General features: G+C 42.7%; 1 long non-coding RNA gene across 1 annotated transcript; it reads left to right on the forward strand.

Annotated features, from left to right (window-relative positions):
• Positions 1-455: 455 nt before the first annotated feature.
• Positions 456-30,372, forward strand: LOC309978785. The gene is made up of 3 exons (XR_014327145.1): positions 456-568; positions 21,245-21,298; positions 29,952-30,372. It is a non-coding gene; the product is annotated as an uncharacterized lncRNA (long non-coding RNA).
• Positions 30,373-72,089: the final 41,717 nt, after the last annotated feature.

Genomic DNA, 72,089 nt, shown 5'->3' on the forward strand with positions numbered 1-72,089 from the left:
GTTGGATCTTAATTTGAACAGACTAGCTTTATAGGACATTTTGGGGAAAAGTAAGCGGATATGAATATGGATGGGTCTTAGATGAGATGAAAACTTCTTAACGTGGAGTGGTGGAGGTCGTTAGTTGAGAAGAAGCATCATGCACACGCATTACCTCATTTTGGTAGGAAGTACATATACATATTATATATACTTAGAAAAAGATCTGGAAGGATATATACTAAGCTGTTAACAGTGGTAATTTCTGGGTGGTAGAAATGTAATGTTTCTATTAATTTTTGTTTTCTAATTTTCCACAATGAACAAACATACACTGCTTTTGTAAAAATAAGAGATTCTTTCTAATTTAAAAAGTAATCTCTCTCTTCATGGAGCTTACACGCTAGTGCCTCTTATAAGTATTAATATTGCCAAATCTGTCACTTTTTTTCCAGGGGAACACAAGTAAGAATGGAGGGTGCTCTTCCCCCCGCCCCACCCCGAAGATAACAAAGAATCAAGGTTTTCTCCGTGAAATAGCCGCAGAATGTAAACTGAGGCTGCTGGCATTTCCCTGAGAGTTTTACTGGTAAGTAGAGCTTTCTTATACTCAAGGCTTTAGGATGGGGTGGGATTTTTGAAGGGTGGCTGGCATTTAAAAAGGAGGACTAGAGAGGCAAACGTTGGCAGTGTCCAGCTAAGCAGCGTGTCTAATCTGATAGTGGAGACAGGTTTATCTCCTCCATTGATGGACACATCAGGCTACAAAAGCCTGATGTGATCAAGCATTTGAATCATGTAACTACTACTCCTCTTATTCTTATTTTAGGCCAGGGCTCTAGAAACCCTGACGTCTATTGTTGTAAATAAAGTCTTATTGGAACACAGCCACACTTCTTTGTTTACTTATTGTCTATCATTGCTTTTGCCCCGCAGTGGCAGAGTTGAGTAATTGTGACAGATGTGAGTATATGACCCACAAGATCAAAAAAATTTACTATCTGGCCCTTTAAAAGGAAAAGTTTGTGGATCCCTGTTCTAGGCTCACCAGAAAACTGTCTTAGTAGGCAAGCCTGTGGGGAAAGAATGCCCACTTTACCGTTAAATTAATAAATTGATGTTGTAATCTATAAACTTCATTCTCTTCTGAGATTTATTAGCATGTGTCAGTATTCCCAATTTCAGATGACTCTAAGTTACTCACAAGATTGGAATTCTTTTTTTAAATTGAAATATAGTTGACATGGAATATTATGTTAGTTTCAGTTGTAACGTAGAGTGACTTGACATTTGCATACATTATGAAATGATCACCATGATAAGTCTAGTAACTATCTGTCCCCTTACAAAGTTATTACATATTATGGGCCATATTCCTTATGCTGTATATTACATCCCTGTGACTTATTTATTTTATAACCGGAGGCTTGTTCCTCTTTATTCCCGTCTCCTGTTTTGCTCCCACCACCCTCCTCCCCTTTGGTAACTACCTGTTTGTTTTCTGTATCTGTGAGTCTGTTTTCATTTTGTTTGTTAGATTCTACATGTAAGTGAGATCATACAGTATTTGTCTTTCTCTGTCAGATTTATTTCACTTAGCATAATATTCTCTAGGTCCATCCACGTTGCTGCAAATGGCAGAACTTCATTCTTTTTTATGGCTGAGTAACACTCCAGTGTGTGTGTGTGTGTGTGTGTGTGTGTGTGTGTGTCTGTTTTTGTATACACCACATCTTCTTTATCCATTCATCTGTCGATGGACACTTAGATTGCTTCCATATCTTTTTTTTTTTTTTTTTTTTTTTTTGTGGTATGCAGGCCTCTCACTGTTGTGGCCTCTCCCATTGCGGAGCACAGGCTCCGGACGCACAGGCTCAGAGGCCATGGCTCACGGGCCTAGCCGCTCCGCGGCATGTGGGATCTTCCTGGACCGGGGCACGAACGCATGTCCCCTGCATCGGCAGGTGGACTCTCAACCACTGCGCCACCAGGGAAGCCCTGCTTCCATATCTTGGCTATTGTAAATGCTGCAATGAACATGGGCGTGCATATATCTTTTCAAATTAGAGTTTTTGTTTTCTTCACATAAACACCCAGAAGTGAAATTGCTGGATCATATGGCAGTACTATTTTTAATTTTTTAGGCACCTCCATACTGTTTCCACAGTGGCTGCACCAGTTTACAATCCCACTCAACAGCACAAGAGTGTTCCCTTTTCTCCACAAAATGGACAAAAGTATGATGAAAAGCAGTATACATGTTTATAGTCTCAAAGTATCTCCCCACAAAATGCTTATTTGTTACAAAGGGCAAAATAGTAACTTCACTGGGGAGAAACCTGGCAGACACCACATTAACCAAATGATCAGAGTTAAGATCAATAGTTGTGGAACAAACTGATACCATGTGCCTCTTGGTAGGATGCACTGAGAAGGACACAACATCACATCTGTAGTATTCTTGCCAAAACAAATAATCTAAATTGAGTCATGAGGAACCATCAGACAAACCCAAAATTGAAACCAGTCGTATTTTTCAAAAGTGTCATGGTAATGAAAGACCAAATCAAATAGTCTGTTGATTAGGTTATAGTGTTGTATGAATGTTCATTTCCTGATTTATAATATTGTACTGTGGTTATGGAAGATGTTAACATTTGGAGAATCCGAGTGAAAGGTATATGAGAATTCTTTGTGCTATTGTGCCCCTTTTTTCATTGTCTGTACTTCCAAAATGAAAAGTTGAAAATGAAGCATGAGGGACTTCCCTGGTGGTCCAGTGGCTAAGACTCTGTGCTTCCAATGCAGGGGGCCCGGGTTTGATCCCTGGTCAGGGAACTAGATCCCCCAGGCCACAACTAAGAGTTCGCTTGCCTCAACTACAGATCCCACACGCAGCAATGAAGATGCCACGTGCCACAACTAAGACCTGGCACAGCAAAATAAATAAATAATAAATAAAAATAAATTTTAAAAAAAGAAAATGAAACATGAGTTATTTACCTCACCCCCAAATATCCCTAGGTTGATCTGACTGCCGTGTGCAGCGTGGCTTACAGAGGGGCCAGACTATAAGTGGGGGGACCAGTCGGGAGACTGTGGCACTAGACCAGGGGAGAGATGATGGTGGCTCAGACTAGGGGGATGGCAGTGGAAATTGAGAGGGGTGGATGGATTCAGCATGCATTTTGGCATCTCCACGGGAAGGACATTGCACAGGAGGGAATAGAAGGGAGACCAGCCTCATTTGAAAAGGATGTTCTCTGCACATTACCTTCAGATAAAATATAGAACAGAATAGACCCTGCATGTCTATATGGGCTTTTTCATTAGTTTTGTGGATTCTAAATCCTCTAGTATGGAAGCTGGACCATTTATCATGGAGATTGTATTTTATCTTCTTTTTCCTCTATAGTTGTTTTTTTTTGTTTGTTTGTTTGTTTTGTGCGGTACACGGGCCTCTCACTGCTGTGGCCTCTCCCGTTGCGGAGCACAGGCTCCGGACGCGCAGGCTCAGCGGCCATGGCTCACGGGCCCAGCCGCTCCGCGGCATGTGGGATCTTCCCGGACTGGGGCACGAACCCGTGTCCCCTGCATCGGCAGGCGGACTCTCAACCACTGCGCCACCAGGGAAGCCCCTCCTCTGTAGTTTTTAATAGTGTTCCTCTCACGCAAGGGAAAACAAGGAAAGGAGCTTTCTTTGGTTCCCTCCTGTGTCTACCTCCGCCAAGGAGTTTTCTCTTGAGAATCCCTCTCTGCTCTTTTTACGAAAGAGTTTGAATTCTGTGTTGTCACTCAAATTGTGACCTTTACAGAGTCCCGTTGGTCAACTTGGGTTTCCACATGATGTGCCCTTCCCTACATTTACGCTCAATAAAAATTTGTCTGTTTTTCAAGGCTCAGCTCAAGAACCACCTCCTCCAAGTTGTCTTCCTGGATTTACTCAGCCTAAAGTAATCCTTCTTTTTCCTAGGTAAGTCATAGCTCTTAGTTTATTCCTTTTATTTAGCCCCCATTCACTCTTTCACAGTTATACTCATTGCTTTGTACTTATTTGTTTATTTTGTTTGTTTGTTTGCTTTGGCTGAGTGGCATGTGGGATCTTAGTTCCCTGACCAGGGATTGAACCTGTGCCTCCTGTAGTGGAATCGTGGAGTCTTAACCACTGGACCACCAGGGAAGCCCCTGTACTTATTTGTATTCATGACTTACCTCCTCTACCAGATTTTAAATTCCTTGAGGGAAGGTACTTAGGTTGTTCAACTTTAAATGAATTCTTTTCTTTCTCATCATCAGATGCAAAAGATGTTCAGCAGTAAAATAAGTTGATAAGTTCCCCCATGTACCTTGAATCTAAGCTTTAGTTTCTCTTGTTTCTAGTAAGGACTTTTCCTGTGAAATGCTGGAGTCACTCCTTTGTCTCCAGCGATCTCCTTTGTAACTTAAAGCCTGTTTTCTATGATTTTCTTTGCCATTCCTTTGATGGGGCTGCTCCCACCAGGGGGAGCTCCTTACTATAGCTAGGTCAATTTTTTTTTCTTTAGAGGCAAAAGAAAGGAGACTTCATCAGGCAAAATATCAAAGCAATGGGAAAACAAATAATAGGAAGTAAGAACTGCACATACGTCTCTTGGGACTTGACTTGGTCTCAGCACCAGTTGACCCAAATGCCATTTCACTTGTTATATTGGGTTCTGGTATGATTCTGGCCCGTGTGTGAAGATTTCCCTCTTCCCAACCTTTTATTTCTTCTACAGATATATACTGAGCATATGCTTTGTGTCAGGTATTGTTATAGATGCTGAGGCTTCATCTGTGAACAAGACCGACCAAGTCTCTGACCTCATGGAGCTTATTTCATATGTGGGCAACAGATAATAAGTAAGTTAGATAGATAATAATGTGTAGTATATTAGATAGGGATAAGTGCTAAAAAGAACAAATAATGCAAGGTCTTGAAGGCCATTGTAAGAACTTTGATTTTTACTATGAGTGAGATGGGAAGCAGTGGGGGATTTTGAGTAAGAATGGTGTGATCTGACATGTTTTAAAAGGATCACTCTTGTTTTTTGGATAATACGTTATGTTTAAGGGGATAAGCTTGGGCCAGGCTGGTAACAGTGGAATTTGGGAGAAGTTGTTGGATTTGGGGGTATATCTTGAAGGTAGAGCCAATTGGATTTGCTAACAGATCAGATGTGGGATGTGAATGAGGAATCAAGGAAAACAGGGTCACCATGTTACATAACACCAATAGCATTGCATAAAATGTGGCTCGTGCCCTCTGGAGTTGTATAACACAGTGTTTCTGTTCGAGACGATGCCAAGGTTTTCATCCTGAGCTGCTGGAACGATGGAGTTGCCACTAACTGCAGTGATAAAGACTGTGGGTAGACAAGGTTGGGAGTATATTGGAAGTTGACTTTGGGATATGTTGAATTTCAGATGCCAGTTAGACATCTAAGTCTAACTTAGATGAGGAGTGAGCTGTGGGATGTATGAGCCTGGCACTCACAGGCGTGGTTAGGGCTGGAGGTAAACATTCTTGAGTCATAGGCATCTAGATAGTATTTAAAGCTGTGAGATGGATGAAATCACTGGGAGTGAGGATAGTTAAGAGAAGGGGACCATGGACCCCGCCCTGGGGCACTCTCACAGCCAGAGGTTTGGAAGACAATGAGGAACCTGCAAAGGAGACTGACAAGGAGTGGCCAGGAAGATGGAAGGAAAACCAGAAGAGAATGGTGCCCCGGAAGCCACGTGAAGAAGGTGCTTCTGGGAAGGGGGGATGATCAGCTGTGAGAAGTGCTTCTGGTTGGCCAAGCAAGATGAGGACCAAGAATATTCAGTGGACTCTAGTAACATAGAGGCCAGTAGTGGCCCGGATAAAAGCCTTTTCAGTGGACAAAAGCTTGATTGGAGTGGGTTCAAGGGAGAAGGGGAAGAGAAAAATTGTACACAGGGAATATAGACAAATCTTTTGAAGAGTTTTGCTGTCAAGAAGAGGAGGGAGATGAGGCAGTAACTGGAATGGTGTGTGGGAGAGGGGGTCAAAAGAAGGTATCAGAATGGGAGAAATAGAGCCCAGAGGTAAACCCACGCACCTACGGTCAATTAATCTACGACAAAGGGGGGCAAGAATATACGATGGGGAAAAGACAGTCTCTTCAGCAAGTGGTGCTGGGAAAGCTGGACAGCCACATGTAAACCAATCAAGTTAGAACACTCCCTCACACCATCCACAAAAATAAACTCAGAATGGGAGAAATAATGGAACGTTTGCCCCAGGAGTACTCACTGGTCGTTGGAGTTCACTAGTCCGTAGTCACGTGCGTTTCTGGGCATAGTAGCCAGTAATCGTCAGAGAAGCTAGATGTTGAGGGAGGGGAAGTTGCCAGTAGGTTTGACTGGAACAAACTCTAAGGAAACCCGTGGGCAGCCTTTACTAAAACTGGACTCAGACCCTCTGCAGTTAGGGAAAGGGAGAGTATCTCCACGTGTGGAAATGGTTGGGGCCATGAGCTCTAGCCATCCCCCTTGTCCACTGGGTGATTCCAGCCTCCTTTGCCAACCTTGAAGGATCTGGCCTCAGTTACACTGAAGACAGCCTGTAGATCCGCTTCCGGAAACATTATTATCTCTTATTATCTAGAGAAGGGAGAGGAAAAGAAATTTCTGTAGATACTGTGAGCATGACAAAACCCTAGGTAGAGTTTGAACCAAGTGGGAAAAGTGACATAAAAATTCGGGTCACAGTTCCGCGAATGACATCCCTGTTCCTCGGCAGGAAGTGGCCTCAGAAGCCATTGTCGGGCCAGGCTTGCTTCCTAGCTCTGTGCGTTAGTGGTGATGGCTTTGAAAACACATACAAGTTTTACTGGTCTCCATGTCCTGTTTTTATTTGAACTTGTTTCCGATTCTCATGTCTTCAAGGCCCAGCTCAAGTGTCACTTGTTCTGCAGAGCCTTCTGTGAGCCCCGTCGCAGGCAAAATGAACCATTTCCTCCCCTGAGTTTCGATACCACTTTTTCTCTTTCTCTCTTCTCGCACATGTTACACTGAGTTGTGTGTGGCTGTAAACAGAAGAGGCGGCAGAGTGTAGTGGATAAGAGCACGGGCTCTGGAGCTAGGCTGCTTGGGTTTAAATAGTGCTTCTTGCAAATTGCTTAATCTCCTTGTGCCTCAGTTTCTCACCTGTCTTATCTCAATATAAAATAATAGTAGCAGCAGTGCCCTCATAGGGATTTTGTAAAGAGGAAAGAATACGTGTGAAGTACTTAGAACGGTGCCCAGCATGTAGTAAGTGCTCAATAAGCTTTCGTTATTTGTCTCTCTTCTCCTTGAGGAATTAGATGATGCCCTTATGTTAGCACTGGGCTTGGCACAGAGTGCTAGGTGCCTAACACATTTTTGTGTGACTAAACCAGGTTCATGTTTAACGGTTTCATATGTGTATAGCCCTTTCATCAGCTCACTTATTTATTGCTGTGTACTGCTCCATGTAGCGGTTAAGAATGAAGGTTCTAGGGCCTGATGGCCTAGTTTGTGTCATTGCTTAGCCACTTATTAGCTTCTTAACCCCTCATTGCCTCAGCTTCTTCATCTGGAAAATGAGAAAAAATATAGGAAGTTAAACGCGGTTACTGAACATTTGGATATTAACTATATTTATTGTTAATCTTATCATTAATTAAATGATTTAATAAACACGTACCATGTTCCGTGGACTGTGCTAGACAGTAGAGATGCAGAGGGGAGTACGGCTTGGTTCCTGCTCTAAGAAAACCTCTCAGCTAGTGAAGGCAACAAGTCAGTATGTATAGAGCCTGGCAGAGGAAGGGAGCGATGAGGGGAAATGGGAGGGCAGTAAGGTTTTCTAGAGCAGGTGCATCCTGAGCTTTGCATCTGTGGGTTGAGGATCCTGGAATAAGCATGCCAAATGGGTATCAAAACCCCTTTTGTGGTTCATCAGAAATGAGTTTTATAACAGATTTCTCCCATCAATTTCTTTAACAAGACCCCTTAACGAGAGGCTCCACCGTGTATTTGGAAACCTAGAGAAACCATTCTGGGCCAACAACAACGTATCATCAGGCCAACCTAAGTGTACCAAAAATGGTTTTGAACAGTTTTCCTCGAGCAAAACTCCTCTTTCCTTTTGTAGTTAAGCCAGAGAGCCCTCGCAGGCAGAAGACCGCATTCCAGGTGCCTCTGTCCTGCCCTCTCCCTCCCTCCCAGTGAATTTTCTGAAAAGGTTGGCATTTATCTTCCCTTCCGCACCCCAACAATCAGGTGAGAGGGAAAGCAGAGAGCGGCGTGTTTTCTAGGAAAAGATCAGGACCCCTTTCTAACTCACACTTGTAATAGGGACCTCTCTGAGATGGTGGGATGAGGCTGTATTTGCATTCTTGAGATCAAGGTCAGAGTATGGGTAGATGAAAACCTTTGTCTTTTGTCTCTTAGAAAACCAATAAAGCCAGTGAAGCTTGTCTATATTCCCCAAGTAGTTCATAAGAACAATAGAATTCAGAGTTCCTGGTGTTCCTCTGGAGCTGATTTTGGCAAGTGATAAGCAGCTTGTAAAAGGGCTTATTATTGAGTAGAGTTTTGGCTGCCTGACTTTTAAGGTTGGTTATTTATTTTGCATGTTGTATAACAGGAGCATTGGGCAATGCTCAGAAGAGGCCTTCTGGGTCAGAGAGTAAGTACTTCTCTGACCATCCCCTCCCGCCAGAAGATTCCGGGTGCGGAGCACAGGCCCAGGCCGTGGCTTTCGTGCAGCCCCTAACCACCAGACAGTCCTTCTCCTAGGTGTTGAATACATGAACATTTCCATCCAGTCCCAGCCCGAGAAAAATATATGTGTGTAATTTCTCAAACTTACACTGATAATGTGACTGCCTTTGAAAGACGTGTTTCTAAAGACACGTTTTGGTCACGTACGACAAGTAGTCATGTACGGGGTCCTTGTCATCTGAGTAGGTAGGTGCTCTGAAAGGTAGGGCTTTCAGCAGCTTGTGAATAGCGCCCAGCCAGAAGCATCCCCAGCCCTTTGAGTTCAAGCTCTAAAGCGATGTGCCTTCTGCCTCATGCTGGCCTTGCTGGCTCTCCAAGAGAGATCCAGACGTTTTAGAGACAATGAGTGAGGGAAGCTCCTCTTTTTTCCTGTTCCAAACTTGAAAAGTGAATTGAACCAGGGCCCTCACGAAACTGAGATGGTCTCGACAGAGAGAAACTTACTGGTGGCTCTTTTTTCACTTTTCTCTTGTTTGATTTTTATGGGAACCTGAATTTATGAGGAACTTCTGTTTATAGAGGCTATAAGCCAGCATTTGTGTCCAGTGGTGTTAGTCAAATGGGAAACAGCAGGAGGTTATAGGTGCCTGGGAAGAGATTTCATGAGCCATTGAATGAGTTTTGGATGCTTTATGATATTTTGAAGACACGTGTCTTGGGAAAGGTGGCCTTTACACTTGAAGTTACTGTTTTAGGCTGAACCGTCCTCCCTCAGAGACAATGTTTTGTTGAAGAAAGTCTTGGAAAACATGTGAGATCCAATCATCCTCTTAGAGTTTGTGAGTGAGTGTGACTAGGTTAAACTTAGAGCACTAAAGTCTCTGGCGTTGGGGATGGGCCGCTACTTTGGCTCCTGTATTAGTCAGGATAGGGTAGACTCTGATGCAGTAACAAATACACAACACAGGATTATTTGTTGCTCACGTAAATAAGGTTTGATGCAGACTGGTTGGCTCTCTTTAATCTTGTTGCAATGCCATCTGGCACACGTGACCTCCAGGGGCATCATGGCAGAGGAAGAGACAACTGGAAACCCGTATGCCTTAGTTGCCTCATCCCAGCCCTGACAAACATCACTTCACATATTTCAGTGGCAGGAACCAATCACTTCGCCCCAATCTAACTGCAAGGGGTACGTAGAAGCACACTTGGTGTATTTGGTGGCTGTTAACAGTCTCTGCTACATCCCCTGGGTACCAACTGACGCTTAACTTCCCACCCCACTCTCAGGGAATGTATGAGTGATGCTGATTTTCTAATTCTGTAACAGCCTGGACTGTGAAGACCAAACCAGCTCTCCAACCTGACAGACAGCGCTTGTTTTATCTAAGGAAAGGGGACAGGACGGGCAGCGCTCACCTGTCTGACAGGTACAGTCCTTTTCCTTGTCCTCCCTCGTCGCTCACCATGAAGCACACATTCTCACTTCTGCTCTGTCCTGAGAGTCACACTCATATGAACAGAAGAATTGCCCCCGGGTCAGACACCTTTGTCACTCTAGTCCCAGGTTCCAGGTCTGACTGGAGCTGTGGGAGTGTTTGATGAGAAAGTGCAAGAGTTGTGTTTATGAAGTTCTCACAAGGTTGGGGCAGGCTGTCCATGTCTCTAGTGGTCCTACTGCCCCAGGGTTGAGTCACCATAAATTAATTTACGGCAAACCCTCTGACAAGATTGAGGGAGCAGAATTCCCCCAGTGTCCAGGAGTATCACTGAGATAGGGAACTCACTCCCCTCCCAAAGCCAAGTTTTCCACAGTTAAGATGGTCCTTCTCCCAGGAAGAGGATGACCAGTGGAGCCATTTCCAGATTTCTCACTAGAAGTGAGCACCAAATTCCCAGAAGGGACCTGAGAGTAAAAAAGTGGTTGCCTTCTCCTGTCTTGACTTAGCGTGTTTAGCTGAACCATAACCACTAGAGTATACTAGAGTGTGTGTGTGTGTGTGTGTGTGTGTGTGTGTGTGTGTGTATAAAAATCGATCCTGTGGTACTTGGTGACTTCGGCTGCCCAGCCCTTGCAACAATTTTCTTCTGTTGTTGTTATTTTCCCTTGGAATCACAGGCGTGAGCAAACTAAGGAAATAATAATTTACTCTTACTGCCTTTAGTGTCTTCCAGAGGAAGGGGGTGGCTGGAATCAGTGTAGACCAATCCAAGGAGTGCACATCTGCCAGAATTGCAGCTCAGCTTCCTTGCCTCCGGCACGTGTATCTTTCTGCAGGGTGGGCCCTAGACCAGACGTAAGTAAGTAGCCGCAGGGTGACTGCTTGGCTGGTTAGCTGGCTGGCTTAGAAGGGTGTGAAGGGGCAGCAACATAAGGAGGTAGGGGTTAGGCAGGGCTGTATCTGAAAGAGGGGCAGGATGATTAGTTTTTCCTTTCTCTCCTTTGGCTTCGTTGCGATACTCTGTGTGGGTCTTGTTAGCTCGAATCTGGATGAGACTCACCCAAATAGACAGTTCTGAGATACAAATCACATCCCCTTACCTTCTAGAATCACTGCCAAACTCATTATGGTTAAAAGATTTCTAAGACTCAGGTACAGCATTCACTTTGGTTGGAGTTTTCCATTTAAATTTATTTCACACATATAAGCATTATGTCCTTTATGATGTGTTTTTAATTGTTTATCAGTTATTCCGGATTGAACCACTTTACAAAATTTCTTCGTGTTTTCTTTATGGGAGAACATCGTTCGATGGTTGCTGTTTATATTCCCCCCTTTCTTTCCCAGAAACAGAATTTTAATTCTTCACTTTGACTTTTTCATGTCCTCCTCTTCCTGTTCCATACTCCTGCTGTTGATTGACACTTTCCTCACTAAGTTTCCTCCTACTTCCCAATATCAAAACCTAAGCTTTTTTCTCTTTTCCGTATCTTTAGTTTGAGATGTTGTGTATGATTTCTAGTAAAACTGGTAAGTGATCGAAGATACTTAACTTTGAGCCAGTTAGACTCTCAGCCTTCTGTGATCTTTCCAAGGACTTCAAAGTAATTCACCTTGAAAACTAAAATATGTCATTGCAGTACTTCATTTATCATCTCCAAATATCTGGGAACCAGGTAGAGGCAAGTTTTATCCCTTCTACCTTAAGAATGGTCAAATCAAGTTTCAGAGATGAACCTTGTCATCCTCCTGCTGGTTGTTTGATGTCCAGGCCAAAGTAATCAAATGCTGACCTGTGGATTCTGCATTATTACCTCCATCCTGGGCTAAAAAGGACACTGGGACAGGCTGAAGGAGACTGCTCTGCATCGTGTGGGTGTTAATGGTCTGGCAGAGGCAGGACTCTGAGGTTATAGGTCCCCAGAAGGCAGGGACCCCAGCATCTAGGCAATCCTCCTTTTATATCTTATGCGTAGCTGGGCCTTTGGGGCCTGACCCAGCTCTCCCAGCAGGACCCTGTGGTAATCCTCGTCTACAGAGGATGTGGACACAGTGGGGATTTAGCTGTCAATAATATAGACAGTAGAAAATTTCAAATGTTGCTTCTTAAAGTAACAAGTGATGGCTGAGGATGTGAGAGAGAATGGCCTTCTCTGCAGTTTATCAAATGAAGTATTGACTATGAAAATGGTTTCTAAATTGTAAAAACGTGGAACACATGATGGCTATTGGTACTACATTATAAATTGCATGTGTTGTTTTTCTCCCAGGATTTTAAAGAAAGACCTCAATGGTCTCAAGTATTACCATAGTTAAGAAACTTCAAAATTCACTTTATTTACCTTACTTCTGATTAGTGCATTTTTGTTTTGCTGGAAGGTAGAGCCCATGGCTCAGTTATTTTTTCTCCAGCTTCACTGAGGTGTAATTGGTATGTAAAAAACTGCACATAATTAATATATATATAATTTGGTGAGTTTGGACATGTGAATGGATCTAGAAGACATTATGCTAAGTGAACTAAGTCAGTCACAGAAGGACAAGTACTGCATGATTCCTCTTATATGAGGCATCTAAAACAGTCAAAAGTAAGGATGGTGGTTGCCAGGGGATGGGGGGATGGGGATATGGGAAGGGGGTTGCTGTTCAGTAGGTATAAAGTTACAGATGTATAGTACGAGATGAGAAAGTTCCAGAGGTCTGCAGTACAATGTAGTGCCTATAGTTAACAATAAGGTATCATGTGCTTAAAAATCGATTAGTGCATTTTTTTTTATGTCATTGGGTTTCTCTCTAGATCTGCCTAAGCATGAGAATTCACCTTTTTATGTTTATTTATTTTTATTTTTATTTTTCTGGTAAAATCTGTGTATGCATATGTTTTATTTACTTATTTATGTATTGGAGTATAGTTGCTTTACGATGCTGTGTAAGTTTCTGCTGTACAGAGAAGTGAATCAGCTGTATGTACACATATATCCCTTCTTTTTTGGATTTCCTTTCCATTTAGGTCACCACAGAGCATTAAGTGGAGTTACCTGTGCTATACAGCAGGTTCTCATTAGTTAATCTGTTTTATACATAACAGTGTATATATGTCAGTCCCAATCTCCCAATTCATCCCACCCCACCCTCCCCACTTAGTGTCCGTACGTTTGTTCTTCACATCTGGGTCTCTATTTCTGCCTTGCAAACAGGTTCATCTGTACCATTTTTCTAGATTCCATGTATATACGATATTTATTTCACTCTCTCTGACTTCCTTCACTCTGTATGACAGGCTCTAGATCCATCCACGTCTCTACAAATGACCCAATTTTATTCCTTTTTATGGTTGAGTAATAGTCCATTGTATATATGTGCCATGTCTTCTTTATCCATTCATCTGTCGATGGACATTTAGGTTGCTTCTGTGACCTGGCTATGGTAAAGAGTGCTGCAATGAACATTGGGGTGCATGTGTCTTTTTGAATTATGGTTTTCTCAGGGTATATGCCCAGTAGTGGGATTGCTGGGTCATATGGTAGTTCTATTTTTAGTTTATTAAGGAGCCTCCATACTGCATACTGTTCTCCATAGTGGCTGTACCAATTTACATTCCCACCAACAGTGCAAGAGGGTTCCCTTTTCTCCACATGTTCTCCAGCATTGATTGTTTGTAGACTTTTTGATGATGGCCATTCTGACCGGTGTGAGGTGATACTTCATTGTGGTTTTGATATGCATTTCTCTAATGATTAGTGATGTTGAGCATTCTTTCATGTGTTTGTTGACAATCTATATATCTTCTTTGGAGAAATGTGTATTTAGGTCTTCTGCCCATTTTTGGATTGGGTTGTTTGTTTTTTTTGATATTGAGCTGCATGAGCTGTCTGTATATTTTGGAGATTAATCCCTTGTCCATTGCTTCATTTGCAAATAGTTTCTCCCATTCTGAGGGTTGTCTTTTGGTATTGTTTATGGTTTCCTTTGCTCTGCAAAAGCTTTTAAGTTTCATTAGGTCCCATTTGTTTATTTTTGTTTTTATTTTCGTTACTCTAGGAGGTGGGTCAAAAAAGATGTTGCTGTGATTTATGTCAAAGAGTGTTCTTCCTACATTTTCCTCTAAGAGTCTTACATTTAGGTCTTTAATCCATTTTGAGTTTATTTTTGTGTATAGTGTTAGGGAGTGTTCTAATTTCATTCTTTTACATGTAGCAGTCCAGTTTTCCCAGCACCACGTATTGAAGAGACTGTCTTTTCTCCATTGTATATCCTTGCTTCCTTTGTCATAGATTACTTGACCATAGGTGCGTGGGTTTACCTCTGGGCTTTCTGTCCTCTTCCATTGATCTATATTTCTGTTTTTGTGCCAGTACCATACTGTCTTGATTACTGTAGCTTTGTAGTATAGTCTGAAGTCAGGGAGCCTGATTCCTCCAGCTCCGTTTTTCTTTCTCAAGATTGCTTTGGCTATTCAGAGTCTTTTTTGTCTCCATACAAATTTTCAGATTTTTTTGTTCTAGTTCTGAGAATTCACCTTTTTAATTTCCTCAGTGCTTCACAGTTTTGGGGATAGTGCAGGGATGCTCCTCTGTTGGAGGTTAGAGCAGATTCCCCAAGCCCTTACTTTGTCAGCACTTCACTTTCTGAAAGAAGAATCTGGCACAGCCTCATGTTTATTCTTGGTTATTCTTCCCAATTTTCTGTCACTCAGAGTTGTCTGAGCCAGGGAGTTGGTGTGGGCACAGGGGATTTTGAGACCTGGCCTGATCCCAGGCAAATATTCAGTAGCACAGCACTTAACCCCAGGCCAGGTTCTGTTCTCTGGAAATTTTCCCCAAACCTGGAAAGAATAGCCACAAACTCCCTCAAACACACAGAGACAGCACTAAAGCCACAAACTTTATTCCCCAAGGCACTTTATTTTCCAGTGCCTTGCTTGTAACATAGCTATAAAGAGTTTTGTAATCTGGTTCCTAGCTGTACAGATTAGAAGCAACAGGAAGAGATGTTGGAGTGGGGGATGGGGGGGAAGAAGCTCAGAGATACTGACAGAGGAAGTGCTGGCTGAAGGCCTGATATCCTGAAAAGAGACGGAAAAACAAAATGGCATAACATAATAAAGCATGTTGATTCTGATTACTCTGAGTTAGCCCGAAGAACATCGAGTGAATTAAGAAATCTGGGAAGCGTGTAATATATACACGTATATTTCATGTCATCAAAGATACTGTTTAAATGTTTTGGTGTTTAAAGTATATGATTCCCTTATCTGTACAAATCCAGTTATTTCTAACTCTGCCATACCTCACCTAAGCTAGAATTATGGGGTATTTCCTGTGATGACAATATAATGCTTTTTTATAGTGAGGATTTGAAGCCCTGAGAGGAGCTGAATCTCAGTCTTGTTTTGTGAGAGTGATTCAGGCATTGAGTAAGAATGTGATTTGAATCCTGAATTCATTCGTTCTCGGATTTGGTACTCAGTAGAGGTGTCGCATTTCAGACTTTATCTAAGGTTCCCTTAACTACCTCTAGGCTTTTTCTGACATTTTTGCGATTGGCCTAGAAGCCACCTGTGGAGGTGGAGGCCCGAGCTGTGTGGGAGTGCAGCTCAGGGTTTGGGGTTCCCAAACAGGAAGTGATTTCGGTCCTCAAAGAAGTCACTGCCAGCCTGTCGTCTGGGTTCACTGTGCTGCTGGACCAGCCCAGCCTCTTCGTCACCACCTCTGAGTCAGAAGTCTGGGCAGGGCGCAGAGGCTGATGCGCATATTCCACTCTGGCAACCTATCCCGTTCTCATGGCCATGAGCTTTCTGACCGGCTGCTGTGAACTGGCAGGCCTTGGGTGGGAGGGATACTGGTCGGGCCAGGGCTTTCTGCTGCTGTCATGTGCATCTGCAATTACCTCCTTCCTTTCGCTGGTCGATTAATAGTCTGGCCACGCACCTCTGCCGGCAGGAAAGTCTGTTTTGTTCACTCCTCTCCCTGCCTGACCCCCCACCCCATGACACAGAGCGTGATTGACTTGGCTCAAAGCAAAGCAGCAGTGAGGCTGCAGAGCCTGTAAAGCAGTCAGGGACATGTCTCACTTAGCCCTTGCAATTGTGCTGCCGCGGCTGAGCCTCTTGCCTCCCTCCCCTGTGCTGGCCCTTAACGTGCTTCACCAAGGGATCGTTGCTAATTTGGAAATTTAACGCATCCCCCTTCTTTGGGGATGATTCTTATGGCAGCAGAACTACTGAATAGGGCTGAATACCACTAAAATGTGGTAAAGCACTGGACTGGAAATCAGGAAAACCGGGTTCTGGTCCTGGGTCAGTTGTGTGGTCCTAGACAAATCTCTCTCTCTCTCTCTCTTTTTTTTTTTTTTTAACATCTTTATTGCAGTATAATTGCTTTACAATGGTGTGTTAGTTTCTGCTTTATAACAAAGTGAATCAGCTATACATATACATATATCCCCATATCCCCTCCCTCTTGCATCTCCCTCCCTCCCACCCTCCCTATCCCACCCCTCTAGGTGGACACACAGCACGGAGCTGATCTCCCTGTGCGATGCGGCTGCTTCCCACTAGCTATCTATTTTACATTTGGTAGTGTATATATGTCAGTGCTACTCTCTCACTTTGTCCCAGCTTACCCTTCCCCCTCCCCGTGTCCTCAAGTCCATTCTCTATGTCTGTGTCTTTATTCCTGTCCTGCCCCTCGGTTCGTCAGAACCTTTTTTTTTTTTTAGATTCCATACATATGTGTTAGCATACGGTATTTGTTTTTCTCTTTCTGACTTACTTCACTCTGTATGACAGACTCTAGGTCCATCCACCTCACTACAAATAACTCAATGTTGTTCCTTTTTATGGCTGAGTAATATTCCATTGTATATATGTGCCACATCTTCTTTATCCATTCATCTGTCGGTGGACACTTAGGTTGCTTCCATGCTAGACAAATCTCTTCTTCATCTGTTGGAGGGGGAGGGGCAACGGTTGCATTCGATGATCTCTATAACGTCCAAGTGCTCGTCCTTCCATTCTCTTTCCTGTTCATGCAGACAGAAATGTTCTGGTCCGTTCTTGAGAGTGCCTTCTCTTTTCCTTGGTCTCCATATCTCCCTTCACCTGAGCCTCTCTTGTGGTGAAGAAGTCATGAATCTATTTCTTTTGAAAGCTGCCCAGGGAATTGGGCAAGATTGTATTAGAGATGCCTAAGTTCTGGGAGTTTTGATTTTGGAACTGACATGGAATTCAGGATTAATAGAGGTATTGTAGTCCCATCTGGAATTTTATCTCAGAATCACAGGGAGATCAGCCCAGCTAACTGTGCTGCAGTAAGATTTGGAACTAGACATCTCAGCCGCAGTTTACTCTCTTGCAGGTGACTTGAGCGGGTGCAGGAGGAATAAGCTGTGCCCTTAGCGCTGCCCAGAAAAGCAGGGGTGGAGGCTGGAGAGGGTGTGGCAGCAAACTTGGGCCCGGATACCTGACAAGTGGCCAACTTTATTAAATGCCCACTGTTTGGTGACTGAGCCAGGCATTGTGGAGCAGGGAGACTGAGAGGACAGCTTTCTACAAACAAACCCTGCCTGTTCTTGCTTTTGGGCCTCCATCAAGTTGTTTTCTCCAATTGGCAGGCCTTCCCTCTCTTCTTAGCTTATTGAAAATCCTCACCATCCAGGAAGTTCCACCTCTTGCGCGAAGTTCAGCAAACTTTTACCGAGGCCCTTGCAGTTCCCCAGCCCTCTTTGGGGGATATAAAGATGAATAAAGACTTACTCCCTGTCCTCGGGCAGACTATGCTATATAAATATATTGTCCTCTTGGGTCACTGTTGCTTCATGTTTCTTCCTTTCTCCTCTTCAGCCAAAGCTTAAGCCCCTTGAGGGCAAAGGCTATGTTTCGGGGGGCTCACAGCCACTTCAAGTTGGGTGATTCACTAGAAGGACTCATAAGACTCAACAGTGGGTTTTAGTCACAGCTAAGGTTTCTTATGGCAAAGGATACAGAGAAAGGCAGTGGGAAAAATATACGCATTGCTCAGGCACAGGCTTCCAAGTTCTTCCCTACCCAGGACCACACAGGAGCAGCTCACAGCAAACTACAGGGACACCTGTGACATGTCTGTGCCCAGGAAAGTCCACCAAGTCTCAAGGTCTGAGGTGTTTATGAAACAAAACTCAGGACTCCAGCGTCGAAAGCAGGTACATCATGGCTCTTCTCAAACACTCCTGAGAGGTCCTCCCTGAACTGGTACAAACATGCCCTATTTCTCTGGACAGATATGTAAAACAACAAGGTCAATCAGAGCCATAAAAAAGCCTTCTGAGGGCCATAGTCCCCGGGGTAGGTCAAGGGTCAATTATGATGCCAGGCTCCCCTGGAGACACACAAGGACTGATTGACAAGACCTTCTGTTTTAACTCCTTCTTCCAAGCTGTGTCTGGTACAGTTCATGTCCCCTCTCAGAGTGCTCAGTGTGGGGCAACACAAGACCTGGCGTCTCCTCCGAGCTCCACTCAGATACACGTCACTATTTACTCACCCCGTCCAGTCCCGTAGACACTGGCACGTGAACCTGTCAAAATGTGAACTCGAACCGCCCCGCCCCCAACCACTCTTTCCCATCTCAGTAACTGTCAGCATCAGTTGCTCTATTGCTCAAGCCCCCAGATCTGGGCATCATCCTTGATTCTCGTCTTCCTCTCACCTCCCACAGCCAATCTGTAATTCCTGTTGATTCGATCTCTGAGGCGTATCCCAAATGTGCCCACCTCCCATTCTTTCGACCACCCTGCTCCAATCCACCATCATCTTCCATCTGCGTTACTGACCTTCTTAATGTTTCTGTTTGTCTCCCTTATGGTGTGTTCTCCCCTCACCACCCAGAGTGATCCTTCAAAATGTGTACCAGATGTTGTCACTCCCTGCCATTCACAGCCTCCAGTGGCTTCTCAACGTGCTCAGATTAAAATGCAAACATTTCACTGCCCTGCTCCCTCATCATGCTCCAGCCCCAGAGCCGGTGGGTCAGTCTGTGTCCTCCTTGTGTGATATTCCTTCTTCTAGGACTGTTCTTCCCCTCACTCTTCAAATGCTTGGATCCTTCTCATCCTTAGCATTTTATTCCCACCGTCAGCCCCTCATAGAGACCTTCTCTGACCACCCTCTTGAAGGTAGCCTTGCCTCTTGCCTCACCTGAAATCATGATTGTTTATATATTTGCTGTCACTCAGCGCTGGCTGGAATGTAAGCCTGTGAGAGAAGACGCTTTTCTATCTAGTCCACAGTTTATATCCCCAGCACCCAGCACCATGGCAAATTCAGAGTAGGCATTCAGAAATATTTGTTGGTGCATGTAGCAGATAATTAATAAATAATCAGTATGTGACTACTTAAAAGTGACGAGCCGGTCTCTGCCCTTAAAAGTTTACATTCTACTGGAAAGTTGGGTGAGAACCAGCAAAACATGCAGAAAACTTCTCTGTGCTTTCCGGTATCCAACATAGGGCATGTCAGTCCTGCTGTCCTGGACAGCAGAAACCAGCAGACTGCCGAGGGGCCCCATCGAGCAGCTCGAATCTCTCCAGCCCATTGCTCTCTTTGATGGGCTTCTGGGGGCTGTTGGAAGGGAGTTACCAGCAGCCTGGAAATTCCAAATGGAAGGCAAGGATCATGGGGCACTGCTGTCTTCTGCAGGGGAGGGGCAGTGGTGTTTTTGCCAGAGCAGTGCTACCAGTGTACTTGCACCATGCTTCCGGCTTCTTCAGAGCCTGACTTTATGGGTCTCAAGAGATCCTGGAACTGTCTAATATTCTTCAATACATTTCCTTTCTACTTAAACTAGTCAGAGTGGATTCTGTAGTTTGCAACTAAGAACTCTGACCTATCTAACAGGTTGAGGGGGGAAAAAGATGGAAAATCAGAATCCTGACTTATAACTGACACTTAAGCTTGAATGGAAGATGTTAAAATTATACTGACGTTGGGGGCATGACTTTGAAATTGAACTAACACGTGTAACTATATCCAAGTGATATGCTAAGTTTGAGGCAGAGTAATTTATTTACTCACATGCCTGGGGAAAATTGTGTATGTGTTTTTTTTTTTAGATCTTGGGGGTAGGAGTTTATTAATTAATTTATTTATTTTTGTTGTGTTGGGTCTTCGTTTCTGTGCGAGGGCTTTCTCTAGTTGTGGCAAGCGGGGGCCACTGTTCATCGTGGTGCGCGGGCCTCTCACTGTCGCGGCCTCTCTTGGTGCGGAGCACAGGCTCCAGACGCGCGGGCTCAGTAGTTGTGGCTCACGGGCCTAGCTGCTCCGCGGCATGTGGGATCCTCCCAGACCAGGGCTCGAACCCGTGTCCCCTGCATTGGCAGGCGGACTCTCAACCACTGCGCCACCAGGGGAGCCCTGTGTATGTTTTTATGTGTATGTACAGGTCCATTAAAAAAAGACAAGCATTTTCTTCTTTCAGTTATATGCTATTATAAACCAGCATAGCTTTTATTACAAGTATGTCAGTTACTAAGGGAAAGAGACTTAAAATATTTTAAGAAAGCAAAACTAAAGTATAGGGGCTCCTCCCATACAGGAACTCACGTGTTCCCAGAGAGTTAGCTTAAAATGTGTATCCTCCCTTATGGTCAAAGTCCTACAAATGAAAACAAAATACCATTTCCCTTATCAAATTGGCAAAGACTTTTTTAAAATGTTATTACTCAGTGTTGGTGAAAGTATGAAGAGATAGGTACTTATATGCCCTGCTGGTAGACATGTAAGTGAGTACAGCCTTTCTAGAAAGCCATTTTACAGTCTGGAACAAGGGCCTAAAAAATGTTCATATTCTTTTTCCCAGTAAACTCAATTCTAGGAGATTCATGTTAAGGAAATGATCAGACATTATGTGCAAGAATGTTCCTTGCAGCAGTTTTATAATACCGAAATCTTGGAAGCAAGATAGATGTTTAACACTCAGGAAATAGTACCATCACAAGGTGAAATATTATGCAGCCGTCGTTATGGAGGGTTTTGAATACAGGCACGTAGAATGATGATGATGATGGTGGTGATGATGGCCAGCACTTATTGATCACTTACTATTTGCCAGGGACGACTACACCTCTTCACGGGAATTCTCGGATCCTTGAAACAACACTTTAAGGTGAGTGCTATGATTATTCTCATTTTGCAGATAAGAAAGCTGAGGTTCAGAGAGCTTATGTAACTTGCCCAAAGTCACACTGTAAGTAAGCAATAGAGCCAGGGCTTGAATCCAGGCCTGACTACTCCAAATTTACATAAAGGCTGTTAACGGTAGTAATCTTTAGGTGATGGGATTATAGTGATTTTTAAAATTTTCTAGTTTCTATTTTCCTTTATGCTCTCAATTTTATACAATAATCACTTATCAGTTTTATAATTGGAAAAAAAAAAGCAGCTCCTCCCAGGTATTCCTGCCACCCAGGGATATAGTGACTTCTGGCGGAAGTGTCCAGGAATGAGGGTAGGGCCGAGCGCCTTGGGGTGGGAAATACTGAAGAGTTTCCTTGGGCTCGGCCTCCCCTGCTCCATGGTTTTTCCTAAGAACACTGCCCCCTAACTGGACTGGACAAGCAGCCGCCTTGGTCTGGGTTCTTGCTTCTGTCCAAGTAGAGTCTTGCTGAGGAAAGGAATGGCATATGCGCAGTGGCAGAGGGCGGGAACTGCCTGGGTTTTGAACTTCCTCCTAAAACTGCCTACCTAAGTTCCTGGGTTTCACACTGCTTGCCTCGTAGCTGTGTGCTATGCAGCAAGAGTTCTGATTTGGCGCCTCTGGTATGCTTCTCTGCCACCTCTGCCTTTAGACCAGGGGTCAGTCAGCCTCCTTCTGGCTCTGACTGGGCAGCAACCTTGTTGAGGGGGCCTCGTGTGGCCGCCAGCGGGTCATCACAGCCTGTCCTGTTTCCATACGTGAATCGGCGACTCCACCTCCCACCTGATCACAAACGGTCTTTTCCCCAGACTTGGGCCGTTGAGGGAAGATGAGGCAGGAAAATGCAGCAGACTCAGTGTGACCCCCTGCTCTAGGCCTGGGAAAGCTTCCTCAGTGCTCCTGCCTTACCAAGAACAAGTCAGTCCATGAAAGAAAGACACTCAGGGAGTTTGCCTCAGGTTAACCGAGAGACCTGGGGATGAAACTGAGCCCTCCTGCTTTCTGGGCCCCCTGTGCTGTCTATATTTAGCCACACTGCCCCGAGCCTTGTCCACCTTGTCTGAGAGCCAAAGCAGGCAGTCTGCTCATGAACATTCCTGTGCCTGCCAGCTCACGCCAGCCAATCATTTAGATGTCTGTCTTAAAACGCGAGGCTCCCCTTGCACCCAACTCCGAGGGCCTGCAGAGAATACACACCAAGGGATTCACAGCCCGAGTTTTTCCCGAGGCCAAGTGACCTCAGACAAATGCCTGAAAGTGAAAGGCATGTGTCCCACCACTTCGCCTTGGCAGGGCTCAGCCAGCGGCTCCCTCTCAGCCCCACTGTTCCTGGCCACAGTTCTTTGAGTGTGTTGACCTACTTTCTCCCCTTCGGAGGGAAAACAGAAACCAATGCATGTCTCGCGAGTGCTCTTGCTTTCAGGAATGTCGATTCTCCTGCCCCCGTGTCCTTTCCACGCTCCATTATCACTCTGCTCTACCCACTTCAAGCATGCCTGGAGCAGAACCCTGAGTGGCGCTTACTGTCCCTGTGTTACAGCTGTGTTTTCAGAGGTGGTGTGGCCCACACGTCACGGGGATGGGGACAGAGCCTGCCCACCCCTCCTTTCCCTACTGTAGCCCCTGCTGTTAAGTGGCATGCTCTGGAGTGAAGTTGCTTCTGCATGAGAACCTTTTGGGAATCAGCAGGGTGTCTCTGACTTTGTGACTGGGGGCATTATGGACTGAGAGACATCCAGCTTGACTTGACCATTTCCTACATCTTCGATGTGGGCCTCCGAGAAGAGTCTTAGGTGGCTCGACTCTTTAGTTGCTTTGACAGGCAGAATTCTTCTTTGGACAGTGCGTACAGGTGACTCTCAAATACATACATTGAGATTTTTGGTGGCAAATTAATCGTTTTAGGCTGTCTTTACCCTTCCCAGTATGCATGCCATTGCCCACTTCTCTAGACATCAGTTAGAATCAGCTTGGAAAATATATATTTATTTTAATATCAGTCTGAGAAAAATTAATTAGATGGATAAATCCGCTGGGGTTCAGAGGTACGTTATGGCTGCATCGTATGATGGATTCCAGAGTGCCTTTGGGATTATTGACTGGCTTTAATAAGCTGCCATGTCTGTTCTCCATGACCGTGGGTAATTGAGTGTATCTTATTTAGCTCCTCTATCCCTTTCTTCCCACCTCGTCCCTGTGTGCAGAGCAGACCATATATAACCAGCCTGCCTTCTAGCATCCTATTAGATTTCATTGACGTTGGGTAACATGTGATCTTAGAAAGGTTCCAGGTCCTTTTCACCAGCTCCAAAATCATATTGGAGTCGTGGTGGCCACAGGAGGCTGCACCTCAGCAGCTGGCTGGGCCAGGGTTAGGGTGAGCCCTCCCTCTGGAGAGCTGAGCCAGCAGCAGGTGGGGAGACAGGGTGTGGCTGCGGACGACAGTCAGGGATCTCTACTTCTTGTGGCTGTAAAGTGCCTGTCCTGCACTGGATCATCTGGGTTGGTTGGAGGCACAGTGAGAATGAATAACAACGGGACCTCTGTCTCCCCAGAACTGGAGAGGGGAGGGTGCGACTGGGATGGGGCACGAGGATGAACTGCAGGCAGTGGATAGAAAGGGTGATATTACTGAGGAGGTGAATAATGGAGGGGACGATAATGAAAGTTATTACCCTAACGTATGCCTCAAAGTTTCCCCAAGACGCTGAAGTGAGAAGAGCCAGACTGGCAGGGTGGTGAGAAGGGGGGCAGCAGTTGGAAGCAGCTCACCGAACCTACCCTGTCATAGCCAGCACACTCTGGTGCCACGCTGACCTATGCAGCCTTGTGTGACGAGGGCAGTGTGCTTTGTGTGCGCTCCCCAATGTGGCAGTCATTAGCCACGTGTGGCTTTTGAGCACTTAAGGTGTGGCTGGTGTGACTGAGGAACTGAATTTTTAGTTGTAGTTAATTTTAATTAATTTAAATTGACCTACATGAAAAGATGCTCATCGTTGCTAATTATTAGAGAAATGCAAATCAATACTACAATGAGATATCACCTCACACTGGTCAGAATGGCCATCATCAAAAAATCTACAAACAATAAATGCTGGAGAGGGTCTGGAGAAAAGGGAACCCTCCTACACTGTTGGTGGGAATGTAAATTGGTGTAGCCATTATGGAAAACAGTATGGTGGTTCCTCAAAAAACTAAAAATAGAGCTACCATATGATCCAGCAGTCCCACTGCTGTGCATATATCTGTAGAAAGCCATACTTCGAAAAGATACACGCACCCCAATGTTCATAGCAGCACTGTTTACAGTAGCCAAGACATGGAAACAACCTAGGTGTCCATCAACAGAGGAGTCGATAAAGAAGGCATGGTACATGTATACAATGGAATATTACTCAGCCATAAAAAAGAATGAAATAATGGCATTTACAGCAACATGGATGGACCTAGAGATTATCATCCTAAGTGAACTAAGTCAGAACGAGAAAGACAGATACCGTATGTATGATATCACTTATATGTGGAACCTAAAATATGACATGAATGAGCTTATTTACAGAACAGAAACAGACTCACAGACATAGAAAACAAACTTATGGTTACCAAAGGGGAGGGGGGTGGGGGAGAGATGGATGGGGAGTTTGGGATTAGCAGATGCAAACTAGTATATATAGGATGGATAAACAACAAGCTCTTACTGTATAGCACAGGGAACTATATTCAGTATCCTGTGATAAACCATAATGGAAGAGAATATGAAAAAGAATATATATATATATATATAACTGGGTCACTTTCGCTATACAGCAGAAATTAGCACAACATTGTAAATCAGCTATACTTCAATAAAATTTAAAAAGTAAATAAATAAATTGACCTAGCCGTGTATGGCTAGTTTGTCCAATGGGGGCAGTGCAGCCCTAGAGTCATGGTTGACAAGGGTGAGTGGGGCGGTCCACATAGCACAGGGAGATCAGCTCAGCTCGGTGCTTTGTGACCACCTAGAGGGGTGGGATAGGGAGGGTGGGAGGGAGACGCAAGAGGGAGGTGATATGGGGATATATGTATATGTATAGCTGATTCACTTTGTTATAAAGCAGAAACTAACGCACCATTGTAAAGCAATTATATTCCAATAAAGATGTTAAAAAAAAAAATAAAGCACGGACTGCAGCCGGCAGCCCTGGCGTAAATCCTGGTTTGCCATTTACTGACTCTGCAACCTTGCACAAGTAATCCAACGTCTTTGAGCCTATTTTCTCATCTGTAAGATGGGGAGCCTAACAGTACGGACATCACAGAGGGCTGTTGGAAAGATTGAATGAGGTGATCCATGTAAAACTCTCAACAAAGTGCCTGGCATCTATGAGGCTCTCAGTAAATGGTTGCTGTCAGGATGTTTTGATGTTAAGATGTTATGATGTTTCGTCCTATCTTACTTTTCTGTGCTTTGGCCCTCGTCGCTGAACATCAGTAAATCAACCTGACTTGCTAAGTGCCTGGAGGTGTGAGGATGATGACATTTGCCCTTATTGACTCCCTTGAGCTCCATAGCACAGGATCTGTTATTTGATTTTGTAACTTTATTGTGTCTGAGCTCTGAATGAAATGAGAGTTTTTAATGAAAGAAAAGATGAAATAGTCAAGGTCAGAATAATAACATGAAAAAAAGTCACATGTCCCACATTTCCAATTCCACATTCATTGAACAGGCATTTGCTGAGAGACTAGTGATTACAAGCACAGACTCTGGAGCTAGACTGACTGGGCTTGTATCCATTGGTAGCTGTGTAACTTGAGCAAAGTTACTTAATTTCCTATTTGTCTTTATTTCCTATTTGTCAATTGGGCATAATACTACCTGCCTCATAGGGTTGTTGTAAATGAATCAATACATGTAAAGCACTTATAGAATTACTTGGCACTGATAAGCACTTGATAAATATTGGCTGATGTGATTACTATATGCTAGGCACTATATTAGGTGCTGGTAAAACAAAGCTAAGGAAGTACCATCCCTGCCCTCATTAAGCTTATAGGCTAGTAGAGGGAGAGAGCTACATGAACATAGAAATACAATAAGATGCTACAGAAAATAAAGATGGAAGATGCTCAGGATGCTGAGGGGACATCAAGAGAGAAGAGAGCAAGTTGGCTTGGTTGGAGGGCAAAACTTTTCATAGAGCTGGAGAGCAGGTAGTGGTGGGGTGCATCGCAGGTACATGTTTGTAGAAATAAACAAGGATGATGCATCCAGAGAACTAAAGGCAGTTGATAAATTGGTATGCCTAGGATGTAAGGGAGAGGGAGTAAGTGGAAGACAGGATTGAAAAGGTCAGCAGGAAGCAGGTCCTGAAAGACCTTATATATTAGGTATAAGAATTTGTACTTTATCTTTTTTAAAAAAATAAATTTATTTATTTATTTTTGGCTGCATTGGGTCTTCGTTGCTGCACGTGGGCTTTCTCTAGTTGCGGTGAACGGGGGCTGCTCTTCGTTGCGGTGTGCGGGCTTCTCATTGCGGTGGCTTCTGTTGTTGCGGAACATGGGCTCTAGGCACGTGGGCTTCAGTAGTTGTGGCACACGGGCTCAATAGTTGTGGTGCACGGGCTTAGTTGCTCCGCGGCATGTGGGATCTTCCCGGACCAGGGCTCGAACCCGTGTCCCCTGCATTGGCAGGCGGATTCTTAACCACTGCGCCACCAGGGAAGTCCTGTACTTTATCTTGAACAATGGGAAACCATTGAAAGGTTTTAAGAAAGGAAGTACCATGATCAAGGGATTTTAGATGGACCCTACTGGCAGCAGTTGGGGGTCAATACTGGAGGCAGAGATATCAGCTAAGAAACTATTGTAGTCATCCAGGCATGAGATGATGAGATTGATGACCTAAGGTAACTGTCACGGGGATGGAAAGGTAGGGAACAGTACTGGAGATGTTACGAAGAGGTCCAACTGACTGGTGAATACAGAAGGAGGACCGGTTTTGAAGAGGAAGTCGATGGAGTCATTTTGGGACACACTGGGTTTATGTAAGGCATTTGATAGTAGTTCTGGAACTCCTAGAAGAAGGAGGTGAGGACTGGAGATACAAATGTGGGAGACATTAGAACTCTGCATCAGGCCCCCTTTTTCTCATTCTCTGCTTTCTTCCTAGGTTATTTATTCCCAGGGCTTTAAATACTGTATCTGTATTGATGAATTCAATTTCTAAACTTCCATCTCTAGCCCTGACCACCTCACTGAAGTCTATCTAGACTTCTTTAACTAGCCATCTACTTAGGATCTCCAGTTGGGTGACTCATACACATCTCAAATTTAGCATGTCCAGAACTCAGTTCTTGAAGCAATCCCCAACCCCGCTTGCTCCTCCCCTTGTCTTCCAGCCTCAGTGAATGGCACCTACCATGTGTCTAGTTGCTTCAGCCAAACACCTGAGGGTCAGACACTCTGGTTGTTCCTTCAAGCTGCCTTTGTAAGAATTCCTTCCCCTGCCCGTCTCTTTTGAATCTCATTCTACTCTTCAGGCTCTTCTTGAAGTAATCCTAAGATCATACATTTCCCATGGCTTCAAGAACCTCCATCCATCTCCCGACTCATTCATTCAGCAGATATTCATTGAGTACCTTCTAGGTGTTAGAGATTCATCAGGAACAAGGCAAATAGAGTTGCCACTCTCATGGAGCTTACATGCAAGTGGCAGGGAAGAAATATAATGAACAAGCAAACCAACAAATGAAACAACCGCAGATGACAGTAAGCGCTGGGAGAGAGTAAAACAGGAGATGCGATGCGACACTGACCAGGCTCGGGGCCTACTTAGCTGGGATGATCAGGGAAGGCCTCCCTGAGGAGCTGACACTGGAGCTGAGACGTGGATGATGAGAGGACATTTTAGGCAAGTTCAAAGACCCTCAAGAGGGAGCAAATTATAGCTGGGAGCATAGCAAACAAGGATGGGATGAGATCAGAGATTTAGGCAAGGGCTGTATCTTACTAGGTGTCAAAGTAGGGAGCTTAGATGTTATGCAAAGTGTATTCGGAAGTCCTTGGAGGGCTTCAAAGCAGGGAGACTGATATGAGCTGATGTATATATTTAAAAGTGGGCTCTGGCTGTTGTGTGGAGAATGGCCTATGCAAGCAGGGAGACCGGGGAGGAGACTGTTGCAGTGATCTGGGAGAGATGACAGTAGCCTGCATTACAGTGGAGGCCACGGGCATGGAGAGAAGTAGACAGACAGAGTATGTTTATTGGAGAGAGGACTGGTGGAGTTTGCTGGATGAGGGACGGGAGATGAGGGAGAGGAAGGAATCAAAGGTACCAGCACAGTACCTAGTAGGTGCTCAATGAATATTTGCTGAATGAATGAGTCAGGATACGGATGGAGGTTGTTGAAGCCATAGGAAATGTATGATCTTAGGATTACTTCAAGAAGAGCCTGAAGAGTAGAATGAGATTCAAAAGAGACGGGCAGGGGAAGGAACGCTTACAAAAGCAACTTGAAGGAACAACTAGGGTGGTAGGAGGAGAAACAGGAAAGTGTGATAGTACAGAAGGCAATCCTGTTTCCCTCTCCAGAAGTAACCAATGCTAACAGATGGGTGGGTAGCCTTCCAAATCATCTTCTGTATATTTACATACATTCACAAATGTTTATATTACATGCATATGTAGTTTGGGGTTTTATGTAAATGAACTCATAGTACATGCATTATTCTAGCACTTGCTTTTTTTTAAAAAAAAGAAACAGCTTTGTTGAGCTATAATTCACATACCATACAATTCACACATTAAAAGTGTACAATTCAGTGGTTTTTAGTTACATTCACAGATATGTGCAACCACCACCATCATCAGTTTTTGGAACATTTTCATCACCTCAAAAAGAAACTCTGTACCCTTTAGCTATCACTCCCTTATCCACAATCCCCACCCATAACCCTGAGCAACCACTAATCTCCTTTCAGTCTCTACAGATTTGCCTATTCTGGACTTTCATATAAATGGAAGTATATAATAGGTGGTCTTTTGTGACTGGCTTGTTTCACTTAGCACATGTTTTTGAGGTTCCTCTATGTTATAGCATGAATCAGAACTTCATTTTTTTATTGCTGAGTAATATTCCATTGTGCATATAGACCACATTTGGTTGATCTATTCATCAGTTAGTGGACACCGGGTTGTTTCCACTTTTTGGCTATTATGAATAATACTGTTCTGAACATTCAAGTACAAGTTTTGGTGTAGACGTATATTTTCATGTCTCTTGAGTATGTACCAAGGAGTGGAATTGCTGGGTCATATGGTAGCTCTATGCGTGACATTTTGAGGAACTGCCACACTGTTTTCCAAGGTGGCTGCACCATTTTACGTTCCCACAAGCAGCCTATAAGGGTTCCAGTTTCTCCACATCTTCACCAACACCTGTTACAATCTATCTTTTTGGTGATTGCCATACTCAGGGTTGTGATGTCACTTGCTTTTGAATTTAAGGTGCCTTGAATATTGTTCCATTTCAGCACATATAGATTTCTTGTGTATATAAGTGCTATGTAATATTCCACAGAGACTGTGCTTTTCAAGATGATCCTATCTGTACTGTTGTGTTGTTTCCTTCCCCAGGGCTCAGCACAATGGACATAGAAACAGCAGTGGTCGATGACTGCACTGATCCAAATTTGGAAGTTGTGTGGCAGGTAAGGCAGGAGGATGAGGTGAGAATGGTGTTGATGGTAATGGTGAGAGAGTTCTTGAAGAGAGTTATCAACGCTGGTGCATATCATTCCTGTGTAAGTGACAGTGAAGAGGAGCTGGAGTGGATGATACAGCATAGTGGCTGGAACCTTAAAAGTAGGGGTTTTGCATGACACTGGAAAGATAGTTTTGTTTTGTTTTGTTTTGCATTTACCCATTTCCTTTGTTGAGTTTTTCTTTCTTTTTTCTAAGATAAGCTGGGACGAAGTGAGAGAGTGGCATGGACATATATTCACTACCGAATGTAAAATAGATAGCTAGTGGGAAGCAGCCACATAGCATGGGGAGATCAGCTTGGTGCTTTGTGACCACCTAGAGGGGTGGGATAGGGAGGATGGGAGGGAGGGAGACGCGAGAGGGAGGAGATACGGAGATATATGTATATGTATAACTGATTCACTTTGTTATACAGCAGAAGCTAACACCATTGTTAAGCAATTATACTCCAATAAAGATGTTAAAAAAATCTACAAACAGTAAATGCTGGAGAAGGTGTGGAGAAAAGGGAACCCTCTTGCACTGTTGGTGGGAATGTAAATTGATACAGCCACTATGGAGAACAGTATGGAGGTTCCTTAAAAAACTACAAATAGAACTACCATATGACCCAGCAATCCCACTACTGGGCATATACCCTGAGAAAACCATAATTCAAAAAGAGTCATGTAGGGCTTCCCTGGTGGTGCAGTGGTTGAGAATCTGCCTGCTAATGCAGGGGACACGGGTTCGAGCCCTGGTCTGGGAGGATCCCACATGCCACGGAGGAACTAGGCCCGTGAGCCACAGCTGCTGAGCCTGCGTGTCTGGAGCCTGTGCTCCGCAACAAGAGAGGCCACGATAGTGAGAGGCCCGTGCACCGCAATGAAGAGTGGCCCCCGCTTGCCACAACTAGAGAAAGCCCTTGCACAGAAACGAAAACCCAACACAGCAAAAATAAATTAATAAACTCCTACCCCCAACACACAAAAAAAAAGAGTCATGTACCACTATGTTCATTGCAGCTCTATTTACAATAGCCAGGACATGGAAGCAACCAAAGTGTCCATAGACAGATGAATGGATAAAGAAGATGTGGCACATATATACAATGGAATATTACTCAGCCATAAAAAGAAACGAAATTGAGTTATTTGTAGTGAGGTGGATGGACCTAGAGTCTGTCATACAGAGTGAAGTAAGTCAGAAAGAGAAAAACAAATACTGTATGCTAACACATATATATAGAATCTAAAAAAAAAAATGGTCATGAAGAACCTAGGGACAAGACGGGAATAAAGACACAGACCTACTAGAGAATGGACTTGAGGATACGGAGAGGGGGAAGGGTCAGCTGGGACAAAGTGAGAGAGTGGCATGGACATATACACTACCAAACGTAAAATAGATAGCTAGTGGGAAGCAGCCGCATAGCACAGGGAGATCAGCTCGGTGCTTTGTGACCACCTAGAGGGGTGGGATAGGGAGGGTGGGAGGGAGACGCAAGAGGGAGGGGATATGGGGATATATGTATATGTATAGCTGATTCACTTTGTTATACAGCAGCAACTAACACACCATTGTGAAGCAATTATACTCCCATATAGATGTTAAAAAAAAAGATTACATCATTCACTGTTTGTCTTCTTTAACAGATAATTCAGAACATAATATAACCTTCCTTTGTGACTCAGAATGGCCATTATGACCATCTGCTTTTGCCCTGGACCTTTGAGGCATGTAGGAATATGTCTTTCCCTATTAAATGGGTCCCAGATTTCTGTGCTTTTGAAATTCTATCTCGTTTACTTTCCAGCTTTACTCTTTTTGGTGTCAGAGGCTGAGATCAGCGTATTCTAGGTTCTTCTAACGTACAGGTGTTTGACCAAGGACTGACCCCATACACCTCCTGTGAAGTTCATGAATTTTATGATGGCCATTTGACATGCTGTTTAGATGTTTTTTTCTTTTCTAGGTTTGTGGTTATGTTATGGCAGAGGTTATGAGAAATCTGATCTCCAGAGAAGTGTCGGTGCTCCTTTAATATGATATAGCTATTTGGGGCTAGTTTTCTAGCATTGAAGGATTTAATGAATAAGTTTGTATTTACCTTATCCACACGCTTTTTAATGGTAGAGACCTGCTCTGTCCAATATAAGTAGCCACTAGGTACATGAAGCTTTTACAATTTAAATATAAATTAATTGAGTAAATCAGTAGTACTAGCCACATTTCAAGTTCTCAGTAGTCACGTGTGGCTAGTGGCTACCGTACTGGAGAATGCAGGTGCACAACATTCCCATCATCACAGAAAGTTCTGTTTTTCAGCAGTGGTCTAGACTTCGAATCAGTCTCCTCTCAGGTTTCCCCTTTCCAGATTGAAGTCGCATGTTTTCAGCACGTCCTTGTGCAGTAGCCATGTTCCTACTACTCTGCGATACCCCCTGGCCTCCTACCCTGATCATGTCACTTGCCCTCTGTCAGTGTATTAGTTCCTGTTGCTGCTATAACAAATTACCACAAACTTCATGGCTTAATACAACACAAATTTAGTATCTTACAGTTGTGGAGATCGGAAGTTTAAAATAAGCCATTTTGGGACTTCCCTGGTGGCACAGTGGTTAAGAATCTGCCTGACAGTGCAGGGGACACGGGTTCGAGCCCTGGTCCAGGAAGATCCCACATGCCGCGGAGCCACTAAGGCCACACGCCACAAATACTGGGCCTGCGCTCTAGAGCCCACGAGCCACAACTACTGAAGCCCGCACACATGGAGCCCGCGTTCCGCAACAAGAGAAGCCACCGCAGTGAGAAGCCCGCGCACTGCAGCGAAGAGTATCCCCTGCTCAAGGCAATTGGAGAAAGCCTGCGCACAGCAACAAAGACCCAAGGCAGCCATAAATAAATAAATAAATTTATTTTTTAAAAAATCCGCCATATTTTAGCTTCCAGAAGCCACCTGCATTCCTTGGCTCCTGGCCCCTTCCTCCATCTTCAAAGCCAGCACGTAGCATCTTCAAACCTCTCTCTCACTGTCTGACCTCTGCTTCACATTGCCTCCTCTAACTCTGACCCTCCTGTCTGTCTCTTATATGGACTCTGTAATTAGAATAGGCCCACCTGGATAACCACGATAATGTCCCCCTCTTAAATCCTTAACTTAATCACACCTGCAAAGTCCCTTTTACCATGTAAGGTAACATTTCCACAGATCCCAGGGGTTAGGATGTGGACATCTTTGGGGAATCATGATTCAGCCTACCATAACAGGCAGTGTTCTCCAGTGGCATCTTGTTTTCCTTGAGGACCAGTGCTGCACAGAGTATGCCACACACTGATACGCCAAGGTTTTATGCAAAGGAAGGAGAATATTTTAAAATCTTATTTTCTGCCTCCATCCTGTCCGGAAATACCAAACTTTGGTTGTTCTCACTCCTCAAAATCTGATCCTGTGAGTACAGTGGCACAGGAGTATCTTATAGGCAAGGCAGAGCCACAGCTGACTCAGCGTCCTATCAAGAGTGTTTACCCCACTGTAACACAGTTGCTCCTTCAGGGCTGATCTCTGCCAGCCGTCCTTAAAAACAAACCCCCCCAAACTGGGAGCTTGTTATATTAACCAAAGCAAAGCCTCCTGAGCTTCTCTTTGCCAAGGAAAGGGTGGCAGATGAAAGCCTGAGTCATTCCCAGGAGAAGCAGCAGCAGAAACCAGTGCAAAATTGGTCTTCGACTTCCAGTCTGGACAAGATGGCATAGACCCATTTCTCCTTACTCCTCACAGCTAAGTATAATTATGAATCCTAGAAATAATTCAAGAGGCAACCAAAGGAGAATTCTAGAAGATGTAAAGAGGACGGTAGAATGGTTAGGAATTCCAGGACTGGAGGAACGCTATGGTAGCCTTATGACTTACTACCCAACAGAAGAAGGCGACCCAGGCCCAGCATTTCCCAGCTGCCAACCTAGCAACAGTGGCTCAGATAGGCTTCATCTCCCTCTGGTTTGAATGGGAGTCCTGCTGACAACACCAAGTGAGCATGGCAACTCCAGCAAAGGGAGTCTAACAGGGAGCCCCACTGACAAGAAGCAGCCAGGGAAAGTGCTTTCCTTTCCCACCAGGCCAGAGACTCCCCCACCCCACCAAAAGATACTGTGCAACCAGGGCACCATCAAGAGGAAATCCCACTACAACAAGTAGTCTGGCTCAGGAAGCCTTTGTCCCCATGGTCTTAAGGATCCCCTCTCCCCAAAAGAGATACCAGGAGGGCATACAGCACTGGCAAGTGTGTGTGTGGGGTTCCACCAGAGTAAGCAAAGCCAGGGAAGATTTGTTGTTTCCACAGACTAGAGACTCACTTCCTCCACCTAGAGACATCCAGCCAACGCAGCCTGGTAAAGCACCTTCTGCTCCCTCAGGCAACACCAGCAGGGACCAGTGAGGGCCCCATCAACACCACGTTAACCAGTCAGACCAAAACTGCACCACAGAGGCTCTGAAAACTAAATCGTCACTGAAATCACAGCCCACAAAAGTAGGCTAGGACTTGTGTGCTAAACCTAAACATTGACTGCCTGCTAAAATAAAAGATTTAAATAGTCTCCTAACATAGTAGCCGAAATGTCCAGAATACAATGAAAAATCACCCATCATACCAAGAACCAGAAAATCACAACTTGAATGAGAAAAGACAATCAACTGACATCAATAACGAGATGAATCAGTTGTTAGAATTATCTGACAAGGATTTTCATGCAGCATCACAAAAATGCTTCAGTAAGCAATTGCAACATCTCTTGAAACAAATGCAAAAGAAAATCTGAGCAAAGGAAAAACAAGTTATACAGAAGAACCAAACAGAAATTATAGAACTGAAGAATCAATAATAGAAATTCAAAACTTGCTATATAGGCTCAGTAGTGTAGTGGAGATGACAGATGATAGAATCAGTGAGCTTGAGGATAAACCAATAGAACTTAATCTGAGCAGCAGAGAGAAAATAGACTGGAAAAAAATAGGGCCTCAGAAACCTGTGGGAAATAACAAAAGATCCAACATTCATATCAGAGTCCCAGAACGATAGCAAAACCAGACAAAGGCAGTGCAGAAAAGGGAGAAAACTATAGACAAGTATCTCATGAACTTAGAAAAATCTTCAACAAAACATTAGCAAAATGAAACCAACAATGTATGAAGGAATTATACACCATGACCAAGTGGGATTTATTCAAGGTGTACAAGCCTGGTTCAATATTTTAAAAATCAGTCAAGATAGTCTGCCATATCAAAAGACTAAACAAAAATCATATGCCCGTATCAATTGGCACAGAAAACACATTTGATAAAATTCAACATTTATTCATGATAAAAACTCTCAGTATACTAGGAATTAGAGGGGAACTTCCTTAACTATGTAAAGAACATCTACAAAAAACATACAGCTAACATTATACTTAATGGTGAAAGACTGAATGCTTTCACTCTTAAGATTGGAACAAGGCAAGCATGTCTGCTCTTATCACTTCTATTCAACATTTTACTGGAAGTTCTAGATAGTGAAACAAGGCAAGAAAAAGAAACTTTAAAATATACAGATTAGAAAGAACAAAGTAAAACTGTCTCTATTTGCAGAAAACTTGATCATCTGCATACAAAATAACAAGAAATCTTTATAAAAAAAACCCTTCTAGAACTAATAATGGAATTCAGCAAGGCCGTATGATACAAGAGCAACACACAAAAATCCATTACATTTCTATATAGTAACTGGAAATCTAAAAAAAACAATAACACCTTTTATAAGTGCTCCAAAGAAAATGAAATATTTAGGTATAAACTTAACGAAACAGGTACAGGATTTGTATGCTGAAAATTACAAAACACCGATGAAAGAACTTAAGACATTAGTAATTTGAGAGACTGACCGTGTTCATAGATTGGAAAACTCAATTAACATACTAAGATGTCAGTTCTCCCCAAGTTGATTTATAGGTTAATGAAATCTCTATCAAAACCCAAGCAAGGATTTTTGTAGATATAGATAGGCTTATTATAAAATTTCTGTGGAGGGAGTTCCCTGGTTGCCTAGTGGTTAGGATCCTGGGCTTTCACTGCTATGGCCTGGGTTCATCCCTGGTCGGGGAACTGAGATCCCGCAAGCCACGTGGTGTAGCTCCCCCCGCCCCCCAAATTTTTTTATATGGAAAGACAAAGGACCTAGTTAAAATGATTTTTATAAAGAATAAACTTTTTGAAAATAAACCAGTGTAAAGGCTTACTATATAGCGACAGTAACCAAGCTAGTATGGTAGTAGTGGAAGGGAGACACACTGATAAATGGAACAGAATAGAGAACCCGGAAATAAACTCACACAAATTTGTTCAATTGATTTTTGACAAAGGTGTAAAAGCAGTTCAGTGGAGGAAGGGTAGCCTTTTCAACAGATAGTGCAGGAGCAATTGACATCCATAGGCAAAATAAGTGAACGTTGACCTAAACATCACACCGTATACAAAGATTAACTCAAAATGGATCACAGACTTAAAGTGTAAAACTTTAAAACTTGTAGAAAAAAAGCCCACAGGAGAAAATCTTCATGGGCTGGGGCTCAGCAAAGTGTTCTTAGGCTTGACACCATAAGCATGATCCATAAAAGGAAAAGCTATTATTTGGATTTCATCAAAATTACAGAGTTTTGTTCTATGAAAGATCCTATTAATATGAGCTACAGAATGGAGAAAATATTTGCAAACTACATATCTGAGAAAAGATTTTTATCTAGAATACATAAAGAACTCTGGAAACTCAAACAATCCTGTTAGAAAATGGGCAAAAGATATGAACAGACATTTCACTAAAGACGATATACAGATGGCAAATAAGGCATGAAAGGATGCTCAACACCGTAAGTCATCAGGAAAGTGCAAATCAAAACCACAGTGAGGTATTACTACACACCTCTCAGAATAGCTAAAATAAAAAATAGTGACACCAAATGCTGGTGAGGATGCAGAGAAACTGAATCACTCACACATGTATTCTTCAACAGATTAATGGTTAAATAAACTGTAGGACATCCGTGCCATGGAATACTACTCAGCAAGAAAAAGAAATGGGGTATCGGTTCATGTAATAACTTGAATAAATCTCCCAGGAATCCTCCTGAGTGAGAAAAAGCCAGTCTTAAAAGGTTACAATACTATAGGATTATTTATATAATACTATTGAAATGACAAAAAGCATAGCGATGGGGAACAGGTTAGGGGGTGCCGGTGGTTAGGGAATGGGGCAGATGGAAGGTGAGTGTGGCTGCAGAGGAAGAATCCTTTTGGTGATAGTACAGTTCTGATCGAGTCGGTGGATACGTGAACCTACACATGCAATAAAATTGCATACGACTAAATACACAGACACATACAAACAAATGTTTACAAAGTAAAGCTGGGGAACTCTGGGCAAGATCAACAGTTCGCAGCAGTGTCAATACCTTGATTGTGATATTATACTACAGTTTGACGAGATGTTACCCCTTCGGGAAACTGGATTAAAGAGTATGTGGTGTCTCGCTGCATTATTTCCTACAATTGCATGTGACTCTACAATGATCTCAAAATAAAAAGTTCAATTAAAAAAAAGATGAAGACAAAAAATTGAGCCCTTGAACATTTTGCCAGAAGCTGGGCTAAGGAATGTGGCTCGTTGCGTGGGCATGGAACTAGTTGGCCATCTGGCTACAGACTAGATAGTTATAAAGAACAGTGACTCCCCCAACCTGGGTATGCAGCCCCTTCAGGAGCCTCTGATGATCCAAGCAGGTATTGTTCACCTTCTGGAAATTCTCAGTAACCAAATTTAATTGCAAATCACTTCCATGAAAAAGCAAGCATTTGCTATATGTCTTCACATCAGAGGGCCACACCAGGAAATCAAAATAGGGTATCTCCAACCTGTCCCCACCCTAGCCCTTCTAAGGTAGGAATCACTGGCCTGATGATTGTTCATGGAGCCAATATGTGAGGCCTGAATGGGCCTGTTAACTCTGTATGGTGAACAGTCGCCACCCCTAACCCTGGTCAGTCAGCCAGTGGGCTCAAACCCCAAGAGGAACTCTGAGAGGGAATGAGAAGCTGTGGGTGATGGGCTGCAAACCCCATTCCATTGCTCAGCCAACACCTCCAAACATATGCTCCGCCGCCTTCTTAGATTCAACACCTTCCTTAGGAGGAGCTCAGAGGGTTTTTATGATCTTTTCCGAAGAGCCCTTTTCATGCCTGTTCTTCAGACCTGGAGCATCTTGAACTTATCGCTTGATTTTAGAGAGGCGAAACTTGATTTCACAGAGGACTAAACAAACAATGGGAAAAGTGCATTTTCTCTTAATATTAGTTTTTAAGTTAATATATAGAAAAATTGTTTTTATTGGTATACAGTTCTATGAATTTTAACACATGTATAGTTTCATGTAATCACCACCACAGTCAGGATACAGACTGTATCTGGATTCATCCCCCCAAACTCCCTCATGCTGCCCCTTTGTAGGTACACACACAACCCCCGCCCCCAAACCCTGGCAACCACTGATGTGTTCTCCATCACTGTAGTTTGATCTTTTTGAGAAAGTCATAGAAATGGAATCATACGGTAGGTAACTTTGAAACTGGCTTCTCTCACTCAGCATTATGTCTTTGCGATTCATCACATTGTTGTATGTCTCGGTAGTTCATTTTAAGATCCCTTTTTACTTAAGAATTGCTCTCCAGTTTTGTTGATTAGTTCTCTAAGCAGGCTTTGTAATAGTGTAGCAACAGTGTAATCTGTGTGCAATGAAATCACCTTTGGTCAAATGACTGACAGTTATTAATGTTTCTCTTATCCAGTTCTTAATCTGTTTCTTCTGGTGAAAAAAAAAAAGCAGAGAGGCAAGAAGTAAGTAATAATTTCTAAACAAGCATTATAGAGGTCTAAAACCAGAAAGCAGCACCCCTGACTGCCTGAACTGTTCCCAAATCACTTCTCTCACCACTTGAGAAACCTACCAGGACAGCAGTGGCCAGTGGACTTCTAGACATATGCTTCTTGCCCAGGAACTTCCGTGTGATTCTAGAACCAGTCCCATGCACAGGAATGAGTACAATTGCCTAGAAGGTAACGTTTTAAGGATGCCTTGTTTGTTGCTGTCTTATCTACCTAGTAAGTCAACACTAAGTAAAAGCTCTGAAACCCAATTCAATAAAAGTGTTTATGAATCCAGTGTACTTAACTAAGGAGAAAGGCACCTTCTGATCGAAGGAGAGCTTTCTTTTTTATTCAGTTTCCCCTTCTTTTGTGTTTATAGCCTTTTATCCTTCTCCCCAAAGGCAGGCCACTCTTGAAGTCCTACCTGTAAAGGGAACTTGACTGCCAAGTATCGGAGACTTCAGGTGGTGGGTGAATCGAGTCCGGTTCCTGTGAGGGAGGGGAGTCAGTCTCAGAGGCTGGGCTTACCCTGGCACTGAGGGCAGTAGGACAACCCTTGCACACTGCATTTAGGAAGCGAACGGCCCGGGGTGAACTGGGTCCTGGTCTTCTTCACCAGTGTTATTTTACAACTTCCCGCCACACACAGACATGTACAATTAATGAAGTAACGGTCGGTGTGTCTGCCAGGCCAACAATTAGTAAATTGGTAGACTGTGCTTGAGTTGACACATTTTCAATCTGATGGTTCATAAAAGAGACAGCTGCTTATTTTATGTATATGTAAGTGGCTCTTAGTGCATCAAAAGGATGTTTAAAACAGCAAAGGAGTAATCTAAAGTGCAGTTTGTCATCGTGGTTTGTAACAGATTCAAACCGTATAATGACAGCAGCCCGTGGTTAAGTAAGGGGAGCAACAGATGGACCGCAGAGGCACTGGGGCAGGCGCAGTGGCCTTCCTGAGGGCTTCTGGCCACGGCCCCCGTGCTCCAAGCAGGTGTGCTGAGGTGTGGCCCAGGGAGTGGGAGAACTGAGCAGTAAGATAGTCCAAACCTTGGCAAAGTAATAGTCACAGAGGAAGTGCTTTCTGAGAAATAACAGAAATAAAGCGCACCTAGGAAGCTAGTTAAATGTTTGAGACTCGAATGCGAATGGGAAAGAAATGCATCTTTAGAGCTGGTGCAATCGGAGACTTTCATGTTGAGGCATGAACATTTTTAACCTCCCCTACGTTTTTGTTCATCTGATTTTCCACTTCAGTTGTTCATTCTCTCTACCCTGCCCGCCTGTGGGGCTGCACGCTAATTATCTCATGGTGGTGAGGTTCCAGGCGTGTGTGATTGATTCATGCTCCTGGGTCTGATATAAATGAACAGGTTAATTTCTTGGCCATTGCTTTTACCTCTATCCCTGGCCACTTGGGCACAAATGAAAGCCATTTGGTCACAAGAGGGTGAGAGGGTGTAGACAAGAATGAATAATCCCATCCTCGACCCTGGAAAAAGAACTGAAAGGATATGATTTACACACAAATCAGTTCTACCACCTTTTTGTAGAAACGACAGCATGCTCTTTCCTCACAATCCCACTCTTAAAGTATTTTTAAACTTCAGAATAGGAGTGAGGAACCTAGGCGTTGACACTGGTAAATTGTTCCTAGCTGGGAGTGTGGGAGAAGGTGGGCAGGGCACACTGTCCCTAGTCTAATTCCCCACCCCCCCCCCACCCCCGCCCCATGAAGTTCTGAAAGTTTGGTAGGAATAGTTGGTGAATTGAGAACAGTAAACACCCTTTCTTTTATGTGTATTAAAATATTCTTAATGCTTATGACAACTGTGAGGGGTGTTACGAAGAGAGGAAAATATTCACTATCTCCTGAAAAGTTAACAGGGATAGGGAGGAGATTTTGATTTTTTCTTCCTTATTTTTAAATTTTTATTTTATATGGAGTAGGAAATCTTGATTCGACCAGAGAAAAAAAGTGGTTTGAGTTTTCCACTTCTGAGCCATTGATTTGATCTCAAGGGAACACAGACTTACTGTTGCACAGCTGGGTGCTGACATTATTTTTTATTTATCTATTTTTAAGTGACTGTGAATTCTTTTTTTTTTAAATTTATTTTTGGCTGCGTTGGGTCTTCATTGCTGTGAGCGGGCTTTCTCTAGTTGCAGCAAGCGGGGGCTACTCTTCGTTGCGGCGTGCGGGCTTCTCATTGTGGTGGCTTCTCTTGTTGCGAAGCACAGGCTCTAGGCGCACGGGTTTCAGTAGTTGCGGCATGCGGCCTCAGTAGTTGCAGCACGAGGGCCCTAGAGCACGTGGGCTCAGTAGTTGCGGTGTGCAGGCTCTAGGGCATGCGGGCTTCAGTAGTTGTGGCGCACGGGCTCAGTAGTTGTGGCTCGCGGGCTCTAGAGTGTAGGCTCAGTAGTTGTGGCGCACAGGCTTAGTTGGTCCACGGCATATGGGATCTTCCTGGACCAGGGCTTGAACCCGTGTCCCCTGCACTGGCAGGCAGATTCTTAACCACTGCGCCACCAGGGAAGTCCCTGGGCACTGGCATTAGTAGCAAGAGGCCAATCATATTTTTTCCTTTTGACTCTCCTTTTCTTTTACTTATCATATTTTGTGATTGTCCACGTTCTTCAGATTTTTTTCCTGTTATCACGAGCTTGAAAAAGAATGTGGTCAGCTTCCACCCATTTGTATTAATGTAGGAGAGCATTGATACAGCTACAAGAGAAGTAGAGATAAGCCGGAAGTCAAAGAATCAGAGTGTTCCAACCGGAGGAGCCATAGAAACAACTGAGGCCCTTCACTTTTACACACAGGGAGACAGAGACCCAGAGAGGGAAGGCAGCAGCTCTCATGATTCCCATTCCTGTCCTCTTTCCAGAATGTGATATGTGACTTTATTGCTATATACTTTCCTTTCGAATTATGATTTGTAAAAGTTATTAGTTGCATTCCTGGGGCATGAAGCCAGTTAGGTGTTAAGAAGGGATCCAGAGCCGTACAGTAGTAGGAAAAGCTAGACCCAAACTAAGTATTCACCCTGGATGATCAGATCTGGAGTCGACCCTCACTTGCATTAAGTGTTGGCATTCTGGGTTCGGCCCTTGGCCCTCTTTTCTTCTCTTCAGAGTAGCTCCACGGTTAGGGTTGGTCTGTATGGCAAATAGAAGACTGACTCAGAATTGAAAAGCTACAACTGCAGTTCTCAGGATGTTCTACCTATCTCAGCAGATAATGTATCCCTTCTTCAGTTCAACACCCACATTTTCACCTGTTCCTCTCTTCACAATTCTTTGCTCTTCCCTTCTACCCGGCTGCATTTGTAACCACAACAAAACCTCTGTTTCGTTTTGATAAAAAGAAAAATCTTTTCAACCTGTGTCCCCCCCTCAGCTATTCCCTTGTCAGCCAAGCCTCTTGAAAGAATGGTCCGTACTTGATGTTCTCAATCCTTCCTTTTCGTTCACCCCAATGCCAAACTCAGCGGACACCTTTTGGTCTTTAAGGGCTCTGGCTCTGCAGCATTTAACACAGCTCAACCATCCACCTGCTTGAAACTCTCTTTTCCCTGGTTTTTCTTCTCCAGATTCTCCTACTCCTCTGTTCCTCAAGGATCTTAGTTGATAGTAGTTATATCTTGGGTTCACACCCAGCTTAAATCTCCTTTACTGCAATACTTCCCAACCTGTCATCTCTCAGGAAGGGATGGTAAAGCCGGGGACACAGCTAATGGGCCTAGGGATGGCTATCTAATGGCAAGTGGACACTGTATCTGCGGGAGTCCATTCTGTCCCCCAGGAATGCGGTGAGATGGAGGAAGCGGACCGCAGGGAACCAGGCTGAGAGGTCGCACAGGCTCAGGGGCTGATGCTACAGTTGTGGCTGTGGGAGTGGATGAGTGACTAGAAGATACTGCCAGGCAGAGGAGCAGGTGTGGGAGATAAAAGCAACGCTCCCTGAGAACCAAGGAGGAGATCATGAGCCGGAGAGAGATGCGGGGTAGCAGACAGAGGAGGAGAGAGAGGGGAAGAGTCGTGAGAGGAATAGGAGGGAGACAGGGGAGTGATGAGAGCGAGCACAGGAGGCGGCACCCAGACGACTTTGGAGTTTCTGTGAGGTGCTGCTGTGCTTACTGGACTACGTTTCTGCGTGATTCCCCGTATCCCTGTAATAACCCTCTCTTTTCCTTACCTTATTTTAATGGGTTATTGTTTCTTGCAACCTTTACCCTAAGGTACCTCTTCTTCCACGAACTCCCCAACCTCACCCTCAGTGATCTCATCCACTTCTTCTTTTTAGTTTAAAATGTTTTTATTCAATGTAATACATGCATGCAGTTAAGAAATAAAAGCGTACCAAAGGCTTATACTGATAAGTAGAAGACCCTATGCCCACCCCTTTCCAGCAGTCACTCTTGAAGTGTTTCTTAAGGTGTTTACATCAGTCATTTAAAAGAATAGGATTATCCTTCTATTTCTTTCTTTTTTTTTTTTTTTTTTTTTTGCGGTACGCGGGCCCCTCACTGTTGCGGCCTCTCCCATCGCGGAGCACAGGCTCTGGACGCGCAGGCTCAGCGGCCATGGCTCACGGGCCCAGCTGCTCCGCGGCATGTGGGATCTTCCCGGACTGGAGCACGAACCCGTGTCCCCTGCATCGGCAGGCGGACTCTCAACCACTGCGCCACCAGGGAAGCCCCTGCTATTTCTTTTTCTTTTGGTGAAATATACGTTGCACAAGATTTACCATTTTAAGTAATTTTAAGTGTACAGTGGCATTAAGTACATTCACACGGTTGTACAATCATCAGCATTATCCAGCTACAGAAGTTTTTCATCATCTCAGACTGAAATTCTGTATCCGTTAAACAATAACTTCTCATTCCCTTCCTCGCCAGCCCCTGGTAACCACTGTTCTAGGTCTTGTCACTATGAGCTTGACTATTCGAGGTACATCATATAAATGGAATCGAACAATATTTGTCCTCTGGTGTCTGGCTTATTTCACTTAGCAAACATCTTCAAGGGTTGTCTGAGTTGTTATATATATATATATCACAATTTCATTCCTTTTTAAGGATGAATAATATTGTATTTTATACACACACACACACCATCATATTTTGTTTATTCATTCATTCATTGATGGACATTTGAGCTATTTCCATCTTTGGCTATTACAAACATGCTGCTATGAACACAAGTGTATAATATCTGTTTGAGTCTCTGCTGTCATTTTTTTGCGTATATGCCCAGAAATGGAATTGCTGGATCATATGGTAATTCTGTGTTTGCTTTTTTTGAGGAACCTCCATGCCGTTTTCCACATTCTACTATTTCTTGTCAAACACTTTTTAAACATCATCTACTGACTTTGTATTATGGTAGCTGAGGATCCATCCACTGTTGAAGTATTCTGCAGCCCTTGTGTGCTGATGACTTCCCATCTACATTTCCAGCCCTGGCTTTCCCCTGAGCCTCAGGCTTATATTACCCAAATGCTTGCTGGACATCTCCGTGTGGGTGTTAAGCCCAGAGTATCCAAAGCATAATTAAAATGCTTCCTCCTGCCCCTACCCCAAACTTTCTTTTCGTCTGGTTATTATAGTGCCCCTACATCAGTGAATGTCACCCATGTCTACCCAGTTACTCAAACAAGAAACCTGCAGGTTATCACAAACTGCCGCTGGACCTTACCATCCAGTGGATCACCAAGGCCTGCTGATTTCACCTCTGAAATATTTCTTGTCTCCATTCTCTTTTCTTCTTCCTCACTGTCACTGCCCTAGTTTAGATGTTCATCCTCTAGTGATGGAACCACTTGCCGCAGTCTCCTCCTAACTCATCTCCCTGCCTCCATACTTGCCCCCGTTTAATTCTGTTGCAAACTGATCTAAGTCAGTTCAGTCTCTCACACCATCAGGTACTTTCCAGTGAATATCAGTAGATTCCAATGACTAGAGATAGCTGTGGGTTGCAGTTCTCATCCCTCACAATCTCCATACCAGGTGGTATGTTCCACTGAAAACGGGACTTTGACCCAATTCTGCCAAGCACACATTTATTAGCAGTTAGACATAGTCCTGCCACCTGTCCTCATAAGATCCATGAAGCCCCACGCAGGAAAGGTTCACCTGAAGCACATTTAACAATTCTCCAGCAGTAGCATTTTACCTAAACTTCTGGGCAGATCAGGCAACAGACTCATCCATTAAGTGTCAGGAGGCAGGACCAATGGATTCCTAGACCTAGAATGCCACTCTGGGATCACCAGTGTTTTAGGCCCCATTCATGCACGGGCAGACAAAAGTGTCAGTCCATAAATCCGGAACACCGTTTATTTAACCAGTGAAAGTTTGTTTCTATATATATTTTTTTAACATCTTTATTAGAGTATAATTGCTTTACAATGGTGTGCTAGTTTCTGCTTTATAACAAAGTGAATCAGCTATACATATACAGATATCCCCATATCTCTTCCCTCTTGTGTCTCCCTCCCACCCTCCCTCCCTATCCCACCACTCTAGGTGGTCACAAAGCACGGAGCTAATCTCCCTGTGCTATGCGGCTGCTTCCCACTAGCTATATATTTTACGTTTGGTAGTGTATATATGTCCATGCCACTCTGTCACTTTGTCCCAGCTTACCCTTCCCCCTCTTCATGTCCTCAAGTCCATTCTCTACATCTGCGTCTTTATTCCTGTCTTGCCCCTAGGTTCTTCAGAAGCAATTTTTTTTTTTAGATTCCATATATATGTGTTAGCATATGGTATTTGTCTTTCTCTTTCTGACTTACTTTACTCTGTATGACAGACTCTAGTTCCATCCACCTCACTACAAATAACTCAGTTTCGTTACTTATTATGGCTGAGTAATATTCCATTGTATATATGTGCCACATCTTCTTTATCCATTCATCTCTCGATGGACATGTAGGTTGCTTCCATGTCCTGGCTATTGTAAATAGAGCTGCAATGAACATTGCGGTACATGACTCTTTTTGAATTATGGTTTTCTCATAGTAATATCCACTACAGAAATGAGCAAACCCTCTACTGTAGATTTAGGTAGACTGGTTGAAGCTTTCCAGTAGCTGCATCTGGAGTGTGGACTCATAATTAGAGTCTTCCAGGTGCACACTAAGCACTGCTAGAGTGTGTTCCTCTTTGAGATGCTTCAGATATTAACTGTCCCTAGAGTATATGTATGTATGTTCATGTACACATATAGGTGTGTGTGTGTGTATCACACTGTCTGTGATGAGTTTTTGTTTGTGTTTGTTTGTTTGTTTTTTGGCTGGGACGCATGCAGCATCTTAGTTCCCGGACCAGGGATCGAACCCTCACCCCCTGCAGTGGAGGCACGGAGTATTAACCACTGGACCGCCAGGGAAGTCCCTGTGCTGAGTGTTTTTAAAGTAAATTTCAGGCTATATAACAAATCTCTCCTCCCATGTACATCTGTCCATATTGTTCCCCTGCATAAAACCCTTCTCTTTCATGGTTCCCTGTTGCCTATAAAATCAAGTCCACACTCCTTCAAGTGACATACAAGGCCTTGTCAGACCTGCCCCTTGCCACTTTCTCTTCTGCACTTTACACTGTAGTCTAGAACTACCAAGCTGCTTTTAGTGAAGCCCCACCAATGATGCTCTCCCCACCTGCCTAGCCCACCTTTCCCACTTTCCTTCCCCTGGCTAACTCTTACTTATCCTCTGTGACTCAATTCAGGCATCAGCCCTTTCAAGAAGCCTTCCCTGGAACCTGATTCACAGTTAAGCTTGTTTATTTTATTTAACATATGTATAGCACTTATTATGTGCCAGGAACTATTCTAAGTCCTTTTCATCCTAATGACAGCTCTATGAATTAGGTTCTATTATTATCCCTCTTTTCAAATGAGGAAACTGAGGCACATAGAGGTTTAACTTGTCCAAATTCACATAATTGATAAGTGGCAAAGTCACACTTCAAACCCAGGCTGTCTGGCTCCAGAGTCTGTGCTTACAGAAATCCGTATGCTATGCTCTGTATTTCCATAGCATGGTATGCATACTTCTGTCTCATCATTTAGCATAACAGTTTGAAATTCTTTCTTTGGATATGTGTCTGCTGCTTCGCCATCAGGGTATTAAAGCTCAGTAGTCTCTGAAGTATGGTATAGTGGTTAGATCATGAAATTTGGAATTAGGCATACCTGGGGTTAAGTCCCACCTCTGCTCTGTACTAGCTGTGTAACCTTAGGCAAATTATTTAACCTTTCTATGCTTCCTTTTCCTTATGTGTGAAGTGGGAATCGAATACCTCACAGGGCAATGGAAAGAATGAAATGAGATGATGTATCTAAAGCACTTAGCAGTGGGTCTGACAGTAAAAAACGAAGCAAAACAAAAAAGCCTTGATAATGCTTGACTATCACAACTAGTTATTATTACCTCTGCATCTCTAGCAACTACCACAGTGCTTGGAAAATAGACATTTGAGAAATGCTTGTTGAACTGAACTATTGTGGAAACCTTCAGACTGACATAGATATCTGAAGTATATCTTAGTGTGTGCGACTTCAGAAATGGTCCCCTGGAGTTAAGCAGGATGTGCCACCTCACTTTGCTGGGGCACCCATGAGAGTTTTACCTCCGAAGGGTAGATAGGCCTGGAGCTCTCCAGTCATATAACTAATAAGCATATCATTCTGGTCCTTGCAGCCATTAGTTTTACTATAGCTAAAGCTCAACTAGGATAGCTCATCACTTTGAAGTGAGTCTTGTTATCCCAAGTCATCTCATCATCCTTCAAAATGAAAGAGAACTCCATTTAGTTTCCTTTTCTTAGAACAAGGGCTTCGGAACTCCCCAGGGCTATCCATTCTCATAGGACCTCTGACCTTTTCAGTCAGAGATGCAAATTTCCTTCCCAGTATCCCAGAGCTTTGATCCCTTCTGTTATAAATTTCACTTGTCAAATGAATGAAAAATACAGTTATCAGACATACTCAAGTCACCTTTGGATAATGTTGTGACAGAAAATGTCTCAGGTATCAATTAAGTACCCATCTTTTTGCACCCAAGGACAGTAGAAGATGCTACTTGAAAAGCTAAAATAAACATATATATCACATCCAGGTAATAATACACCCCCCATCCCCAGAATACTAAGGGAATGGAAGCTCCTAAGGCAGAATCTTTTGGTTAACTTAGGGCTAAGGAGAAACCTCATCTGGGTTCAGGTGGCCAATCTTTCTACAATATCTGAACCCACTCTCCTCCATAAAGGAGGACAGTCTAACGACCACCGATTCTTTCTTCCATGCGGATCTTGCAAGATCTCTAGGCCAATCACTTTTCAGAATTTTAAGTAGAGAGACAAAGTGGAAGAAATTAATCTGAATTCGTATTGTTGATGAAAAAAAAATCAATAGTCTATGAACGGAATGGAAAATTTTATTCAAGCCAACCTGAGGATTATAACCTGGGAGACAGTCTCTCAGAGAGCTCTGAGAACTGTTCTGCCCATTAGAGGTCAAAGCACAGTTATATCCATTTTTGAGACAAAGGGTTATACATCAGACGTATTGATAGTTTACACAATTCAGATCTGCATGTACAAAGTCGTGGGTCATTGTGACCCCTTACAGGGTTAAGAAGGAACGTTATCCCCTAAGGAGTTACCGGGTAGTGTGTCATTGTGGCCTCTTACAAGATTAAGGAGGAATGTTGTCTCCTAAGAAGGGATCTTGCTGGTACCAGGAGAACATTGCTCTTTATGGTTGAGCAGGTATTTCTGCCATTGGGGAGGTCTGGTTGGTGGATAACGCAGATACACGGTGCACACTGGAGGGGAGGGAGGAGGCCAGAGGGTAGAGAAAAATTTTATGTTTACATTTTTCTTGACTTACAATGTGAATTTTTATTTCATCAGTATTAATCCTGGTCATAGCCTATAATCTGGCAGTTTGATTAAACCTCTGATTGTTATGTTGTCATTTTTCTCTTTTTTAGAAGAACCCCACCACCTAACACACAAAAACGTCCAACTAGCTGAAGGTTCTGGATTCTCAAGTGCTAAGGGAATAATGACTGGAGTGTGGGTTGGTCAGGAGAGGCCGCCTGGAGAAGGTCTCCAGCCGGATGGTGAAGGGCTGGTAGAGTTTCGATGGCAAGGGCGTCCCCGAGTTGAGGAAGAGGGGTTGGGCACGAGCCAGAGCACACAGCGCCTGTAATAAGCTAGAGGCGAGGCTAGAGGTTTCATGCTTAGAGCAAAGCCTGGAATTCCCCTCTCTTTTTCTGTCCAGGTGGTCAGAAATAAACCACAGAGGTTCCAGAAACACAGAGATCGGAAATATTCACTCTAGGAAAGTGCACTGGGCCAGAAGTGAAGAGCTACGATCTCTGATCCTGGTTCTACCACCGATTTGTCCCATAATGGTGGGCAGTTCGTGTAAACCTTTTTTAGACCATTTTCTTGCCAGTTAGACAGAGATAGATATATGGTCAGACTACCACACGGAGCTGGTGGGAGGATTCAGTGAAAGCTTACAAATACCCATCAAATGTAAGTTACTGAGATACTATTATTAAAATGTACTCGTGGAGACACTAGTACAGGTCTTCCTTCCATTCTCTTTGGCCTCTTTAGCCAACACTCAACATGAATTTCACGAGAGGTTGCTGGTTGCCTTTCTAAAACCATATTTAACCAGTTTCTTCAAAATTTGAAGGTCGAAATTCTAAACTTTGTAACAATCTAAAAAGGAATTTAAGGCAATCTTATGACACTGTTGCGGAGGTTCCAGGCTTCCTCTTATAATGCATGGAAGGTTTTCAAGCAACTGTTCTCTTTGACTAGCCCAGAAAAATCCTCCTTCCTTCGTCTCCTTGAATCTAGCCTGCATATCTGAGAGAATTCTGATTATAGTTTATACAGTATAACATTGGTGCCTGAGGGCCATTCCCTTAGCCATTCCCTTTACACCTGTGTTGAATGAAGGGGTTGGTGGAAGTTCAAATCTGTGTGTTAACATATGACTTTGATTGGAGACTGAAGATGACTGCTTGTTAATAATTTGGCATATGAATCATTTAAAAAACAAAACACTTCTGGTGAAGAGAGGTGCTAGAATTCATCCTCATCCCCTCCTCCTGAATGTGTATTTTACCTAAAATCACACAGATTTTCTGAACAAGTTTAACAGTGTGCTATAACATAATTGCAATATTATACCAGAAGCATTATCAATGCTAAGTACTCTCCAGTTTAGAATGCATGAATAAATTCTCTAAAACTCTTGAGAAGAGTATCCATTTTCCCAGCTAAATAATCTTTAAGTTCAAAAGGTAAAATGAATATTTCTTCTTATATGAAATATGGCTATATGGGGGAGTAGAGTTTTAATAAGCATTTGTGAACTCCCTGCTGGTAGATTTAAAAACCTCCTTGGCAATCGCATGGCAACTAAGGATACAATGTCCCCTTCTACCTAGGGGCCAAGACATGGTGTTTGCAGAATTATGTATCCATTAAGGTAACATTAGCTCTGTCAGTTTCAACATTTGGCATCCAAGGTCACCCTGGATGCTGGCAACCAGCCAGTAGATGGGAAAAGGGAAAGAGTAGAGAAGGCATGTGAGCTTCTTAGACTGGCCTCAATGTCACCCACACCCCTTCCACCAACATTCCGTGGGAGAAGATTTGTCAGAAAGGCCCCACCTAGATGCACAGGGAACTGAGAAATGGTAGTTCCTGTCTACAGAGCCACTTCCCAACCACAACTCAAGCATGATGGAAGGGTAATACAGGTATTTGGAGGCTAGCTAAGTGACTTTGTCGTAGTTGTACTGTGGCAGTTACTAATTTCTTGTCTCAGCTCCAAACCTCCAGACCCTGCTTTGTGATGCTGGCAGTAGGGCACTACAAACCCCGTTTCTGCTTTGTTGGCTGACTCTATGTTAGGTTCTGCTAATAGGGGGCAGTAGAGGGAGACAGCAAAGCTGGAGAAGGAAGAGACTTCCTCCTACCTGTTTGCTTACCGTGGGTTTTCCTGTCTGCTTGTGGTTCCTGTATCACCACAGCCTTGCGTCGTCACCCTGGAAACAGCAGTGCCTTCCTATAGCATCAACTGAATCTGGTTGCAGTTTTTCCACCATTTGGATGAATCAGCTTCATTGTGTCTGCTGAGAGACACCACCAACCACCTTGTGCCTCCCTCTTCAGAAATCTGGGTCCAGCACCACAGGGACCTTCCTCCAAGCTCAGAGGTCTCAGTGCCAGTTGGCAAGTGCCCCCTTTTCAGAAGTCTGAGGTTTAGCTCCAGGGACCCCATCTCCCAAGTTTTAGTAATTCAACCACTTCTCTCCCCCTGCCCCCTGCCGCCTGCCCTGCTGCCTAAGAAGGGTAATAGCTGCTTCCTGCAGTTTTTACCTTTGTGAAACCTTAGAGAAGCCCTATCCAATAAAAATATAATGTGAATACTAGTCTTCAATTCTCTAGTAGCCACATTTTAAAAAAGTAAAAAGAAATGGTGAAATTAATTTTAATGATCTATTGTGTATAACCCAATCTGATCTGCTTTCATTTTAGCATATGATCACTATAAAAATTATTGAGATATTTTTATATGAAGTCTTTGAAGTCTGGTGTGTATTTTACACTTACAGTACATTTCAATTTGGAGGGTAAATTTCACCAGAAATACTTGATCTGCCTTAGATTTCATAAAATTTAGAGTTGAAAATATAGATTCACCAGCTCACATTGTTCCAAACATACATAATTCTAAGAACTGAATTGAGTATCAATTTGTAACTTTTTATTTGGAAAAAACTGTGCACTCACAAGAAGTTGCAAAAAATACTACAGAGAGGTTCTATGTACCTACCACCCGGCTTCCCCCATTAGTGACATCTTCCATGATTTTAGTCATTGTCAAAACCAGAAAATTAATTGGCACAACACAATTAAGTAGATTACAGACCCCAATCAGATTTCCCCAGTTTTTATATGCACTTATTTCTTGGTATGTCTTTGTGATTATATAGCATTTTATTGCTTGTACAGATTTGTATAACCACTTCACCACCACAATCAAGAGACAGAACTCTTCCATCACTACAAAGGATATTCCTCATGCTGCCCCTTTATTGTTACTTCTCCCCTCCCCTACACTGAGCCCCTGGCAACCACTTATATGTTCTCCATCTCTACAATTTTGTCCCAGAGTAATGGAAATAAAAACAAAAATAAACAAATGGGACCTAATAAAACTCAAAAGCTTTTGCACTGCAAAGGAAACCATAACCAAAACAAAAAGGCAAGCCACAGATTGGGAGAAAATATTTGCAAATGACGTGACCGACAAGGGATTAGTCTCCAGAATTTACAAACAGCTCATGCAGCTCAATATCATCAAAACAAACAACCCAATCAAAAAATGGGCAGAAGACCTAAATAGACATTTCTCCAAAAAAGACATACAGGTGGCCAAGAGGCACATGAAAAGACATTCAGCATCGCTAATTATTAGAGAATTGCAAATTAAAATTACAATGAGATATCACCTCACACCAGTCAAAATGGCTATCATCAAAAAATCCACGAACAATAAATGCTGGAGAGGGTGTGGAGAGAAGGGAACCCTCCTACACTGTTGGTGGGAATGTAAATTGGTGCTGCCACTATGAAGAACAGTATGGAGGTTCCTTAAAAAACTAAAAATAGAGCTACCATATGATCCTGCAACCCACTCCTGGGCATATATCCAGAGAAAACCATAATTCAAAAAGTTACATGCACCCCAATGTTCATTGCAGCACTATTTACAATAGCCAAGACATGGAAGCAACCTAGATGTCCATTGACAGAGGAATGGATAAAGAAGATGTGGCACATATATACAATGGAATATTACTCAGCCATTAAAAAGAATGAAATAATGCCATTTGCAGCAACATGGATGGACCTAGAGATTGTCATACTGCGTGAAGTAAGTCAGACAGAGAAAGAGAAATATATGATATCACTTACAAATGGAATCTAAAGAGAAATGATACAAATGAACTTATAAAACAGAAACAGACTCAGATCTAGAGAAGGAACTTAGGGTCACCGGGGGGAAGGGTGGGGAGAAGAGATAGTTAGGGAGTCTGGGATTGACATGTACACACTGCTGTATCTAAAGTGGATAATCAACAAGGACCTACTGTATAGCACAGGGAACTCCGCTCAATATTATGTAACAACCTAAGTGGGATAAGAATTTGAAAAAGAATAGAGACATGTATATGTATAACTGAATTACTTTGCTGTACACCTGAAACTATCACAACATTGTTAATCAACTATACTCTAATATAAAATTTAAAAAAATAAATAATTCCTTAAGAAAAAGAATGTTATATAAATGTCATCCTATAGTATGTAATGTTTTGAAATTGGCTTTTCTTTTTTCACTCAGCATAATGCCCTTAAGAGCCATCCAAGTTGTTGGGTATATCAGTGGTTTGTTCCTTCTTATTGCTGAATAATATTCCATAGTATGGATGTACCACAATGTGTTTAACCACTCACCTGTTGAAGGACATTTGGTTTGTTTTCAGGTTTCAAGTTGTGTGAGCATTTGAGTATAGGTTTTTGTGTGGGCCTAAGTTTTCATTTCTCTGGGATAAATGCCCAGGAGTGTGATTGCTGGGTCATAGGTAACTCTGTGTTTAATTGTCAGAATGATTTCCAGAGTGGCTGTACCGTGTTTCATTCTGACCAACAGTGATAGCAAGATCCAGTTTATCGGCATCCCTATCAACATTTGGTGTTATCAGTGCTTAATTTTAACCATTTGAATAGGTATGTAGTCTCATCTCAGTGTGTTCTTATTTGTGTTTGCCCAACGACTAGTGATGTTGGACATCTTTTCATGCATTTATTTGCCATCTGTATATCATCTCTGGTGAAGTATCTGTTCAAGTCTTTTCCCATTAAAAATTTGGGTGGTTGGTTTCTTACAGTTGAGTTTTAAGAGTTCTTGATATATTCTGTAGACAAATCCTTTGTTAGAGATGTGATCTGCAAATATATTCTCCCAGTCCATAGCTTGTCTTTTTATCTTCTTAACAGGGTTTTTCACAGAGCAAAACTTTTTCATCCTAAGGAAGTTCAATTTAGTGATTTTTTTCTTTTATGTATTGTGCTTTTAGTGTCATGTGTAAGAATTCTTCACCTAACCCTAGGTCATGAATATTTTCTGCTATGTTTCATTCTAAAATTTTATAATTTTACATTTAAATCTGTGATCCAATTTGAGTCTTTTTTTTTTTTTTTTTTTGCAGTACACGGGCCTCTCACTGTTGTGGCCTCTCCCGTTGCGGAGCACAGGCTCCAGACGCGCAGGCTCAGCGGCCATGGCTCACGGGCCCAGCCGCTCCGCGGCATGCGGGATGTTCCCGGACTGGGGCACGAACCCGTGTCCCCTGCATCGGCAGGCGGACTCTCAACCACTGCGCCACCAGGGAAGCCCCTGGGTCAATTTTTATGTAAGTTATGAGGTTTTGGTCTAGGTTTATTATATTATACTTCTGCCTATGGATGTCCAATTTTACCAGCACCATTTATTGAAAAAAATAACCATGTTTCTGGGGTCCCATAACCATCGAGGTTCAATGGTTCACTGGATGGACTCACAAGACTCAATAGCAGGCTTTACTCGCAGCTAAGGTTTATTACATCAAAGGATACAGACCAAAAGTGATAGGAAAAATATATGCATTCAGTAGAGTTCAGAGAGGTCATCTGAACCATCTGAAGCCACACAAGGATGTGCTTTCTCTCTATCAGTGAACTACAGGTGTGGAATAACTTTGCCCAGGGAAGCCCGTTCAAGACTCAGGATCTGCGGCTTTTCTGTGTAGGGGAACAGCTCTGTCATGGCAGTCTGGTGAAATTGATCACATAGGCAAAGGCTTGACCTGTATTTATCTGAGTCTTAGCAGAACTCCTTGTGATCCACTTGGAACACAAGAGGCTGGGAGGCACTTTTTGTTTTGTGGTCACGCCTTTCCGGTATGTAGGACAGGGAGCATGGGTTGCTGGTACATTGGCTACTCTTCCTTTCGTTCTCCGTGTAAGTAATAATCTGAATCCCAAAAGGGCTCATTGTGTTTTTATTGGCCATAGGCATCAGACCTTAGTCTTTCCTCACGCTCCACTGAATTGCTTTTTCATCTTTATAAAAAATCAGTGGGTATATTTATGTGAGTCAATTCTTTTCAACAGCTTTGTTGGGGTATAACTGACATACAGTAAACTGCACATGTTCAAAGCATATAATTAAGTTTTGACATATGTATACACCTATGAAACCATCAGCCCAGTCAAGATGGTGAACATACCGCAAAGTTCCCAAGTGCCCTCTGTAATCCCTCCTTCCCCTCTGTCTCCAGGCAATCACTGATCTGTTTTCTGTCATTTTAGGTTAGTTTGCATTTTTTAGAATTTATATTTGAATCATACATTGACTCATACATCTTTTTTCCAGCTTCCTTTGTTGAGCATAATTATTTTGAGATTCACCCATGTTGTTGCATATATCAATAGTTCATTCCTTATTTTTTTTGCTGAGTAATATTTCACTGTGTGGGTATATATACAACTAATTGGTTACCCATACACCTGTTGATGGATGTTTGGATTTCCAGTTTTTAGCTATTGCAAGTAAAGCTTTTATGAACATTTGTGTACAAGACTTTCTATGGATAATGTTTTCTTTTCTCTTGGGTAAATATCTATGAGAGGAGTGGCTGAATCATTTCATAGGTGTATGTTAAACTTTTTAAAAAACTACCAAACTGTTTTACAAAGTGGTACCGTTTATATTACCGCCAGCCATGTGATAGAGTTCCAGTTTATTGGCATCCTCAGCAACACTTGCTATGACAATTCTTTTTAATTTTACCCATTCAAATTGATGTGTAGTGCTTTTTATTTTGGTTTTACCTTGCATTTAACTACCGATCAGTGATGTTGAAACTCTTTTCATGTGCTTATTTGCCATCTGAATATCTTCTTTGGTGAAGTGTCTATTCACATCTTTTGCCCATTTTATATTGATTGGGTTGTCTATTTTTATTTTTGAGTTTTTAGAGTATTTTATATATTCTGGATACAAATCCTTTATCAGATATATGCTTTGCAAACATTTTCTTCCAGTCTATGAATTGTCATTCTCATTATCTTAACAGTGTTTTTCAAAGAACAAAAGTTTTTAATTTTTGTGAAGTCTAACTTATCAATTTGTTTTTAATGGCTTATGCTTTTGGTGTCATATCTAAGAAATCATTGCCTAACCCAAGGTCATGAGATTTTTCTCCTAAATTTTCTTCAAGAAATTTTGCAGTTTTAGTTTTTGTATTTAATACTGTGATCCATTTTGTGTATGGTGCAAGGTATTAATCCAAGTTATTTTTTGCATATGAATATCTAGTATTTCCAGGACCATTTTCTGAAAAGGTTATTCTTTTTCTAATGAACTGCCTTTACACCTTTGTAAAAAAAAAAAAAATCAGTTGTCTATATTTGTGTGAGTATATTTCTGGGCTCTCTGTTCTCTTCCATTAATATATTTTTCTGTTTGGACATCAATCCCACACTGTCTTGATTATAGTGTAGCTTTATAATACTTTTTTTTTTTTTTTTTTTGCTGCACCACGCACATGGCTTGCAGGATCTTGGTTCCCTGATCAGGGATTGAACCCGGGCCCCGCCAGTGAAAGTGCCAAGTCCTAACCACTGGACTGCCAGGGAATTTCCTATAATACCTCTCAAAATCAGGTAGTGTTAACCTCCCAAATGTGTTCCTCTCTCAAAGTTGCTTTGACAATTCTAGGTCATTTGCATTTACATATGAATTTTAGAATCAGCTTGTGATTTTCTATAAAAATTCCTGCTGGGAATTTGAAAGGGATTATATTGAATTTGTAAATCAATTTGGGAAGAATTGTTATCTCAACAATATTGAGTCTTCTGACCCATGAATAAGGTATAAATGTCACTATTTAGATTTTATTTAATTTCTCCCAGCAAAGCTTTATAGTTTTCAGCATACAGGTTTTGCACATCTTTTCTTGACCAAATGCTTTGGCCAGAACCTCTAGTACAGTGCTGAATATAAAGAGTGAGAATGGACATCTTGATTTGTTACTGATCTTCTTATAGGAAAAGCACTCAGTCTTTCACCATTAAGTATGATGTTAGGTATAGGTTCTTCATAGATGCTTTTTATCAGGTTGATGAAGTTCCCTTCTATTCCTAGTTTGCTGAGAGTTATTATCAGTAATGGATGAAAGAGCTGTGAAGTGAAAGCTTTGGACCTCACCCTACCTTAGTCAGAATTGTTCTGTTTTATGTTTTATGTGTGGATATTCTCTGTGAACTTTGTTTGCAAAATGAATTCAACTCCTAATAAGAAAAAAAAGTTTGAATAACACTACTTTATACAATGAGTAAACATATTAGTCAGGGTACTCCAGAGAAACAGAACCAGTAGGATAGATAGATGATAGATAGATAGATAGATAGATAGATAGATGGATGATAGATGTGTGTGTGTATATAATATAATATAATGAGGAATTGGTTCACAATATTACGGAAGTGAGAAGTCCCAAGATCTGCCATCTGCAAACTGGAGACCCAGGAAAGCCAGTGGTATAATTCTTAGAGAATGGATGAATTCCAGTCCAATTCTGGAGGCCTGACAACCAGGTAAGCCAATGGTGTAAAATCTCAGTACAAGGAAAGAAGATCAATGTCCCAGCTCATTCAGGCAGACAAGAAGCAAAACGGGCGAATTCTTCATTCCACCTTGTGTTCTATTCAGGTCCTCAATGGATTGGATGATGCCTACGTTGGGGAGGGCAGTCTACTTTACTGGGTCCACCAATTCAAATGCTCATCTCATCCGGAAACACCCTCATAGACACACCCAGAAACGATGTTTAATCTGGGCACCCTTTAGCCCAGTCAAGTTGACACATAAGTTAACCACCACAGTAAGTTGTTGAAAAATTGAATATAAATTTAACTTTTTATTTTCCAATGAACTAGAAACACATAGGGAAATCTTTTGAAAGAATATTCCTGCATTCTTTGTAAAATCTAGAGGATTCCTAGGCCATGCTTGAAAACGCTGATTCTGGGAATTCCCTGGCGGTCCAGTGGTTAGTACTCCGCACTTTCACTGCCAAGGGCGCAGGTTCAATCCCTGGTCGGGGAACTAAGATCCTGCAATACGTGCGGTGTGGCCAAAAAAACAAAACAAAACAAAACAAATGCTGATTCTGCAGCCTCTTAGAAGAAGTAGAGTTGTAAGACTGAGAGGGAACTTTCCAGAGAAGACTGATCTAACCTGCCCCCAGGGATAGTAGTAGTGCTGGGGAGAAGGTGTGGCGGGTCTAGAGAAGGACATTTTCCCATTTCTCTCACTGTTCTATATCTTAGCAACAAGGCATAAGTTCTGCACAGCCTTGGATTCCCTTGGGATTACAGACTGCTTGAGGGCAGGAACTGTATTAGTTTCTTTTCTGTAGCTCCTTCAGCTGTCTCTCACAGTTCTTTAAACATCTCATGTGCTAAATGAGTAAATAAATGATAGGTGGGCAGATATCTTTTCCTTCCTACCATCTCTTGCCCCTTACTTTTTGAGCTCACTTGGCCCAGCTCTAGACAGACTTGTGAAGCAGATCAAGTTTGTCTTCGGTGCCCTTTGCCCACCACGAGTTCCTGTCTCCTGAGTGCCCAGTGTGTCCTCCTACTCATGATTGTTTCACTCTCAAATCCCAGAAAGGCCTGTTCTTCACAGGCAGCATCCCATGCCTCATCTGAGCTTCCTCATTATGTGTCCTGTCTTGCTTTCTTTAACGATTCCAGAGTTAGGGTCAGGCCACCTAGTGGATGAGGACTACAGAGAAGAGAGCCTTCAAACTCTTGCCTCAGCATACAACTAGGGTATCCAGAGCACTTTCCTCCCTCTCTCGTCATCTCCAAGCACCGAGCCCACCCATGGTGGACAGTGCTTAACCCACCTCCCAAGCCCCCTTTCCCCTCTCTGAGGACAATTTTGTGTGATCCTGGGGTAGTTTGGTTTTTAAGGGCAGATAAGCCACAAAACGAGAGAAAGCCCTTCTTGGATCACCACGTGTCCCACTGCTCAGTGTTCAAAGGTACTGTTTTCCAAGTTGATATATTAAGAAAAGTATAAGCTTCTGCCAGAGCATCCACTTCTCTCCATGTGTGGGGTATCCTGTCCTACCTTGGCTCATAGGAAATAAAGGAAACCAACTATTTTGCTTCAATTAGGGAGAATCAGTATTAAGGATTGACTCCTTACTCTGTTAAACAAATCATCATCATGTGCCCACCATATACAAATAGACTATGACAACAGGGACTTCCTTAGATATTGGTTTGTTTTCTGTTTACTCCATCAGCAAAATTCTTCAGGGAAACTTGAAGAACCGTAAATGGCTCACTAACAAAAGCAAACAACACGCAAACATTTAAAATTAGGCAACGTTCAAACTGCCATCCACACATGTTTCCAGGTTTCATTTAAAAGCAAAACCAACTTGAGTACCAGGTGTGAACTTAAAAGTAATAGGATTGTTATTTTCTAAAAATAAACCTGAGAGGGTGTACCCATCCGAAGACATAATCTCCCAGTTAGTGTAGCCATCTTGAGAGTCCGAGCCCTTGTTCTATTGGTGTGGCCACAACTACTTGTCTTTTGGGACTAAAATTAGACCTCACCTCCTCCTCCAGGGAGCCGGCCCTCACCCTCAAGTCTGGGTTTGATGCTCTTCTTCTGGGCTCCCTGAGCATCCTGTGCTTACATCTATCAAAGCACTTATCACACTGGATTGTGTGTCTCCCTTATCTGAAGGTAGGGAAGATGTCTTGTTTGACTTTGTATCCCTGGGGCCAAGCAGTTGCTCAGTAAATGTTTGTTAACTGAAAAAAGTCTCTGCATCATATTCTTGGACCATCTTCAACGATAGCAAATCTTTCTTCTTTTGCTGGAGAATGTGATTTTTGGCAAACAGATGTTATTAGGAAGCATGTTGGGCAAATCAGGTATTCATCAAACTCAATAACACTGTCTATTTAAAAATGAGCTGTGATCACAATGTATTGACTACTTTTCTCCTGCGATTCATAAACTGGCTCTGAAAACAATTCCGAAGAAGGAATTGCAAAAGGTTTTGAGCAATAGAAGCTTCCCAGGGCAATATCTTTGAAAGGCTACTCTGGAGCTGGACTGCGTGGGTTCCAGTCCTGCCTCTGCAGCTAAGTTAGCTGTATCGTCTTGGACACGTTACTCAACCTGTTGTTTCCTCGTTTGTAAGATGGGGATAGTACCTCCCACATAGAGTCATTGTGAGGATTAGTTGAGTTAACCACATCAAGTGCTTAGAATATAGGGCCCGGTACGTAGTAAGTGCTCACTAAGAGTTGTTATTATCATTGTTATCTTTATGATCATTTGAGGCACTGTATTAGAAAATATTAAAGATAATACTTTTTTTAAAAAGGCCTATCGCTTCCCTCAGGAAGTTCACAGTCTAATGGGAAATACAGACATGTAATTTATGTTATCATACAACTTGATGGGTGCTTTCAGAAATGCCAACCGTCATGATGGCAGGAACAGCTGACATGGGGAAGGGTCTAGTATCGAGAGCATCTCAGTACAGTTCTGTAAGCACCAAATGCCCTCCACTCCATTCAGAACATTGTGTCCTGAGAATAGAAGTGTCAGTACGACCAGATATTGATGTTCATGGTAGTGATGAGCACAGAAGGACCTGAGAGTAGAGATCACACTTTTTTACTAAAATACCTCCATTTTTTTAAAAAAAACAAAGGAATGGTATGCGGTGTCAGTTCCTGTGAAAGTATTCAGTGCTCCTTACTTCACTCCGAATAGGAACCTGTCTGGACAGAGAATTCATAGACTCTATCATCAGTATGTCTCTCTGTTTAAAAAAAAATGGGTTCCAGTTTCAAAAATTAAGGTACAGTGTTGCTCTGATCCTGAAAGAATGGAATAATCCTGAAGGATCTGCCATTTTACCAAGAGGGTTTAGACGTTTACTATGGATTAGAATTGCACCAAAATTTAAGAATAGTAACTTTAAATAATGATATAATTTACACTTGGGGATGCATTGTCTCATTATTGTATCATTTCTTTTACTGTGCAGAAATTAGTTTTTTCAATTAAAATATTGGTTGCCTTTTTTTAAACCAGAGTTTCCCTCTTTCAGAAATAGTTATAAAAATGACAGTTTATGTTGCAATCAGTTATTTTGTATGATTCATGAAGAAACACTTTAAAAATAACTTTGTAATAAAGACAGAAAACTGTTTCTTTACAATTGTGATTCATCATAATTACTTTTGAACATTTGGTAAATCCTATTTTGGGTAATTTTTAAGAAGTACTTTAAAACTCTTTCAGAGTCTGTTTAAGGCCCTCCTTTATGAATTCTGCAAAGCTTCACTTTGCGAAGAAATGGGCTTGAGGTAATAAGCATAATGTGAGACAATGTGGTTATATGTGTTCCTGCCCTCTCCTCATCTTTTCAGTTTCCCTTCTGAGAAGTTGAAAGTCAGGGGATTATTTTGGGGAATTAAAGTAATTGCAAACAGCAACAGCATGGGCCTGCAACCTTTCCACCATGGCATGTTCTGTGCTCCTGGGCCCAAGGGGCAAGCAAGAGGTGCCAATTCTTAAGAGACCTGTGATGGAGCCACAGACGTGTTTTCTTAAGAAAGGGAGAGAGAATACGGCAGTGGTAACTGGAGCCGAGTGCTATACTTGGCATTTGTTCCAGGTTTGCTTAGTTGAACTGAATTTCCTGCTTATGGACAAGATACCATTCCGAGTTGTACAGAGCGAGCACACAGCTGTCATCTTCGTCTTGCCCCAAAGGCTATTAACAGTTGATCCTAAAGTGAAGGAATTTATTCTGTTATATGGATCATGAGTAGAGCAATCATAAAGTGTACTGATGTTGGGAAGGAAACCTGCATTCTGAGCATGTGTACGATTAACACCCTTATTGGACGCTAATAATGCTGAGAGTTTCCAACCTCACCTGGAACTTCCTAAGGGTTGTGAAAATGAATTTTTCACCACAACAGCTACTATAATCCCTGGTGCACTTCTTTTTTTAAAAAACATTTCATTTATTTAACTGTAGTTGATCTACAGTATTGTGTTAGTTTTAGGTGTACAGCTTCAGATTCTTTTCCATTATAGGTTATTACAAGATATTTAATATAGTTCCCTGTGCTATACAGTAAATCCTTGTTTATCTATTTTATATACAATGATGTGTATCTGCTAATCCCATACTCCTAATTTATCCCTCCCCCTCCCCTTTCCCCTTTGGTAACCATAGGTTTGTTTCCTATGTCTTTGAGTCCATTTCTGTTTGTAAATAAGTTGATTTGTATTAATTTTTTAGATTCCACATATAAGTGATATTATATAATATTTGTCTTTCTCTGCCTGACCTCTTTCACTTAGTATGATAATCTCTAGGTCCGTCCATGTTGCTGCAAATGGCGATATTTCATTCTTTCTTACAGCTGAGTAATATTCCATTGTATATGTGTGTGTGCATCTGTGTGCATGTGTGTGTGTACACACATATGCACCACATCTTCTTCATCCATTCCTCTGTCGATGAACACTTAGGTGTCCATGTCTTTGCTATTGTGAGTAGTGCTGCTATAAATATAGGCGCGCATGTATCTTTTCGAATTAGGGTTTTGCTCTTTTCCGGATATATGCCCAGGAGTGGGATTGCTGGATCATATGGTAACTCTATTTTTAGTTTTTTAAGGAACCTCCAGACTGTTTTCCGTAGTGGCTGTACCAGTTTACATTCCCACCATAGTGTAGGAGGATTCCCTTTTCTCCACACCCTCTCCAGCATTTATTATTTATAGACCTTTTGATGATGGCCATTATGACTGGTGTGAGGTGTTACCTCATTGTAGTTTCAATTTGCATTTCTCTAATAGTTAATGATGTTGAGCATCTTTTCATGTGCCTCTTGGCCATCTGTATGTCTTCTTTGGAGAAATCTCTATCTAGGTTGGACTTAGTGACTTGATTCTAATGCGTAGAATATGACAAAGGTGTTGGGATGTTGGGATGGGACTTCTGTGATTAAGCTACAAAAGACTGTGACTTCCGTACTTCTGGCACTCTCTCTTGCCCTCTTACTTACTCTGATGAAGCTTGATGCCATGTTGCGAGATGCTCTGTAGGGAGACCCACATGCCAGAGACTCAAGGAGGCCTGCAGCCAACAGCTTATGAGGAACTGAATCCTTTGTCCAACAGTCTGTGAAAAATGGAATCCTGCCAACAGCCATGTGACTGAACTTGGAAGCAGACCCTTCCCAGTAGAGCCTTCGGATGAGGTGACATCCCTGGCCAGCGCCTTGACTGCGGGCTTGCGAGAGGCCCTGAAGCAGAAGACCCAGCTAAGCCACGCCTGGATTCCTGAAAGTATGTTTTAAGCAGCTAAGTTTTGGGGGTAATTTATTATACTACACAATAACTAATTCACCTTCCAAGAGGTAGCCACTACCCTAGATGTGCTATCATTCCCATACATGTCTTTATATGTATGCTACATTTATGTGTATCATTCCCATGTATGCCTACACACACACACACACACACACACACACGTACAATTACTCTCTCTCTCTATAGAGAGAGAGAGAGTAATTGTATTACATGTTCTTAAAATCCATATAAATGATATTATAGTATTTGTATCCTTCTGGAATTAGAGTTTCCCTGATTCGTTTTTCCACCGCCACCATTCCATCTTTGCCTCTCTAGGTCTTTCTCTGTGTCTCAGCCTCTGTGAGTTCTAGGCTGCACCCCAGCCCAACCCTTTCTGTCCTGTTCCGTTTACCTGCAGTAGTCCCAAATTGGTGACTTAAGCCTGGTCCCACCTTAGGTGAAGCTCCGCTTCTTCCCATATGGCTCTCTAAACCAAAATGTTGCTCTTCAACATTACATGGGCCTCTAGGCCAACCTGGATCGTCACTGGGGTTTTCTTTGATAATGGTGCTTTTTAGAGCAGTATGCATCTAAAAGTTTCACGTGCATAGGAATTTCCTGGGAACCTTGTTAAAATGTGACTATGAAGGTCCGGGGAGGGCCTGAGATTCTGCATATCCACAAAGCTTTCAGGTGTTGCTCATGTTGTTGATACACAGACCCCATATTTAGTAACAAGGTTCCAGAGGCTAGATGTCTATCTCTCTTTTTACGAAAATTCTTTTAACTTGACATTTTAATTTTTTTAAATTTTTATTTATTTATTTATTAACATCTTTATTGGAGTATAATTGCCTTACAATGGTGTGTTAGTTTCTGCTTTATTATATTAGACACCAATAAAGGAATTCACAATAGGCTTACCCAGTGATAGAAAGTGATGGCTTTCAAAGGTAAGGTGGGCCAAAACAAAACCAAATAATATAAGGAAAGACTTTACTTGGTGTTATTTACCAGTGAGAAATCTGTTCATACTTAAGCTTATTTACTGAAAGTAAACTTTGATTTTTAACTTGAACAAATGCTGACAAATATATATGTAGAAGGTAGGATAAAAGTTGGATGTCAGTGGATATCACTTTTTGGGGGATGAACTCTGGAGTGATATCAGCGTTGATAAAATTCCCCTGGGCTTCTAAAAAACAAAAAACCTAAAGAATGAAGAACAGATTCCTTCTTTTTTCCTCCATCCTTTTCTTTCTACTCCTCCCAACTACAGAATAAAATAAGAGAAAATGAACAATTATACAACATTAACCTGCACCAGTGACTTTCTAAATCTAAGAAAATAGTCTTATGTGTGTATATGCTATATCTCAACAAGGAGAGAAGAACAATACATTTTCCTTTTGTAACTTGGAACCTTGTGTATCTGATGGCTTCGGCCACCTGATGACCGCACCAGCCTTGTCTCTGTTGCCCAACACCACAAATGCTTGTCCCACCCCTCCTTTGATCCTCTCATTCTCTCTTTCTTTCTTTTTGGAGAGGCCATTCTGAGATTTAAATAAAGCTTTCTACTGATACTTAAGAAGATTTTGCACAATTTCCGTTCGACCAAGTAACAGAGACTGGATTTACCCTCTTACTTTAAAGAACCAAAAAACAGGACAAAATGTATAAGCTCTACCTGACTTGGCTCCCTGAACTCTGAGATTGGTGTCCGCAACCCAGGGAGTCTTCCAAGCTCTGCCTCAGCTCCCCTTCCCCATGTCCTATCCTGGAAACTTTCTGAAGGCACTAAGTTGGGTCAAATCTTCCACCTTAAGACGCTGGGAAAAGAAGGGCAAACTAAACCTAAAGCAAGCCAGAAGGAAATGATAAAGATCAGAGTGGAAGTTATTGGTCTAGATAATAGAAAAAACAGTCAAGAAAATCAGTGAAACCAAAAGCTGGTTCTTGGAAAAGATCAACAAAATTGGCAAAACTTTAGTTAGATTGACTAAGAAAAAAAGAAGACTCAAATTTCTAGAATCAGAAATGAAAGAGGGGATATTACTACTGACTTTACAGGCATAAAAAAGGATTATGTGGGAATTCTATGAACAATTATATACCAATAAATTAGATGAAATGGACAAATTTCTAGAGAGACACAAACTACTGAAATTGACTCAAGAAGAAAAAAAACAGTATGAATAGATCTATAACAAGTGACAAGCCTGAATTAGTAATTTTAAACAAAACTGCCCACAAAGAAAACCCCAGGTCCAGACGGTTCACCACTGAATTCTAACAAACATTTAAAGAACTAATACTAACTCTTCTCTTCACCAACTCTTCCAAAAATAGAAGAGGCTGGAACACTTCCCAGTTCATTCTATGGGGCTAATATTACCCTCATACCAAAACCAAAGACATCACAAGGAAAGAAAACTACAGATTATTATCTCTTATGGACATAGGTGCAAAAATCCTTAGCAAAGTGAATCCAACAACATATAAAAAGAATTATGCACTATGAGAAGTGGGATTTATCCTAGGAATAAGCAGTCTGTTTAACATCTGAAAGTAAGTTAATGTAATACATCATAATAATTGAATAAAAAACAAAATCACATGATCATCTCAATAGATGCAAAAAAGCATTTGACAAAATCCAACAACCTTTCATGACAGAAACACTCAACAAACTAGGGATGGAAGAGAACTTCCTCAACTTAACAAAGGACTTCTATGAAAAACCCACAGCTAACATCATACTTAATGGTGAAAGCATAGGTGCTTTATACCCTTAAAATTAGGAACAAAACAATGTCTGCAGCTCAACATTTTATTGGAGTTCTATCCAGGGCACTTAGGCCACAGAAAGAAATAAAAGACATCCACACTGGAAAGGGAAAAGTAAAATTATCTCTATTTGCAGATGACATGATCTTGTATGTAGAAAATCTCAAGGAATCCACAAAGAAAACAAAACACCTATTATAACTAATTAAAAAGTTCAGCAAGGTTGCAGAATACAGGATCAATATACAATAATCAATTGTGGATCTGTATACTTACAATGAACAATCCAAGAAGATTACAAAAGCAATTCCATTTACAGTAGCATCAAAAAGAATAAAATACTTAGGAATAAAGCTAAATGAAGGAGTGTAAAACTTATACTCTGAAAATTACAAGACACTGTTGAAAGAAATTAATGATCTAAATGGAACACATTCCATGCTCATGGATTGGAAGACTTAATATTGTTAAGATGGTAATACTTCCCAAATTGATCTATGATTTGATGCAATCCCTATAAGAATCTCAGCTGGCTTCTCTTTAGAAAATGGCAAGCTGATTGTAAAATTCATATGGAATTGTAAGTGACCCAGAATAGCCAAAGCAATCTTGAAAAAGAAGAACAAAGTAGGAGGATTCTCACTTCCCAATTTCAAAATTTACTACAAAGCAATGATAGTCAAGATAGTGTGGAAATGGCATAGAGATAGACATATAAATCAATGGAATAAAATTGAGACTCCAGAAATAAACCCATGTGTCTATGGTCAACTGATTTCTGACAAGAGTGCCAAGTTCATTCAATGGTGAAAGAATAGTTATTTCAAAAAATAATGCTGAGACGACTGATAACCACATGTAAAAGAACGAAGTTGGACCATGCCCCACACCATATACAAAAATCAACTTTAAATTGATCAAAAACTTAAATATAAGAGCTAAAACTATAAAACTCTTATAAGAAAACATAGGGGTAAATCTTCATGACCTTAGATTTGGCAAAGGATTCTTATTTATTGCACCAAAAGGATGAAAAACAAAAGAGAAAAATAGATAAATTGGACCTCATCAAAATAAAACACTTTTGTGCTTCAAAGGACATTCATGAAAGTGCAAAGACAGCCCACAGGATGGGAGAAAATATTTGCAAATCATTAATCTGATGAGGGGATTGTATCTAGACTATATAAAGAATTTTTACAACTTGATAATAAAAGCATAAATAACCCAATTAAAAAATGGGCAAAGGATATGAAATGATTATTTCCCCAAGGAAGATATACAAAATGGCCAATAAGCATATGAAAAGTTTCTCAACATCATCAGGGAAATGCAAATCAAAACCACAATGAACTTCATACCACTTCATACCCACTCGGATGGCTATAATAAAAAAGCCAGATACTAGCAAGTATTGACGAGGATGTGGAGAAATCAGAACTCTTGTACATTGTTGGTGGGTATGTAAAATGCCACTTTGGAAAACAGTCTGGTAGTTCCTGAAAAGTTTAAACATAGAGTTACTATATAATCCAACAATTCTCTTCTAAGAATTGAAGAATATCTTCCTTCCAAGAGAAAGGAAAATATATGTCCACAAAAAAAAACCAAACTTGTGGGCTTCCCTGGTGGCGCAGTGGTTGAGAGTCCGCCTGCCGATGCAGGGGACACGGGTTCGTGTCCCGGTCCGGGAAGATCCCACATGCTGCGGAGCGACTGGGCCCGTGAGCCATGGCCACTGAGCCTGGCGTCCGGAGCCTGTGCTCCACAGCGGGAGAGGCCACAACAGTGAGAGGCCCGCGTACTGCAAACAAAACAAAACAAAAACAAACAAAAAAACAAAAACTTGTTATAGCAGCATTATTCATAATAACCAAAAGGTGAAAACAACCCAAATGTCCATCAACTGATGAATGTATAAATACGATGTGCTATATCCATACAATGGAATATTATTTGGCCGTAAAAGGAGCAAAGTGCTTACTGATACATGATACAGCATGGATTCATCTTGGAAAACATTATACTGAGTCAAAGAAGCCAGTTACAAAAGACCACATATTATAAGATTCCATTTATTTGAAATGTCCAGAATAAAGAAATCTATAGACAGAAAGTAGATTAATAGTGGCTTAGGGCTGGACGGAATAGGGAATAGAAAACTAAAGGGTATCGGATTTCTTTCTGAGGTGAGGAAAGCGTTCTAAAATTGGTGATGGTCACACATGTCTGTGAATATACTAAAAACCATTGAATCGTACACTTGAAATGGATGAATGTGAATTATAATTATTATAATGTGTATGGTATATGAATTATATCTCAATAAAGTTGTTTTACAAATAAGCTGGTCATTCACAGGGCTCTTCTTGTTTGCTTTCCATCTCTCTGGGATCACTGTCCTTTGTTGCCTAATATATAGTGTCTTGAAAATTGTTGCTTCATATTATCTGGCTTTTTTTTTTTTTGGTTGTTTCATGCAGGAGAGTACATACAATTTCTACCACATCATCTTAGCCAGAAGTAGCAGTCTCCCTATTTTTTTAATTGCGCAAACTGAGGCCAAAAGCAGCTAAGTGGCTTACCAAAGTTCACGCTAGTTAGCGGCAGAGTCAGGCCTATAACGAGGATTTCCCGATCTGTAGTCCGAAGTTGAAACAGGATTGCGTCTTGCCTATCCAGGTTCTGGGGCAACTTGAGAGCTGAAGGTTAGTTAACCAGTCATAGACAAAGTGAATGTCTGGGGCTTGAGAACCCCTGAAAGGTCCAGATCAGTTCTCTGCCTTCTCCTCAGTCCGCAAGTGTTTACTGCACACCTGTGTGCATTACCTTTTGGGAGACATTCCTGGGGACAGAAAAGCAGGTGCTACCATCTCTGGCAACAAGAAGCTCACCATCTATTTGGGAGAAAAGGCTGCACATGAAACATCTCTATGACTCAAGCATATTTACCTGTAATATAATGAATGACTCACTCAACTGTGCAACCAAGAGAGGCAGGAGGGGGCACAGTGTGCAGGCTTTTCTCATGAAAGGCTTCCAACTTGAGTTTCAAAAGATGGCAGCGTCCCCTGACTGAGTGAGGGCGGTAAAGGCAGGATGTTGTCTTCACAGGGTGTGTGTTAAAGTGCACCTGAGGCCTCAGAGGGTCCTTGGCTATAAGAAAAGCCTGTCTTGGGGTTGGGGAAGAAAGAGGAAGTTGTCCTAGCCTGAGGGCAGACCTGGGGGATTTGATGGAAGTCCTGTGGTGAAAAGGGTGACTAACAGGTCAGCTCCTTTGCCTACAGCAAAATCAAATGCTCCCAGGCAGACAGGTTTTTTTTTTTTCTTAAACACCTTGAATTATGGAGGACACTAGAAATAGTACTTTTTTACAGAGTAAGGGCTTCCCACCAGCATAGTCACTTCGAGGTTTTTGTTTTTGTTTTTGTTTTTTTTTAAGGCTGTGTTGGGTCTTCGTTTCTGTGCGAGGGCTTTCTCTAGTTGTGGCAAGCGGGGGCCACTCTTCATCGCGGTGCGCGGGCCTCTCACTATCGCGGCCTCTCTTGTTGCGGAGCACAGGCTCCAGACGCGCAGGCTCAGTAATTGTGGCTCACGGGCCTAGTTGCTCCACGGCATGTGGGATCTTCCCAGACCAGGGCTCGAACCCGTGTCCCCTGCATTGGCAGGCAGATTCTCAACCACTGTGCCACCAGGGAAGCCCCAGACAGTTTTTTTATAGGAAAACAAGTGTTTTCTCAGGTCATGAAAAAGCTGGGTTGTCCACTTGAAATTACAGGACAAATGTTCCAGACCCTAGCTATTCAGTCATTCACTGAGCATGTACTGAGCACCTACTATATACTGGGAGTTGTGTTAGGGGCTGGGGATTGACAGGTGCCCAAGACTCGTGGCTTGCCCTAGCTCATGGTCTAGAGGGGAAGACACTTGGGCAATGATAACAGATTTCCTTAAGGAAAGGTGCTCTCTTTCCCCACCCTACACGCTGTTAGTCAACAGAAGTGACCACGTCTTTTCCCTTTGCAGATCCATCATCAGGGTCAGGGGGGACGGGGGAGGGACCCAAGGCCACAACAGCTGGAAGAGGTTTTCACTTCCTGCCGGGCATGGCAGGGCACACTCCCTGAAGACCAGTCCAGAGCTCTCCTTTACAGCCCGGCCCCCAGCTCACCACCTCCGGGAAGCCTTCTCTTCTGCATCTGCTGCCCTGCTCCCCCCACAGGCTCTCCTGGTTGCACTGAGATGTGTGGACATTGTTTGGCTCCCCTAGAAAAGCTCAGGCCCTTCAGGGGGACGGTCCAGATCTTCTTCAAGTTTGTGACCCCCATGGTGTCTGCACAGGTAGCTGTTTGTTGACTGAATCACGAGGCCTTTGGAATCCCTCTTCTCACCGTCAGTGGCGCTTCTCTTCTACCTGCCCAGGGCCTGTCTACAGAGGGCCTTCCCATCCTCTTCCTGTCTCTTTGGCTCCTCTGCAGGGCCTCCCGGGAGGTTTCCGCTCCCACGGCCGCCTGTGATGCTTGTGGTGCTGTGATGGCGGATACAAGGAGCGACTGCGCCCCCCCGCCCCGTGAGGCCTCGCCCCCCCACACACACACAGGGAGTGACTCGTCCTGTCCCTGGCCTCCTAGACCGCCATGTCACAGCCAGACCGGGCTGTGGGTGCTCACCGAAGAGAAGCACCCACACAGGGGTGTCATCTGCCTACAGGAGCCAAAAGCCCTGGGGTGAAGAGCACAGGGTCCTCAGGCCCAGCACCTCCTGCTGTTCGTGGAAGCCACGGGAGGGGCAGGGGACCGGCAGGAGTGCCGGGGTCTCAGGACTTGACCTTGCTTGCACATCCCAAGGGGGTCACTGCACAGGCCTGTGACCCGGAGCCCCTGGGAGTGGCGTGGAGTATCAGGGCTCCATCCCTCCTGTTGAGCAGGAGCTGCAGCCCTGCCGGATCCTGGTCCTGGCTGAGCTGGCACCGGCAAAGGCCCCTTTTCACTCACAGGCTCCCCTAGCTTGTGGGGTTTGAAGCAAGAATAGTTTTGTCATCTCACGGTTGGGGTGCAGGGCCCTGCCCCTCACAGACACTGCTCCTTTACCGTGTCCTCCATGCCTCAGGATAGGCATAGTGCATGGTGGGCTTTTCCCATAAACTGCAAATTCACCTTCTTCATTCATTTTCCCTCTTCCTGCTGGTTTTATAACAGAAAATCGCACCTCCCCCCACCAAAAAAGAAAGTCTTAGCAGTACAAGTGTCTGAGAGAAAACCAAACATACCCGTGCATTTTAGTCGGCAGTTTAAGCCTGATAACACCGTGCTCAGCAACTACAGAGCAGGGGCATACTCCCTGGTGAGCAAAGAGTTGAGTTTTAGGGAAAATCCCTAATACCTATGAGCATCATATGGGGTCAGAAACTCACTTTACCAAACAGATTCACGAGAGAGTGGCTTTTCACAATTTGAAGGTATACTTACTTTAAGAGATTCTAAAGTTGTTGAATCCGAGTGACTATGCATTTGTTCGTTCTCTTCCCCTGAGTTTTCAGATATGAGTTTGTAGAAAGTGACACATTCTATCGCACAGCTAATTAGTGGCCAAGCCTAGGACTTGGGCTCACTCTTTCTGAGCCCTGGACTCTTCATTTGAACCTCCCTGGGATGGAAAGGTTTGCTTCCAGATTGCTGTTTAAACACTAAGTGGAAGGGGAAGGGTAA

The sequence above is a fragment of the Leucopleurus acutus genome, assembly GCF_964270905.1.
Source record: "Leucopleurus acutus genome assembly, chromosome: X".
NCBI classification, from domain to species: domain Eukaryota; kingdom Metazoa; phylum Chordata; class Mammalia; order Artiodactyla; family Delphinidae; genus Leucopleurus; species Leucopleurus acutus.